The 71172-nt window shown below is 41.1% G+C and overlaps 3 protein-coding genes and 1 long non-coding RNA gene across 9 annotated transcripts in view; all 4 read left to right on the forward strand.

The window, feature by feature from the left end:
• The first annotated feature begins 392 nt into the window (after positions 1–392).
• Positions 393–13882, forward strand: maco1b (macoilin 1b). Of its 2 annotated transcripts, none has more exons than XM_038728767.1 (11): positions 393–778; positions 1969–2110; positions 3232–3358; positions 4742–4865; positions 5700–5878; positions 6790–7348; positions 9226–9384; positions 9783–9965; positions 10105–10225; positions 11299–11473; positions 11591–11793. In XM_038728767.1, exons 1-11 carry the CDS (start codon positions 699–701, stop codon positions 11791–11793), a joined length of 2052 nt encoding a protein of 683 aa, XP_038584695.1. In that variant the 5' UTR covers positions 393–698. The 2 variants fall into 2 exon arrangements, with proteins under 2 accessions (XP_038584695.1, XP_038584694.1); XM_038728766.1 differs by having other exon boundaries at positions 699–778; positions 6787–7348; positions 11591–13882.
• A 3483-nt stretch (positions 13883–17365) lies between these two features.
• Positions 17366–51462, forward strand: ldlrap1b (low density lipoprotein receptor adaptor protein 1b). Of its 3 annotated transcripts, XM_038728366.1 has the most exons (10): positions 17386–17597; positions 20799–20881; positions 32824–32966; positions 33989–34101; positions 37034–37148; positions 38599–38671; positions 43235–43330; positions 45763–45896; positions 46295–46329; positions 49971–51462. In XM_038728366.1, the coding sequence occupies exons 3-10, from the start codon at positions 32871–32873 to the stop codon at positions 50113–50115; spliced, it is 807 nt and encodes a 268-aa protein (XP_038584294.1). In that variant the 5' UTR covers positions 17386–17597; positions 20799–20881; positions 32824–32870; the 3' UTR covers positions 50116–51462. The 3 variants fall into 3 exon arrangements, with proteins under 3 accessions (XP_038584293.1, XP_038584292.1, XP_038584294.1); XM_038728365.1 differs by lacking the exon at positions 20799–20881 and having other exon boundaries at positions 17366–17597; positions 45763–45857; XM_038728364.1 differs by lacking the exon at positions 20799–20881 and having other exon boundaries at positions 17367–17597.
• Positions 51463–59322: 7860 nt separating this feature from the next.
• LOC119910022 lies at positions 59323–60713 on the forward strand. The gene is made up of 2 exons (XR_005445576.1): positions 59323–59461; positions 59550–60713. It is a non-coding gene; the product is annotated as an uncharacterized LOC119910022 (long non-coding RNA).
• Positions 60714–66302: 5589 nt separating this feature from the next.
• LOC119910569 (S100P-binding protein-like) overlaps positions 66303–71172 on the forward strand; it is a 5363-nt gene continuing 493 nt past the window's right edge. The window contains exons 1-7 of one of the 3 annotated variants that reach the window (XM_038729238.1): positions 66402–66490; positions 67560–67633; positions 67796–69038; positions 69155–69279; positions 69538–69638; positions 69827–69926; positions 70045–71172. The exon at positions 70045–71172 is cut by the window's right edge and continues 493 nt beyond it. In XM_038729238.1, coding sequence (XP_038585166.1) covers positions 68934–69038; positions 69155–69279; positions 69538–69638; positions 69827–69926; positions 70045–70174 — 561 coding nt within the window. In that variant the 5' untranslated portion in view covers positions 66402–66490; positions 67560–67633; positions 67796–68933 and the 3' untranslated portion in view covers positions 70175–71172. Of the gene's footprint in view, positions 66322–66395; positions 66491–67559; positions 67634–67795; positions 69039–69154; positions 69280–69537; positions 69639–69826; positions 69927–70044 lie in introns of those variants that run through there. The other 2 variants (XM_038729237.1, XM_038729236.1) reach the window with 2 other exon arrangements.

The following is a 71172-nucleotide window of genomic DNA, read 5'->3' on the forward strand; positions in this document are numbered from 1 at the left end:
GCGGACGCGTGCGCAAACTATGCACACATTTTAACCTGGTAACAAAACATAGATGGCATAAAGGCCGTGGGGCAAGTCTGCCAATGAACCACACACAAAGGCCCTGATATAAATAACCCCCGTATGTTGGAATGGGTGTTTTGTATCTGGCACAAAGGGAATTTTGTCCCAAAGACTGCATAATGTTCTGCTCATAATAAACAAAAGGAAGAAAGCTCCGAGGAAAAAAAGCCCGCCTCCGGGATCAGTTCATTGGTCAATCAGCGATGCCCAATTTGTCCACAAACATCTGATTGGTTTAACCGGGAGAGCTTCCACACACAGCGGCCCTCGCCTCCTCGCTCTCCCCTGTTGTCTTTGGCGGAGGAGAAGTGAGCGACCGGTAACGGCGCAACATAAATGGCTCATCTCTGTATCCGTCAAAGAGAGAGGCCTCTGCGGATCGATTGATTGGATATACCAGCTGTCTGACAACTGGACGTAAGATACAGCGCGATTTGGGCTTATTGAGTCTGCGCTAAAAGAAAAAGAGGAGGTTCCCGAATAGAGTCCTTTATTTATTTCTTTGTTTCCAGCGGGGAAAAATAATAACAGCGAAATATATCACAGGCACTTCATTTATTATCTCTGTCCGCATACACAAGAAAACTGGATAAGATTACAGTGGTCACTCGAAGGCCAAAGCCAAGGGGAGGAGGATGAAGCGGCGCAATGCGGACTGCAGCAAACTCCGGCGGCCGTTAAAACGGAACCGAATCACTGAGGGTATATACGGCAGGTAACTCATATGGAGCCTGGCGGAGGGTTCGTCCTCACGACACTTGTGGGGGGACACTGAATGGAGATGCTTGTGGCTTGAGAGCTGCAGAACGTGAAACTTCATAACGTTACCATTGATGTCAATGAACTGCCACCGCTAGCTAGCTTATTAACCTAGCTAGCTGAGCGTACTGTATGCTAGCGGTATGTTTTCGTAGTATATTAGCAGATAAGCTAGCTGTAGGGCTAGGCCCAGAAACAGCCTGTGTTGAACCATGTCCGAAGGTCTCTTTCACAGTAACATTGCTGTTTAAAATAAGTTATAACGACGTTTGGATACTAATTAAACAACCCTGACTAGCTACCGTTTGCCTACGCCAGTTGTCATCAGCTAGCTGCGTCAAATTAGCCGGTAACTTACGTGAGCTAGCACCACAGCAGCTTTGTCTGCTCATTGCCAACTTCTCTACATGCGCCTTACTTATTAAGTAATAGTGTATATTAACATTAACTTTAAACATGATTTGATAAGACTGCAGTCAGTCTGACTTCTGACGTGCTTGTGTTGCACTATTCAGTTTGGACAAGTTGAAGTTGCTTATTTGTCCTTCCCTACCACTCCTGACAGGTCCTACCTTCATGTGACTTCCTCTGTGTCTGATAAACCAAACGTTAAAGGCCATTACTTACACACGTGGCATCTAGAACTAGGGATGTAGGGCAGTTCTTGAATTATTGAACAGGTGCCCCCATCACAAAACAGTCAGGCTTTGAGATCAGAGAACACCCCTGCTGTGTCATTTTCTGTGTCTCAGTGCTCTGACAACAAAAAAAATGTCAACTGCGATCAAATATATCTAATTCTATCTATCTAATTACATTGACATGAATTGAATGAATGGCACTAGGAAAGAACCAGCAATATTACACATGCAAGCCTTGAGAAATAAATATACTATAGTTTGGCACTGTTGCCACATGTTCAATGCAGCATCACATGAGAACATATCAAAGCATTTAACCTGTCAAACAATGACACTAGACTCCAGACAAACATCTTACACATATATTGACTGTTGAGGGTAGAGATGAGTTACCATTCTTGTTAACACATATTGCATTGCCAATATAAAAACACTTGTGAAAGTTGTAGTGCATTTGTTTTCCAAAACATCTTGTGTCATACAATTCTTCTCTTAATTTCTTTAGTACCTTCCTGTATCTGAAGTTCCTGGTGGTGTGGGCACTGGTGCTACTGGCAGACTTTGTGCTGGAGTTCAGGTTTGAATACCTCTGGCCATTCTGGCTCTTCATCCGGAGTGTATACGACTCCTTTAGATACCAGGGGCTGGTGAGTGGCTATGTCTGGATTTTTATTATGCATTCTTAAAGGTGGAGAAAGAGCAATGTCTCAGACACAGTCATCTTTTGAACCTTTTTGTTTTTCTCTGCTCAGCTCTGCACCTTTTTGAGATGTTGCACTAAAGTAAGCAAGTGCAGATGTGCTATAATTATGAACATTCTGATTTTCCTATTGAGATGTTGAGTTTTGAATGTCTTCAGTACCATAGCACTCCTGTCACAGTCACTGCATTTACATTTGACATTAAGTGACCAGGTTATTGTTGCCCAGAACAAGGAAAGTATTGCTTTGACAACAGTGTGGTTAAAGGAAACACCACGTGCAGCATCTTTTTATCCAAAGTAATTAAATCCAAAATCAGACTAAACCTAAAATCCAAATAAGAGAAAAGGTCATAGCTGAACTGTTATTGGTTATTTGTATAATTCTGACAAATGCACACAGTAAGACAAAAGTGTGTCTTATACTTGCTGTTGTATCACTGCACCTTCATACAAACATCTTGTTGCTCTAGAATAATTTATGAGTAACAATCTTTAGATATGTCAGTGTTGATTAAAAGATGTTATTTCTTGCCTCGTCTGATTTCTCCTAATAATTTGATTTCTTGTGTGCATTGTGTACATTGACTCTGAGAAAGCCAAATCCCAAACAAAAGGAGAAGAAACATATAGTATGAACATAATGGACATACTACAGATCTGATCAGGCTTGCAGGTCGTCATTGACGCTGGACAGCTTGTTCTTATTGAAATGCATTGTGTAGGTGTGTGTTTGTTGGCGTGTCTGTGTCTCACGGAGATGCAGAAAGAGAGAACCAAACATTTAATATTTGTAACTGTTTTTGGTATAATTTTAAAATGAAATACGGAGGTTAATCACCTAGGACCACATCACTCCCATTATAAATGTTTAGATATGGCAACCAACCCTTTTTATGAACTGGCGTCCAATAGCTTACAGCTGGCTCTTAGCCTCATTTTTTTTTTTTTTGTCTTTCGTAAGGGAATGGTTTTGAGCATGACATAGTAACAACTACAAACAACCCACGTCTCTCTTTGCTGCATGTGTTGATGGTTTATCATAACCACCTCTCCTCTCCCCAACAGGCCTTCTCAGTATTCTTTGTGTGTGTTGCGTTTACCTCGGACATCATTTGCCTCCTCTTCATCCCAGTGCAATGGCTATTCTTCGCTGCCAGTACCTATGTGTGGGTGCAGTATGTTTGGCACACAGGTAAAGCCATCCAATGTATAAGATGTCTTGATGTTTGTTAGTATAAACACGGCAAATGAGAAATTTGCACATACCAGCACTTGATGATGTTTTGCGAAAGGCTCATGGTGTAAATCAAGAACAAAAGATACCTCGTGGCTGTGACCTCTGTTTTGTTTGCACTGTTTGTGACTGTGCAAACAAAAGAAGGATGTAAGAAGCCTTATGTGTATTTACATGATGGATTATTAAGATAAATAATTCTGTAAAGTCAGAGATCACACCAATTCTTAGAACTTGCACTGTTTTGTGTTGTTCTTCCACTTAGTACTTCATGGCAAAGTAGGTGTGAAAAACATTGTGCAACACCCATGCACATTGTGTTATCTTATTTACAAATAGATGGCCTGCTTCTTAGAAATTTGCATGGTGTGTGTAAGTGAGCTGCACTCTGCGGATTAGTTGTCAGTCTGATTTTAGCGGTATCCTCCTGTGTTGACCAAAGGCCAGGTGTCAGATTGAAATCCTAGTGCCAGCTGGGGGAGGGAGAAACACACAGTGGTCCTCAGTGGCTTTCGGAGTCCTTCAACTTCGCTCCCCAGTGACATTCTCATCCATAGGCTGTCACAAGAGTATTAATATCTCTTACCACTCCCCAGCCTGGTGGTGAAAGTGTCTGAGTTTATTGCAACCAAGGAGACAATGGGTAGTGTCTGTCCTGACCACCCTGTGTGCTCGGTGTGGTCTGTAAATGCCAATACAGAGTGTTGAGACCTTTTCTGACCATGTGTGAGAGGGACAGGTTTCTATTCATCAAATCTTCACACTCATGACTAAGTTTTGTGAAGGTGTATACTATCTGCTGCTTCATCAGCTGACATGTCACATCACCTGGTGAATTTCAGTGGTATTTTGGATGGTGGGACCATTTTCTCTCAAACTGCAGACAAAAATATAAAGCATTAGGATAGCATCAAGAGCAGAGGATGGACTCTTACAGCAGGGGTATGACAAGAGTCCATAATGACCTTGCCAATGTCTGTATTTAAAAAAAATTAATTTGGGACAGTCAAATTGTTTTCTACTGGTGAGCACTAGGACCAAGCTAGTAGCATTTGGCTGCTAGCAGGGCTGGGTTTAAATTTTTCCTCAATGTTTTTCTGTCACAAAAATAACCTTAAACTCATTGTTGTAAGAAATAGACATATAAGAACTTTGCCTGAATACAGCACAAAATAATCATTGTCTTATGAAATGCAAAGTCAGCAATGACCAAGCATTCTGCGCCAGTTTCGTTGGTTTTTAGTACTTATTGCTATGGACACAATTCAGGTGGGACTCACAGTACTGATGTTCGATGCCCATTAATAACATGCTTTTGTTGTTGTTTTTTTTTTTTTCCAGAGAGAGGTGTCTGTCTGCCCACCGTGTCTCTGTGGATACTCTTTGTTTACATAGAGGCAGCCATCAGATTCAAAGACCTAAAGAACTTCCACGTGGATTTGTGTCGTCCTTTTGCTGCACACTGGTGAGACACTTGTCTTTTTAACTAGAGGTAGTGGAACGCTGTGCTTGACAGATGTGCTTTGTATGCACCATGCAGCATGTGTCAGCATGGTGCCGAGGAATGGTGTGAAGTAAAGACAACATTATATTAACTAATCTAAATTTTCACACAGCCTCATTCATTGCTACAGACTACATAAAGTCAATAATTTCACATGATGGGCCACATGCCTGTTTTTTCTTCCCTTTCATAAATCTTTCCATTTTATGTCAAAGCTTCAAAGAATTTTATTGTGCAAGTACAAACTATTAAAATGGTTACCTCCTTTACCAGGAGGCAGTAGGTGTGGATACATTTGCTGTGCCATGCAGTTTTGTGTGCCACTGAATTTATTTATTATTTATTTAGTTATATTAGTCAGAAAACTGTATATATTGTTACATGTTATGTGTGTTATTATTAGTTCCTGTGTAACAAACTACAGAAAAATATGTTGGGTTTCTCTTGGATTCATCCCAGGGACTCTTATTATGAAGAGGCATTATAAGGTTACAGTCTAAAGATTTATGAAAAAATCCTGAAAGAGTTTAAAGTAGCACCTCTACAGTGTAAAGGTCTACAATTTTAATCTAAGGTGCCTTTTAAAACCGTCGAGCTGGATTTGGATTTGACAGTGTTAACCAATATTATGCTGTGAAGTTGGGCTGTTACCATACATAATGAAGAATGAAAAGTGATTGATAAATTAAGTGTGTTTTTGCAGCAGTGTTTGCTTGATCAAATCAATACTTTGTGATTATGATGTATGACCAAAGAGTAGACTTATGAGTGTACTTCTTGTCTCCATCTCTGTAGCATTGGCTACCCAGTGGTCACGCTGGGCTTCGGCTTTAAGAGCTATGTGAGCTATAAGATGCGCCTCCGGAAACAGAAGGAGGTGCAGAAAGAAAATGAGTTTTACATGCAGCTCTTGCAGCAGGCGTTGCCTCCAGAGCAACAGATGCTTCAGAGGCAAGAGCGAGAAGCAGAAGAAGGTAAGATTCAAGCACACATACATGCATACTGTATGCATATATGACGCACCTGGTTCAGGAAATCTGAGGCTGACATACACTATCTACTATGACTGAACAATAAACTGACATTTGATAAATTGGACAGATTAAAAAAAAAAAATAATAATCTGCTGGTCACTCTTACCTGCTGATGGAGATGGCAGATCAGGAGGTTCTGAAAAAGGCTGCAGTGCTTGTTGGTGATACAGAAGTGATTTGGTCATGAAAGTCTTGTGTGGCACTGCTCCAGTAATGAAGTGTTGCCCTTCTTTTGTTATTTTGTGGTACATGAATGTCTGATAAAGACAGACAAGGTGTTTGATTTATGTCTTAATTTGTGTAAAGATGGTTAAAATCATAATCATCCGTAACTTTTTTTAGATCTTGTTAGACTTTGTGTTTGCGTCACAAATCTATTTAGTCAAACAAGCCATATTACTCCAACATGCTTTCCCCCCTCTATTTAAAGTCTGTGGTTGTAGGCGCACCTGCCTCACAGTTTAAACAAACACACTAAGCACATAATGATCGTAAGAGTCTCTGGTCATTGGGTGTGATTAGGCAAAGCTCTATTTCTCTCACAAAGTGAGAACCAAGGATTTTTCACAAAGACAAACAAGAAAGATCACTTAAAATGCAACACAGCCTTGTGGATGTGTTGTGCAGCTGTAGGTAAAGTCTGGCTGTTTTACACAAGTAACACTTAAGGAACAAGTGGAATCGGCTGTCAGTGCTCGCTCACACTGGTTACACAAAGTCAGGTTTCAGATATAAGATATGGAGAAATAAACATTGGTCATGAGATGATAGAGAACTTCAGGAGACTCTCATGGCAGTTGTCATATATAAAATGTGAATGCCCTACAACTCCCTTTTTATTCATACAGCAGCAGCAGCAGCAGCAGCTAAAGGAATATCTGAACTGGACACACCTCCAGTGTCACAGAATGGCGCCCCAGCCAACAAAAAGACAGCGGCACCACTGCCGGAGTTAGAGTATAGAGAAAAAGGGAAAGAAGGAAGGGGCGGCGGGGACACTAAAAAGCAGCACAACAGCATCTTTCCAACATCAGTGGACTCTAAACTCCAGGAGATGGAGTATATGGAGAACCATATGAACAACAAGAGACTGACCACAGAGCTGGGCAGCACAGAGAATCTGCTGCTTAAAGAGGACAACAATTCCTCCTGCTCCTCCTCATCCTCATCCTCCTCCAAAAACTACAAAAATGCTAGCAGCAATGCCGCCACGCTCAACTCCTCGCCCCGCAGCCATAGCACTACCAACGGCAGCGTGCCCTCCTCTGCACCATCATCATCCTCTTCCACTGGGAAGAATGAGAAGAAGCACAAGTTAGCTGTTGGGAAGGGGACTGGTGGCTCCCACAAGGATCCCACAGACAACTGTATTCCCAACAACCAGCTGAGCAAGCCAGAAGCACTTGTTAGGTAAGAACCACATGCTCATACTTATTCATCTAGACACATTGCACATACACATTAAGTATACTATGCTATAACATACTAACAAATAAACTACTGACAAAAACCTTGTGGTTACATATTACGAAATTAACAATTTTAGGAACTTAAGCCTTACCTTGAGTGTGAGACCAAATATTGTCTGAAACTCGAGCACTTTTTCTACAGACGTGTTGAAGTTAGGGATGTCGTGGTGGTCTTTGATCCTGATACTGAACAAGACAAATTGTGCTTTCCATTTCGCTGTTAAAGCAGACCTGCATTAAATTTAGTAAAGTAGTCTAAATGTTTGAGTAGCTCTGCGTTAGGGTAATATAGCTTCCATCACAGCTGATCTTCTGATGGTTTCCTGTAATATTTTGTAGCATCCTATGGTATTTTGTATAATATCTCTGGTCAACAGGGGAGTGTCAGTGTGTATCTGATGTGGCAGAAAGGTTTGAACAGGATTTGGACAACCTCTCATGTCAAGCATGAACAGAACACTTGAGTTTAACCTACTTTATCCAATAGCAGTACTTTCTAAGCTTGGAATGGTTTCTTTTTCTTGCATTACTTTCTGCTTCATTCTGGCATATCTTTAAGTGACACTCATTGGCCGGCTGCTGTTTATTTTATGGTTTCTTTATTTTATGCTTCATAAATCCTAGTGTTTTTATGGTATGCTCCGGTTACATTTTGACAGCTGTTGCACCTGGAGCAAAGAAAGGACCAAAAGGAATCGTGCTTCACAGGATATAGCCCAAACAGATGCATCAAAAAGTGCCTGAATCAGCCCCTGTTCTGACCGGCTTGTGACGTTCTTGGCTGTGCCCAGTCTAAAATGGACACAGAAAACCCATATTGCAAACAGATTATCAATAAGAGTGTCTCTTGGTCAAATTTCAAATTTGGTCCCGCCTTCAGCTCTCATCAAAACTTCATGACTTGAATGGTAAACACTATTTTCTAGCACGCGTTACACTTTGTATTTTTGGATTTGGATTTCTGTCATTAGGGCCTGAGGATGAAACATGTGAGGACCCTATTAAAACTGAAGGAATTCTTTTTCTCCCAAATGAGTCGCATTTTTGGTGGCCTAAACGTGATCAAAAACTCACGAAATGTTGCACAAAATTCAAACGTGGTGAAAATTCAGGTGTCATATGGTTGTCACGCATGGGCATGACAAAATGGCTCGCTTACACTCCCTAAAAAACGTTAAACGTTTCAACAAAATGTATGTATGGCAGATGTATCATGTCCAGACCTATTAAAAAAAAAAAGCCTCAAGGTGCGATGACCCTAAACCCACCAGGAAGTCCACCATTTTTAGTTTAATGATAATTGTTGGTCTTCTATGGGGTCTGTACTTTAATGAACTCCTCCTCTGATCATCTTCAAACTTTGTCGTGCAAACTAAAGCCACTGATGGTAAAAAGTTGTGCTGTCTGAGTTTCCGCCAAAGGAGAGTCCGTGGCGTCAAAAATTGATGATTCGCCATGAAACAGGAAGTAGTTACAACTTAAGTGAGCATCTGCACCAAATTCGACATTTTGGCTCTTTGCAGCGCTGACTAAAGACATGCATGCTGGACTTAACATAATGCATGCTGCGCTTCAAAACTTTATCATGTCACGTGACATTAAAATCTCACGGGAGCAAGGTTGCTGCAATCGCTGAGTCCGGAGACCGCAGTGACTAATATATAGAGAATAGAAGGGCCTCCCCTGCATGTAATGATACTAAGGTATGACATTACATTGAATGTGCACTTTTATGCTTTTTATTTTTATAAATCATGTTGAATGTCCTGTAAGCAGCATGTCAGTGTCTCTCCTCTGTTCATTCTCCCACTGGGACAGATTGGAGCAGGATGTTAAGAAGTTGAAGGCAGACCTTCAGGCCAGCCGGCAGGTTGAGCAGGACCTGCGCAGTCAGATTGGCTCGCTGGGCAGCGCTGAGCGCTCCATACGCACTGAACTGGGCCAACTGCGCCAGGAGAATGAGCTGCTGCAGAACAAGTGAGTGAAGCTACTATTCACCCACACTAGTGATCCCTTTTGGTTTAGGATCACTGCTAATTGGGGCAGTAATTATCATGCATCAGTATGAAATAACACTGTAGGAAAAAAGCACTTGTCAGCAGAAAAATCATTAGATAAATGTTCATTTCTGATCTGGAAATGAAGGTCCCTCATTGGTGCAGACTTTTCAATCTCTCTGCACTTTCAGTTTCAAAAGGATGACCAGATGAAATCCCAAAATACCAAACAATTTGGAAATGCTGCTTGGATAAATTCTATACATGTGAAACAGTGATGGATACATACAGTACTAGTCAGAAATACTGATCCTGCCACCCTGTATTTACTGTTTGATAATGTGCTGTTCTTCTATCTGTGTGTCCGCTCACTTGTAGGCTCCATAATGCTGTGCAGGCAAAGCAAAAGGATAAACAGGCAGTGGGCCAACTGGAGAAGAGGCTCAAAGCAGAGCAGGAGGCTCGAGCCACCGCTGAGAAACAGCTCGCAGATGAAAAGAAGCGGAAGAAGTTAGAGGAGGCCACAGCAGCCAGAGCAGTAGCACTAGCAGCAGCTTCCAGGTAGCCGCACACAGCTGACATATGAATTTAGTTTTTTTCTAACCGTTTTACTCCTGACTTGTCATTTGTGTCTTTAAAGTTATGCTTTGTTATTAGCATCAAATAAAATTCAATACTTTTTTCCCCTCCATTCTCACAGAGGGGAGTGCACAGACACGCTGCGGCGGCGAATCACTGAATTAGAAACTGAGTGTAAGAAACTAACAATGGATAACAAGTTAAAGGAAGACCAGATCAGAGAGCTGGAATTGAAAGTTCAAGTAAGGATATTTATTCATTCAATTTAATGCATTTGTCTCTTTGGTTATTCATGTGTAATGCTTTTTGCCAGGTGCAGTAGAGGAGGGGTGTGTGTGTGTGTGTGTGTGTGTGTGTGTGTGTGATGTCAAATGTGCAATTTATTAAGAAGTTTTTTCATACTGCTTAGCGATTCATGAAAGTCTGGATTCCTGAAATGTGAACCTATTGCTCATGTACATTGCCAGTTCTGCATATGTCAGTGCATGCAAACAGCTTTTGCAATGTGGTGGACCAGAGCTAGTGCTGTAGATAAATGTGACAAAGCTTCACACAAGACAGAAGTGATGCAGCAAAATGTAACATGCATATGCATATATCACGATGGGGCATTTCTTACAAGTTTTGTTCCACATGTAGTGCCCCAGAATTAGCTAATGCCGGGGTATACAAGTCAAGTGAACACAGTGTAAAAACTGTAAATATTCAACTTGTTCATGGCAGCATAGACAATTTTTCTAATTACTTTTTGTCTCAAAAAACACCTCTTAATTTAAGACATACCACTGATGAAATAATATAACAATCTGGAATTGATAAGCAGAATAAGACTTTCTAAAATGTAACGATATTCAACTCTAGTGTTAAGCTGCACGATATGGTAGGAAAAAAAATCACATTGCATTTATTTTGACAGATATTACAATTTGCGATATGATTCAGGATTAGAGGGAATAATCATTTTTACATCACAATTTTAAGTTTCACTGAAAAAAACTACAAATATAGTTTATTATATCTGGAGAATGGGATTTGTAGGCAGGGGCGTCTCTGCAGCACTACAGTACTTCATTATAATGCTGTTATGTTACACATTTTACAGTTGTAAAAAAAAAAATAGAAATTTTGATTTGGATATCGCACTTGGCCATATTGCGATTTTGATAATATTTCTATTAGTTGTGCAGCTCTACCCTAGTGTTTGTAGAATGTTTTTTACTAAACGCAAATGTCAGTCTTTATTTATGTCAAACAGAATTTACATAGTGCTGAAGCATCCAGCCACAGAATGTAACTCCCTGTGCCCATCTCTCAGGAACTTCATAAATATAAGGAGAATGAAAAAGACACAGAGGTGCTGATGTCAGCGCTGTCAGCCATGCAGGACAAGACCCAGCACCTGGAGAACAGCCTGAGTGCAGAAACCAGGATCAAGCTGGACCTCTTCTCTGCACTGGGAGATGCCAAGAGACAGCTGGAGATTGCACAAGGTCAGCCTGATTTCCATAAACAACATATGTATTCACACACCTACAAATATATTTGGGCTTGTACCACATCCTCAAAGTTTTACCTTGTGTTTGGACTGACATGTTATCTATTTTCAGGTCAGACCCTGCAAAAAGACCAGGAGATAAAAGATCTGAAGCAGAAGATAGCCGAAGTGATGGCTGTAATGCCCAGCATCTCCTACACAGCCGACACCAGCAGCATGACTCCTGTTGCCCCCCACTACTCCTCCAAGTTCATGGACACCAATCCCTCCTGCCTAGACCCCAACGCCTCAGTTTACCAGCCACTCAAAAAGTGAACGCTTCGTCCCGCCCCTTCCCTCCCTACCATTTTTATTTTTGCTGCAGGCCCCACCACCTTCCAATCTGCTGTCTGCGGCTGAGAACGTTGTTTTTCTTGGGTTTTTATTTTTCTCTTCGCCAGGTCAGAAGGATGTTGTATTGTGTGACTGTATTTGTTGTAGTTAAAACAAAAGACAAAAAAATCAACTTAAAACGGACATCACATGTCAACTAGGACGTTTTTTTTTTTTTCTCTCTTAAGTGTCTAGTGAAACCTCACAGAATCGGGTATGTATCTTCATCTCAAGGGTGTTGCTCTCCCTTTCCCGCCACCACCGAAACCACCTGCAAACAGTTGCCTGCTCTTTGGTCCTGGGGAATAGCTGCTTTTTTATTTTAGGTTGATTTTTCCCTCCTAAAATTTGGAAAATGGAGGTCTCCTTTATCATTCAGTCATTCAGCCTGACTTGTATCCAAATTTCTGTGATGATCTGGATTGTTTTCTCCCAAGGTGTGGTGACATCTGTACAACCAGAGGAATGTAGACTCTCGCCCTGGTTATGTTTAATTTATTATTTTTAAGACACCAAATCAACCCTGCCCTTAGCTGCTTTGGGGTTTGGTGGTGAATTTTAAAGTGTATTGTGTGGTTCTGTTTGTTCACTCTTTAAGACCCGAGTGTTGATTTCTACAGGCTGAAAGTGTTGATTGCAACAAATTGGAAAAGATCTTGTGTTGTAAGCAGAAACCTAGACCATAAGCCGAAATGAACCCAAGCAGCTCCTAATGTTCTGCATCAATGAAAACAGTAGTCTGGTTCTCCCAGTTTTTGAGTTGAAGACAGTCCATAAAGAGAAGTCTGTGTATGTAAATGTACCAGCTTCCCAGTGCCTTGAGTTGAGGACATGGATTGAGTTTGATAATGAGATACAGCCCAACCCTTCTGAATTAGTGGTGAAGCATCTGGCTAAGCTGGAAAGGATAAGAATTTGACCTCGCTGAGTGAAGTGGGACTGAGTTGCCTTCAGACACTTATTTGGTTTTTTGGCTCCGTACTGATTTCCAAACCGGTAGAGAAGCAGATCCGTGTCCACTCGAGGTCAGCTTGGTCCCATATGTAAGTTACATTTAACAGATAAATTAGATACCAAATCCAAGACTTTTCAGTGTACTCCTGTTTGCCTATTGTCAGTGTGTTGACATGTTGTTAGCCACCACAGAGTCTACTGCACACAGGTCTCCGGCTCGTCACATGTCCACTCGCAGAAGCTCATCTCCCCCAGATCCCTCGGTTCAGCTGCTGCCCCCTCGTTTCTTTTTGATTTCCTATTTTTACAAGTTGCACTGTAGGAAACACATTCTGTTTGAAAGGGAAAACTGTAAAGATGGACAGTGCAATGAAAACGAAGCTTTGAAAATGCCAACTTTGATGCAGCATTTATTATTTAATTGATCCTACACTTCAGTTCATGTGCCAAGACTGGAATGCTTGTTTCTCTAGTAGCGTGTTGAAGAATGTAATGCAAATACATTGGCTGACGTGTTTGTCAAATATCCAGTTGAATATCACTTAATGGAATTTTCTGTTAAGCAGGTAAAGAAAGTGGTCACCTGTTTGTAGTAGACTGCGTAGTTAAAAGTAAGGGACTAGAAAGTCAAGTTTCTTTATGTGAATGTTACAGTATTTGCAACTGTTGGGCAAGTGGCTGTTTTTAAAGCGGCCGTCCTTCCTGTTTGTGGTATTATTGTTATTTTCTATCAGGGAGAAAATCGCTGGAGTCTGATGTGGTTTCGCCATCATCTGAAATGTGTGTGTGTGTGTTTGTGTGTGTGTGTGTGTGTGTGGTTTTCACCTACTGTAAGAAGAAGAAGAAGCTTTTTCTTTTTTGGCTCAGATAGTCATTGGCTCCTGCAGGGGGGAAATGTGAAAATTACAGTTTTAGTCAGTTGTTTGGTCGACTGATTGTTGAAAGTATAGAGAAATGGTTTTTGTTTTTTGTTTTCTATGCCCAGTCACTGCTCTGTTTCTCCCCAGGTCTGACCTTGGCTGTGCTCTCGCTCTGTGAGGTTTACAAGGAATAAACTTTTTTTTTTCTTGCAAATTGACTTCTCTCTGCTTGTTGCCTTTACTCCAACCATATGTCTAGATATTTCAAAAGAACTCGTCAGCTTTGACCGAGTTTGTTTTGTTGTTTTACACATTAAGTTCAGTTTATTTGCTGTCTAAACTTTGTCATCTGGGTTAGTTCAGCTTTGGCCTGCTTTACAACTGAAGTTGTGGGGGGTTTAAAAGAAGTGGGAATTCAAGAGGCAGGGGGATGCATTGAAAGACACTTTTGGTTTGCATTATGGGAAATGTAGGATCCAGTGTTTTTACACATACAAGACACTACAATTCAGGATATCTCAGCCTCTGTTGCTTCAATATTGGCTGTTCTTTTATTAATCTGTCCCTAGCAATTCCCTAAACATGGAAGTACAATACTACAACGCTGGAGTACCCAAACCACAACTCTTGTATTTCTTTTTTATTGAGTGTCTTGGCTCTAATTAAAGCCTTTGCTACATTAGTGTAGTTGAAACAAGACAATATATTAAATAGGTGTTGTATTCAACTGTGAATATTTGCCAAAAAACAACAAAAAAAACATCTTAAAACAGTTCTTAAAATAGTTTATCTTAATTCTGACATTGGAGATTAAATGCACCATCATATGATTGCCACTAGGAGGCAGTGTATATACAATAGGTTAAAAGAAATAATCTCACACTCTGATTATTAACTGTCAAGAACCACTAATTCCCTCTTTTTTTTATGACCAGAAAATCCCATTTAGCGCTGACAAAAAGAATTTATGAATAATTTGTTCATGCTAATGACTAATCACAGCTAGTCAAAACGTGATGACCACTAGTGCTCCCACAAAGCTATCCAGCAGCATTGGGCTGGGAGGTAAATGAAATTGGGAGTGTGCACCATTTAAATAATGCTAGTCCTTGATGTGAAACCTGAGTATTTAAAAACACCTTTCTTCACTCCCCTCTTTGTCTACTTTTCAAATTTAGAAAGCTTCACCATCAGGAAGTTTCTGTACTCTGCTGACCTCTGGGCTTGAGATTTCAGTCCGTGATGGAACCATAAAAGGGAGCAAATTATGGGCTGCCACACATTTTGATATGAGAGATAATTTTCTATCTAATCGAATGCACTTGGAATTTTTTGGGAAAGGAATAAAGAATCCCTTTGCCAAGGACACTGAATTTCAATGCATGAAAGAAGCCCCTCTGCTCAGCATTCTGTCACATGCCAGGCTTCCCCCAAATACGCCTGATTAACCTGTGCAGCGAGACAATTGTGCGTAAATCTCCTCGCTTATTTTCCCTGCATTAACCGGTGCCTGGGTTGGGGCATAAATTTGTGTTACACTCAATCCTCAATATTTTATTGCGCTCCTTGTTCCTGTTTGGCATCACCCTGTTTGGCAGAGTCAAGCATGTGGAATTAACAGATTATAATAGGTCCTTTCTAGCAGACTACATTTGGCACAGCTGTACTCGCAGTGCCATTAGGCCAGCACATCTACGGTAAATCCAGCTGTTTGAAGAGAAGAATCCATAAATGAGAAATTCCAGGTATAGCTCTCCTGTTTCCCTTGACCTACTCAATTAACATAAAGTCAATGGGCAATTTTCTTGGTAGCAATACACTTTCCACCCCCCCCCCCACACACACCTTTATACCTGTCCCTCCAGAATCCAAGGACGTGGTGAAACAGATAAAAAGTTTATTGGTTTCATTAAAGCGTGTGTTTTTACAGTGTGGGTGAATAGATGTGTTTATATACTATACAGCCACGGGTATACTCCCATGTCTGATGCTGTGAGCCTGCGAACTTTTGTTTGTCTTGTGTATAAATAAATCATGTGTATTTCGTCTTTCGTACTCCCCTTCACATTGAAGAATCATCCCTGTTGAATGTTGGGCGACCTGCTCACGTGACCCCCAGCCTTCTCCTTTATGTGCAGTTTGATCCCTCTTTTCTTTCCCAGCAGAAACTCATTGATTTTTCATCCCCAAACACACTTACTGTAAATATTACCCATGTTGCTGCTTTAAAAGAATGTCTTGCATGCTTCAATAACTGCCAGATTTACTAGTAGAGAGCGCACTCATTTGTCTCAAGCCTTTCAGTGCAGCGTGGTCATAGCTGACAACAAAGAAACGTGATTTAAAAGGAATGCACCTGCCTCCATTCAGAGGAATCGTTTGGTTAACAGTGCTTCACTGATGAGGTGATAATTCTCCCTTTTTTTTTTGCACAGAGGCTTCAGATTAAATATAGTGGTGATTTTGCCTAATATGTCCTCGGGATATATTAGCCTGTTGCACTTTTGTATCTAAGTTTGACATCTCCTATGAAATCTCGTACTGTGACATTTTTGGAAAGCCATTCTCCTGAGTTATTTGATGGGTGATGATTTAAGCTCAGCGAAACTCAATTCAGAAATTGGGTGTGGCATGATTTAAAATGTTTTAATAATAGATCAAAATACAATGTAAAAGTTTCGGCACAGACATATTTCCTACTTTGAGGATGATTTTCACTTTTCACACAAAATGCTTATTGTCACAAGAAGAACAGTCTGCAATTAGCAACACTACAATATAAATCAAATAATCTAAATAAGAATAAGTTACTATGTGCTATGGACATATTTTGGTTGATACTCTAAAGGTATTACAGTTGCATGATGGTGTTTGCTAAATTGTATGGCATATCTCACTAAACATAATCTAACTGTCTCCTTGCATCACCGAAAACGTTTTAATGCTATATGGGACTATACTGGGACTATAAAAATTGGATCTCAGAAAAATTACAACAATCTGAATTTCGAGGAGAGGACCCATAGGGCCTTCCTCCCTGCAGCTGTTCACTTGAATTATGAGCCATCAGAGCACTTGGGCAGAATATGGGGGATTGGGTTACATACAGTAAAGCAAAAGTAATATTATATTAAGTGACAGGCACTGAAAATTCATTTTTGAGACAATAAATGGGACTGTGGAAACAGAGGAATAGCTTATGTCTTTTAACCAGCTGCCATAAGAAAAGCATCCACAACAAAATAATATAATAATAGATAATGGTCAGAAGTTAGCTCTACCAATGATGCATAATATGGATTTCGCTGCTATATCGACCTAAAAAGGTGAGTCAGGCTGAATTGAAGTATTTCCCTCCAAACTATATCTGGTTTTCACAGTACTGACATTTCCACCTTAACAGACGATGGATTTTAGGAGCGCAATAAAAAGAAGGCATGCGTGGCTACATTAAACGTGAGAGGTCTAACCACAGCCCGTGACGTGACTACCAAATAATTTGTCACAAAAGGCAGCGGGAGTAAATCTGTACCGTTTAGTAACAGGAACAACAGAAACAGCAGCACCGCCCGCCCAGGCTGCCTGCCTTGTTGTTGCAACAACCTCACTGGCGTGATTCCACAACTGAGCGTCACGCGCACATTATCCGGTTAATTTACATACATAACGCCGCCCAGGAGGACGAACATGATAATTCGCCATCGATTGAAAGCTAACAGTGCGGAGGGGAGAAAACACTAGCCGAAAAAAAGTTTGGACGGGAGAAGGCTGTTTTAAACCAAGCGAAGTGTTTCGACACAAACGAACAGGCGCTTGTCGGGCTCTTTGCCCCACTTTTGGATTACGATATGGACGCTTTGAAATCCGCTGGAAGGGCAATTATACGGAGCCCCAGTATCGCCAAACAGTCGTGGGGTTCGAGCAGACATAAAAGTGAGTATTCAGCTGTTTAATACATTAATACGAAGGCGTTAGTTGGTGCTAATTTTGCCAAAACCAAAGCTAACTTGGCTAAACCAAGCTAGCCTCGACAAGGAGCTAACATTACAACCGGCGTGTACTTAACGTCACTTTACAACTCGTCTGCGGAGGTCAGCAGCAGTTGTTGGGGACAAGATAGCTGTCAGTACGGGGGGTGTTTGATAACGTGAGACTTAGTAACTTAATAAACGAACAGTTTCAGATTAGATCGAGCATTTTAAGTCGGAAATGTTTTGTTTATGCTTTCGAACTTGACGCTCAAAGTGACAGCAGCGCCCCGCATCTCGAAAACTGACTCCTGTTGAGGCTCTCTTTCTGCGTACAGAGTAGCAGCAAGTTCAGCCCCTAAAAACTGGTTCTCTCCGCACATCTTAACAAGCCGAATGAGCTGCTCGCTTTTTTTGTCCATCCGGACCACAAAAGCATTTCACGACAAAAGTTTGAGAGTCCTGTGAAATCCTGTGGTTTTCTGCCACGTCACTCTGCCGACGGACACGGCTTTGACCTTTACACCACGGGCTCGGCGGGGGCCTGAAACACTGCGGGGTGGACTGTTCGTGGGGAGAGAAGCAGGGGAGTCACGAGAGTGAAAAGATGAGTGGTCTTCCTCCTGGCACGGCTGCAGGCTACAAGCCTAGCAACGCACTGTTGCTAGGCGAAACACTGAGGGACAAAAAAACCGAGAGGCTGTATTTAAGGATATAAGGAGTGGCTGCGGTCTGAATCCTATAGAGGCTGCAAGTCCATGCCAAGCTCGAATTAGGGTTTAATTATCACGATAGCCACCTTTTAGATTTTACTTATATATATATATGATTCAGCTGCTGCTTGTTTTGCACCCTCAATGTGTACGATCATCACCCAGGCGGCTGAGCACTGACTAGCGGTGCTCTCACATGTAGGCTGAGCCACACAGACCCTTTTATGTTTCCTTACACAAAGGGGGAATGTCCCCTACTCCCATGCCCCCCCCCCCCTTTTTAAATTATTATTTCATAGACAATAGAGCAGTTGGTAGCAAGATGTCACACGTGCCAGACTGTGCAATCCATGCTTTGTTTTGGTTTCTCTGCTCAGTACGGTCCCTCCACATCTGTCCTGGTAGTCCTTGCAGAAGGATAGCAACCAATCAGTCCCAAAAATGCTTGGAGCTCAGGCTGATGGTGATTCTACATTCAACCTGAGGCAAAAGTCATCCTTCCCCAATCCCGCCTTGCTGCTGCCCCCACAAACTGACAGTCAAGCGAAGAGACTCTCACCCCATTTTATATTTATCTGAGGTTCCTATTTGGATTATGGTCTGTGAACTGTTCATTTTTCCTTTTTTTTCAATCTGATGATATAATTATAGGCTTATTGTTGTCACCAGTGAATTGCAAAGTCATGAGTAAAAAGCAACTTGTTTCATCTTGTAGTGTCAGTAAGCTCCTGCTCCAAGGTGGACCCTGTTTTGTTTTTTTAGCATGAGGTGAATCCAGATACTGTTGTAATTTAGACCACAGAACACAAATTGTAGTAATTCCTATAATAGTGTGCCTTCTGACTTGGGATGTGGAGCTCAAAAATACAATATGCCTAGATTTGACAGGTCCATAATTTGAGGCAAAACTTTGCCACATGTCTCCCATAAGACTGCCTCTCCCCTCCTGTGTGTAGGCTTGGCCTTGTCAAAGCAGCTGATTCACGTCTTTGGCATGTATTGGCACTGCATTCCTTTGTTGGCTCTTAACAGGTATCGTTTTTGTAAAACTGCCCTGTGTCTTCTCTTCAATGATCACTGCATGTCAACATTTAAAGTAGGCTGACATTAGAGCCTGCTTTGCTCTATTTACCTTGCTTTTGCGGTTCTGTGCCTCTGCACAGGCAAGAGTGTGTCAGTTATGTCATTTCCTGTATTTTTTGAACCGCTCGGTTGCTTTTGGCAGTCTGCCTTAAATGTTTATCCACGCTGCCCTTCCGTTACTTCCCGAATAGTTCCCATTTTGAGGAGAGGGATGGGAAGGTGGTGGTGGTGGGTCACGAAGGTACTGTTTATTTTCTTTGCCAATGTGAAAAGTGTGGGAGGCAGAAAATCCCTGTCTGCATTGAAGACAGTTGGTTCCCTCCCACGTTTCTGGTCAAGGAGCTGTCTTCTGCAGGGTTGTCAATATTGAGGCAGCTACTTATCAGGATGTCAGTCGATCCATGCGGAGGGCTAATGGGTTTATGGCATAGGATCTTAAACCATTCGTACTGCATCATATTTAACACCTAGATGTGTGTGCCAGTGTTGATGATACTGTTGTAGTTGGCGTAGCTGGTGACTCATTTGCATTTTGTACAGAAATCAGATAGCGTCACTACAGTGACAGAAGTTGGGGTTAGTGTTAGATATGCCATAACGCTACAGATGGATTAATGGTTAATGACAGTAGCTCTTAATGACCTTTTTAAAAAACAAAAAAACAAAAAAAACAATCCTAAGTACAGACATTGTGTGGTCTGCACTGGCCAGTCCCCCTGCACCTCTGGCCCTGCCTTGGTCAGTCAGCACTGTGTCCCCTTCACAAAGTCATCCAAACGGGACTGCCAGGCTGTAATGGAGATTGCTTCCTGCAGGATTCCTTTATGGATTTATGGTCCTGTTAGATCTTCTGTATCTGTACGCTGCTTCTGTGTGTGGGGAGTCACATGTGAGCGTGTGTTTGTGGACAGAACTGCACAATCATGCCTTGTCAGTGTTTCTCCCTGAGGACAATTTTCAATCTTGTGGGGAAATGAAATGTTTTACTTCCTATTGTTTGAGCTGACGCAGCGGGGGAAAAAGTAGGAGACAGGATCAGAATTGTTATCATTACACCAGAAACTGCCTCGGCTAAGTTAAGCTGTAAATTGCAGTATGATGAATTTGTGAAGCAAAAGCTGATCTATTTGCACCTGTTATTCACTTTGCTATAATGCATTCAGTTACCTGTGATTTAGAAAAAGGTGCATCTGTTATAATTTCAGAGTAAACACAATTTCCCTTTCTGTGTAACAAAGTTAGCTCCAAAAGACATCTTACAGTTAAAAGAAAAACACATTCCTGGCAGAAGATAATTAAGGAAACAAGCCCCTACTTGTTTTTCAAGGAAATATACAGAACATGTTTTTATTTGCCTCACTTTATCGCAGTACTTTGAAAGACTGTGCCACCCAGTGAAACCAGAAGCGAAGCCTGGGCCGGAAGCACAGTGGCTAGCCAGTTCACCTTCCTGGTAAGAAATAATTGATGTAATCTCCTTCAGCAATATGTGTGGACATATGATCAGTGTGTTAGATCACAGTTCTTAAACTTCATTGTCAGTAGGGAATCTTGGTGACTAAATAAATGCCATATGAGACTTTTACAGCAAGGGGAAGGCCTATAAATCCTAAGTATATTTAGACATCTATCCCAGCCTGGTTGGCCTTTAAGTGTCCCCAGCAATTACAAGTCCCTCCCTTTTAATCTTTTAATAATATTAGATGGTACTGCAGTCATGTTGGACAGCATTGCTCTACAGCTCCTAAAGCATGAGCAAGACATTACCGGGCACCTTCAGTAGTAATAGCTATCTTTTCTCTAATTTACCAGTCAAACTGTGGAGGTTTATGAATGTCTTTTGGGTGTTTGGTCAATAGACAGGAATGACCCCCCCCCCCTTACACACACACACACACACACACACACACACACACTCTCTGGTGAGCATGTAATTCAGGTAAGACTTGTTCTGTTTTAGCACTCGCTCTCAAACTGATTCATGTTCAAAAACTGGTCTTTTCTTGCCCCACTATATCCAAGAGCTATGACTCGGAGACTATGACTGTTGTGGCAGTGGTGGTGAAATCATATGAAATCTCACACGACACACCCTTTAATCTAAACTACAGGGGAATTACTTTTATTAATGGAATATTCCTTTAACCTCCTCATTGACCTGCCTTTCTTGCTTCCACCTGTACGTCTGCCCCTGCTGCCAAAATGAAAAGTTGAAACATGTCTCTGCAAAGAAGCACATAATCATTTTGGAGTAAAGGCTGCAGAGAAGAGATCTGCAAGAGGGGTTGTGGTCTGTGGTCCTGTGTGTCAAACACGGGTCTGGTTGAACAAGAAGGATATTCTTCAGCCCTTGGGGCGATATGTGACTAAACAAAATTAGTTTTAATTTTATGCTTTTATTATTTTACTGGTCTGATGTTGAGGTCCTTGTAGATACTCTCCACCTGAGTCAGGCTGGGTCCAAATTATATTCAGTTGAATTAGTTCCAGGTAGGGTCCCATTTTATTGCTTTAGGTCTCAGTCTGAAACCTAAAATATTCAGTTTACTAACATATTTGGCAAAGAAAATCAACAAATCTTTCACATTAGAGAAAGTTGAATAAGACGGTGTTTTGCATTTTTGCTTAAAATAATGAATCATTTTGGCTGTACTTTTTTCGCCTGTTGGTGTTCAGTCTCTATTTTCACCTTTTCCGGTCAATCACATTTACGATGGCGACCTTTTCTGACTCTGTCTTTAGTTGTCGTTTAGATCGGGATAGGTTCTCCACAAGTCGGCTCTCACTTTAAAAAAATAGCCTCATTTGAGTTACAATAGAAACGAGCTCCTCCTGTTTAGTGCTTTAAGGATGTGTTTTATAACCCTTGTTGAGAGTACATTCTGGCCTCAGCTGGCCCAACAGCCGTTAATCCCTGACTGGCACGACCACTCATTTCTTCTCCCTCTCCTCACTTTCTGTCTCTGAGTGGATTTAGCCAATACTGAAAGACACGTGTGTCTCAATGTTATGACTTAATCCATAACTATAAGACTCTTATCTGCTGCAAATCCTTTCCTTTACCCAACTGGAATTGTTTTGGATGGTCATCAAATTAAATACTGATAGTTACGCAGTCATGCAACACTTCCTGTGTATTATTGGGAATGCTAATATTTAAGAATATCCTTGACCTGCTGGTGTGAAAGATGAAATTAAAGGCTCACCCTGGGGCTCATTGATGTAGGGGGGAAAAAAAGAGGTCACAGGCTGCTGGGCATAAAGGATCCACGCTCACTGTTTGTCTTACTTACTTTTGTATCGATTGCTCCTTTGAGTGAACTGGCCTGTAGTTTGTCTCTGCGGCCATTTGTATCTAATGCTGTTTGTGCTCTTGTGTATGTCACAGACTTTGACCTGGGTTTTTACGATGATATGTAAAACATGTCCTTTCCACAGAAGCAGCAGTTGAGAGGGGGAACAATAGTACTGGATCAGTCTTTGTACCAGGCAGGGACAGACAGTGACAATCGCCTCGTGTGGAGTAACACACTATTTCCCTTTGACTAACACTCAGCCTTTCTTTTCCTAACAGTGCTCTTTTTCAGCCTTTTCCTGCAAAGGCCGTGCATCTTTTTTAGGAAGTGGTGGCGATGGTGCTCGTCTCTTACCTGCACTGCAATCGACAGCTTGAACAGAACACATGAGGTTACATACTAATACAGTACATGGTTACAGGAGACTCAACCACAGAAGATAGGCCGCAATAGAAATGTAGGACTTAACTTTTTTGTGGCATAGTTAGAGGTTGTCCAAGGCGCTCTCTCAACAAACTTTGTGCTGTGTCTCTGTGTATCCCTCCAGGCGTCTTTCCTCATCTGAGTCAGCAGTTTCTAAATTAGCCCAGAGTGTCGTGATTGGAATCTAATAATGCTGGAATAAGTCTTTTTCGCACGTGTCTTGTCGTTGTGAGATAAGAGAAGGTCAGCTCAGCACAGGCCTAGGTCAGCTGAGGCCTTAAATAGCTAAAGATACATGAGTAAATTTTGCTTCAGTGTTAGGTTGCAATTCAGCTATTACATTATATTAACTGGGAACTATTGATCTTTTAGACAATCCCTTTGTTTTCAAAGTTCGTCTTATTCCTCTGTGCTATAGACTTCCATTGTTGTCCAAAAGCTATTAAAAACACATCATTGAGCCACATTGTTGCACTGGGTGACATGTTCCTTCATCATGATGAACATGGGTACTGTAGTTTATTTGGAGTTGATTCCAAACACACCGACCTGCTTCTGGAAGTCCTTGCACATGAATCTGTCTGCTGTTGAAAAGAGTCCCTGACAAATGTGGTCAAACTGCATGTTTTCTTTAAAACTACAGTGCCCAGTTGCTTTAGGAAATTCTTTCAGGGATATTGTCTGTTTGCTGTTTGCACCCAAACATGACGGGCTTGTCTTTGACATCAGGTGGTTCCCTTTCACTGCAATTTATTTGGGTTGTGAATTACCCATGACTTGCGTCCCTAGGGAGCGGATTGTGTTACCTCTGTCCATAGTTTAACACTGATCCTCTGAGAGGATCACATGAAAGGCAGCCAGAGTACACACCTTTTCCCAAGATCCCAGAGTGACGCACATTTTCCAACCAAAGCAAGAATTTAGACCCTGTTACTTGCCAGGTTTTGGTGCTTGTTTCTTTGTTTCACAGCTAATGGGGTTTAAAACAACACAGGCGCTAGTAGAAATTTATTCATTTACCAGTGTTTAACAGAAGGTATACAGGTGGTCAGGAGTGTGTCCAGCCAGACTGAAAACAATGAGTCATTCACAGTTAGGGATCCAGAGGGCTCAGATGAATGCACTGGGATTCTCTCCTCTTGCTCATTCACTGCGACACCACACCCGCTCGAGATGTGGAGTGTTGGTGGGGCTTTGACTGTTGACCTGAACGTCTTTATTTGTGTTTGTGTGTTGAACCAAGCTGGGCCACAGTACTTCTATTCCCCCACCCCTTCCCTAAAATACCCAAATATTCATTCACGACAGACCCGGTTGAATAAATATAAATGCTGTGACGTAGTGTGTTAACACTGCAGTGGCTTACTCATATACTCACAGCTTTACTGTATCACTTGTATTATGTTAGTAACAAGGATGTAAAAGGATTTTCCCGGATTCTACTAGAACATTAACTCCTACTATTTGATGTGATTCAAAGTGTGTAAAGTCACAGTAGGTCTGACTCAGTCACACCGAAGTCAGGTGACATGCTCAGCTTTGTCACCTTCAGATTGTTTTTTGTTTGAGGAACGTGTCACTGACTGGGTGGAAGTGTGGGCCTTTTCATCTTTAATTCATCTTTGTCTGTCCTCAACTGTTGGACGATCAAATCTTGTTAGAGAAGCATTTTCATCCATTTTCAAGCAGTGAAGCACTATTAATGTTGGCTGGAAGCAAGCTAGACCGCAGTGATAAAACGACTACGTTGTCAGGATGGCACTGTGATGATTTGTGTTTTTATGCCTGAATCTCTGCGTGCACTCTCCCTCACTGCCAGCCCCAGAGTATTAACTCCATTATTTAGCCTGCACTCACAGCATAGCAGAGCGCTCCTGCTGTTTCCACGGTGATTCAACTGTTGCATCCCCTCTAATTGTCCATTACATTTGTTTTGTGTACATATGTGAATCTACAGGAGGAATTTGGCTAGCTGCCTTCATTTGCATAAATGTTTCCTGGTATTTGGTTTATTTCATGATTACCTCACTTCCTTTTTCTCTTTTATCAGCTTGTTCTTCATTTATGAGTGTCCCGCTGCCTCTACATGTTTTGTCTACATCTGAATCCCTGTCTGTCTGTCTCATGGGGCAAAGCCACGAAGAGCAGATCTTCATATCACTGTCACTGGCTGTTTACGGGGAGAGCGATAGTGATCCTCTCTGACCATTCCTTGTCCAAATCGCGTGCTTCATTTCTTCTATTCTGGCTTTGACCAGAATACCCACCAGTACCCCTGCTCTGATGCCGCACAGGCTCAGCCCTCAAATCCCTTTGCTTATAATTCCTGAGACCTCTGTGCTGTCTTGCGTTTCCAGATCTCTTGTTGCATCAAAAGGGCCCAACTGCCTCTGTAGTTTCATCTTCATTAAAACTTCATGAGAAGTCCCAGCTTATCCATAGACTCAAATGCTCAGATGTTAAAGTAGAGGCTAAGACCTTTCTAGCGCATTTTCTTCCACAACAGTCTTGTGTAACCATCAGAAAGGTTCATACCATTCGCTATCGATAATTATCACGATAAATGTTAAACCATTGTTTCTTCAAGGCAGATATTTGCTCCTGAGTGAATTATGGAGAAATCGGAAGGTTAATTGTGTGGTTAAACTTTTCTTTATTGTCAAAACATGACAAACACTTGATCATTTCACAAATCTAAGGTAGAACATTCAAAACGAAAACTTTTAAACAAAGATGATTAGTAAATCTCTTTTTCAGTCCCTTTTTCCTCAACAAAATAAATATCCTAATAGAAATTAAGTGCTAATTCGTTCATGATTCAAATGAATTGAATAAAACATTTAATATGTTTAACATTTGTAATATTGCTATTGAGGAAAATTATATTGCGATAATTAGCATTATTGTTTTATTACCCAGCACTAGGAGAGCCTGCAGATAACTGTTAATAGTGGTGTCATTTTCCATATCAGAGAAGTCTGGCAAAACAGATGTAATGGGAAAAGATGGTATGATGTGGTGTAGGCTCAGTCTTGAATAATTCTCTTAGATTTTGAGAAGGTTTTTATATTACTTTCCTTGAAGTGGTAATTCAGTTGATCTGTCATCACAGATTTTAGGAACTTGAAATGTTGGTTTAACACATTCTGACATTGTCATGCAGTCAGTCTTCGTGAAGAAACCTTATTGCTTTAATGACCTCTTATCTCACTCTTGTACAGGAACATTTAATCCAGAAGTCTGATTACTGATTATTTATTTTTTTTACGCTCTTCTCAGTTGACAATGTGATATTGAGGTTTTAAAGGTTTGTAGACTGGTACTACAGTTCAGAGGAGGTGAACTGCAAAACGAGGAAGAAGGTGCATTTACTTTCTTTATTCCTCTCCTCCTCACCTGGCTGAGCCTTGCCAGTGGAGTGTTGAGACTTGTCTGAAGCAGGAGAGGACAGAGGGGATGGGAGCTGGTTGCCATCTGACTGGCAGAGAGGACTTTACACTGGCTGTGTGATTACAGGTTGAATCTTGTGCTTCAGTGAGTGGCTGCCAGTGGGTTTTTATCAAGGGCTGTGAGTACGGCACCTCTACAGCTGTGCTAACTGTTATCACATCACAAACTACACATGAAATATTCCACTAGAAAGCTAATCGTCTGCTTTTTAACAGCCAAAGCAGGAAACATATTTCAGCCAATCGTGTGGTTCCCCTGACATAAAGGTCTGTTGCACTATTACTGTGGTAGAAGTGACTCATGCGTAAAGTATAACCGATCGGGAAAAAATGCTTTTTAATATTAATAATACTTAATTTGGGGCAAAGTTGTCAGACTTTTTCAGCGATTTTTTTTTTTTTTTTTTTTTTTTTTAAATTAGTTTTTAGTGGTTTCTATGGATTCTATTCATGTAGTTTTTTATGTCCCGGTGACCAGTAAAACTGCAGTTCTGGCAATCTCCCCATTCATTCAGATAGGAGCCTGGTCTTGTTACTCTGAAATAACGGCCCAGAGGCATTGCCAAGATGGCTGCCGAGTGGCATGACTTGCTTATAAGGACTTTGCACATACGATGAGCCAAAGAAATATGACATAGTTAGTACTAGTAGTTAGCACTATTGTGCAACATTAAAGTGGTTATATTATGCTCATTTTCAGGTTCATCATTTTATTTAGGGGTTGTTTATCATTTCATTTTCAAAAAAACACCATGTTTTTTGTCATACTGTACATTGCTGCAGCACTTCTTATTATGATATATACAACACTACCAATACATTGGGTCCACCAGTAAAATGCCAAGTTATTTGCCAAGATAAGGCCCATCTCCTGCGGATGATGATGGATGTTGGCAAAATGCATGGGCACCGTGAAACGACTGCAGTGGCTGCAATGTTTTCCTTTGGGGCAATTACGCCCGTCAAAATTACATCAACAATTCTCGCTCTGAAATCTTGTGAGAGGTGAGTTGTTGGAGGAAGACGCCAGTGGAACCGTGAGTCAGAATTGAGTGGAGTGTTTGAGTAACCTGCTACTTCCACAGGACGCGGCTGCACCACGTTTTGCTTGCGCTGCAGCTTCTGGAGCTAGTTGCGGCCATTCTGGACAGTGCTTTGTCTAGAATATTTTTGATGGAAGCCACGTCAAGCAGCACAAAGTAGATCAAACCGGGCAGGAAGTCAGACACAGAAACAGCATACAGAATTTGGTCAATTTTCAAAATTAAACACCCTGTGCAGACTCGCGATTGTAAATCAACAATGACCAGAATTAAAACAGACAAAAAAATAAACCATTTGACTTCGTGAGCTACTTTACCCATGGTAGAAGCACCAAAACCAAGCCCTAATTACCAAATCAACAAAATCTAAACATGTCAGCAAAATTCTTTGATTCTGAAATGCTCCCTATGGGATACGCACTCATGCAGAGAACAGAAGAAAACCAGGTCGCAGAGAGCTGTTGCAGGTAGGCTCAGTAGAAGCACAAAAAGGACAAATTAGTAACAAGCCAGCAACTTGATCCGCATTTGAAACACCTCCCATTGAAAGATGTGTTACCAGGTGTCCCTCATAGGGATTCTCTCCATGATGTTGTCAGACAGCTGGTATAATAGTCTCAGCCTGTCGTGACAAAATTAAGCACTTTTTGTTGATGTAATTTTGACGGAAGCAATTGCCCCAAAGGAATACATTGCAGCCGCTGCAGCCAGTTTGTAAACAGCACAGATTACAAAAGCTTGTTGTACCTACGAGACATGTAAACCCGAAAATATGTGAAAATAGGGCCCAGGTTTAAAAGCACCAAAATTACCCTTTTAAGTCTTCCAGCTTGCTGGACGAATATTAAATATGTTCATGAATATGTATGACTAGGTCCAGGACGTTTCAAGTGTGTTTCCACGCAGATGCCCGAGCAAAGAAGATTGTTGATATTCTGTTTGAGGGATTTAATACTTTATTTAGAGGACCAACCTTTTGTGCAGAGTCTCATCTGAGAGTTAATCCAATGTTGACAGATGCTGGGAGTGGTAAATTCATCATTTGGCGGTCAACCAGCAGATGTTTATTTTGTTCCCTTTTACTGAATCTTTTTCCATAACACAGATTCTTTCTCGTGTGTGTGTGTGTGTGTGTGTGTGTGTGTGTGTGTGTGTGTATATGTGGAGGTGAGCTGGGCAGCTGTAAAAAGTTTTCCTGAAGATCTGGGTGCAGATGTGAAGACTTGCAGAGCAGAAGCCAGAGCGAGACCAAAAAACCCCACTTACTCATTATCCACATTATTCTTTGAAGATGATTGGCTAAACAAACCCTCACACATCTTACACCCACTGATGTTGGTAGGAACTGCAAGCATCTACCTGCCTCCCCAGTCCTATCCCCTTCCACCCAGCAAACATCCTCTGCCTGCTCTCTCTGGCTCATTTACTGACAGTGTCACCCGGGCGAGCAGCGTTCATTGACCAGCCAGAGCTCCAGCGTAGCCAAGAAGCCTTTGAAGTTGGCTCTAATCAGCACCGTAGCTGCAGCTGAGAGCCGCCATAGAGGGGGCTGAGGCTGATGTTGGGTGGGGGTTGGTTATGTGAATGCAAATGTGACCAATATGAAAATGGATTATTATTCCATACAAAGCTGCACTCTGGGTATATGCACCCTTCTAAAAATAGCCCTGGTTCATGAGTTGCTCATTTGAACTGCCATTTTCTTTTGAAGAAAGCTCTTTTTATTGCTCACTAAATCTGCTACAGTGAGTTATTTTCCCCCCAACAATATTCATCTATTTCAAGCAGGCTGGAGTAAAGATTTCCCATCATCTGCGTGTTCTGGTCTTACAGTAGCTTCCTCCTCTCTTGGGATGGGGGATTCCTAACACTTTGCAGTCAGTATGAACTGCTGGTCATCTCCAGAGACTTGCCTCCCATAAGCTTTAATATGGGCAGTTGAAGTACAGCGGCTTGCTTTGTGATATCTCTGCCGGGCCACAAGCCCACTGCTGCAGCTGTGTGCAGTATGTGATTGACATCTCCCCAAAGCCCTGAATCACTGAGAGCATTTTCAAAGCACATCGGACAGATCGTTGAAATCTAGTGAAGCAGACCTGTCATCAAAGTTTCCCTTTTGTAAACACAGGAAATCTCTGGACTAGGTGTTCACGGTTGCTTTTACAAACACGAGCACGCACTAAAGGTTAGAAATGTCATGGTAGCTGAGGTCAAGCCTGCATTATCTCCAACATGTTTCTGTAACTGTCTGCAAATGTCCTAAGTGGCTGCTCCTTGTAATGGACATTTATAGTCCACTTGGACCACTTGGTAACTTGATTTAGGTCACGAATAGTAGCTAATGATTCCTCACCGCAGATTATATTACAGTAACAGTGCTACTTATCTAGGCACTAATGTAACTACAGGATCAGCAGAGGAGGACAGCCTGATCTCTTCCCAACACTTAGGAGCTCCAAGACCTTGACCTTAGAGCGGGCGTTCACTCTCAGACCCACCCTTTACTTAAGTATGGGTTTGGTTAGAGCTGCATTTAGACCATTATAACCACTCACGGATGGCTTGGTTTGGCTGGAGAAGAAAGAAATATTATAGGTCTGCCTGTGCTTTTTTGTAAGTGGTTTATGTTCCCTAAAGCATATGGGTTCTTAAGCCAAGAGATAGTGTTCACAAAGTAGAAATGCATTCAGAAAGCTTTAAAAACACTTGACTTACTGGGCTGACTACTGGCCGTAGCAGTTATTAAAACACTTTGAAGTCTTTTATTGTACATTTAGTTTATTCGGTACATTATTTAAAAATGTAAGATGATGTCAACTTTTTATCAAAGCTAATAAAAAAAATAAAAAAATGAATGTATTGTTCAACAAAAGCTTAGTTTAAATAAGCAAGCTACACCTTACAGTGGGTAGAATGAGCTTGTTAATTTAAAAACCGTGCATCTTTTCCTAAAAACTAAAGCGTTCGAGCTATGAAGGGGTAAACAACTTAAATCTTTATTTTAGTGCTATCACATTAATCAATTTCAATGTGGATTAATCCTGTCGGTTGTTTTATTGGTCTGTGAATTGATAGAAATGTCCATCACAATTTCTCCATGCCCAGGTTGACACATTTGAAGGTCTTGTTCTGTCTGTCCTAAAAGCCACCACCCAAAAATAGACTAAAAGAAGAAGAAAACCAGCAAATATTCACATTTGAGAAGCTAGAACCAGTGATTTTATTTGGGATGTGTGCCTGGGGAAAAAAACAAACAAAAAAAAAGCGATTATCAAAATTGTGGTTTTCTGTCTATTGATTAAGCAACTTTAGTATAAGATGGATGACAGAAGACTTAACTATTATATAACCCAGCATTTCAGACGCATGAAAGAATTGTAAAGCACATGAGCAGAACCTTTTTAAAGCTGGCTGCGGATCTCCTTGGACAAAAACACGGTGGCGGTGACCACAGGATTCTGTTTAGATCACCCTGGAGATAATGGGTACCAGGAAGACCACCCAGGAGGAGGGGCGTGCTGTTTATTGTGTTTTCTGATGGACCTTTTTAGAGGCTAACAAATGGATATCCCTGCCCCCACTCTCTATCACACCTCACAGTCCATAAAACCTTTATTGGCTTCAAGGAGAAGTTAGCATGTTTATTGTTGGTAGATTTTTGATGTATTGTGTGAACTTCTGAAATTGTGTTTCCTCTTTGGCTGTATCAGAAAACTGTTTATGCAGCTGGTTCCTCATTTACCCATGTTTGGTCTGTTTGAAAGCTGCTGAATGTTGAAGATCTAGTGTGCACTGTCAGCATAATTCTAACATGGGTCTTAATGATTTGCCATTATTTGAAAGGCAGGTTTTTGTATTTTTTTTTAATTTTCTCTGACTGCTCCTCTGTAGTGTAGTGTTGTGACCAGGCAGCTGGCTTCATACTGATATAATCTTAAGAGAAGGACCTCGCCTTGAGCAGCTCACTCTGTGTTCTTTTGATAAAAAGAAATCAAAACCACAGCCTCAGTGTTTTATTCTCCCCCAAAGAATTACAATATTGAGTCCTGGATACATGTCATTCTCTAGTACGCTGGAGGAGACGATCTTTTATGAATGACTTTTCCGGCGGTAGTTGGCAGGATTGTAAATGAGTTCTGGCAAACAGTCGAGAGAGAGCAGTTTTATCCTTCGAACATGTATTTGCGCCTAGTTTAAAATAGTAAAAGCATAGTTATTCAAAATACTACCACTGATTTTTGAAAGTCTACAATGGTTTTAGCTGCCAAAAAAGCTGCATAAAACTTTCAACCTCACAGCAGTGACTACAGCTCCTTCTTCACAGTTAACGTCTTTAAGAGAAGAGACTGTTACTGTAAAGTTGGAGCTGTAGTCACTGCTGTAAAGTTTTGCTTTAGAAAGTGTTGTATTTGCTGCCTGGGGAAAAAAACAAAAAAAAACAAGCTGCGACTCTGTTTCCAAATCCAAACAAAGATGGCATCCAAAAATATATTTATTTTCACTTATATTTGTCTATATTGATGTTATTTCATATTTTCATACATGATAATGAGTTTTATATTTATTTTTTAAGTACATGGTTAGAGTCTTTGAGGGTGGAGCTACCTTCAGAACGGCAGTAAGTGTTGGTAAACTGCCCTCTAAGTTTTTAGGTATCCTATTTCTCAGATGCTTAGCTCTGTGATGCGAATGTAAAAGTTATACATGACTGTCTCAAACTGAAGCTAATATGTGCTAACATTGTAAACCCCGCTACTTTCCCCTCACTTTACAATGCAGTCCAGATTAGCAGAACTCCAATTCAGAATGCCAAAGAGATGAGCGGCCTTTTTATTCAGATTTGATAGAGAAACGTTGGCGCTGTATTCTTTATTTTAACAGTAGCACATTTCTGATTTATTTTAGCCAGTGAAACATGCACTCCATAAGAGTACTTGTTTTTGCCTTCCTGCAAGGAGAAATGGCAAAAGCATGTGTTCATAATAACACACACCCAAAATGAGGTTATGTCTTGGCTGCTGTTGTAGCTGATGCTGCTGAGTCGACCGTCCTGCAAGTGCTGAGAGAATGCTGTGCTGTACTGACACATGTCTGGCACGAGGGCCTCTTTAGCCTGCCTTACAGTACAGCATGCAGGGTTGGTGGTGAGCGGAAGTGTCACTGGTGCGTGTCTCTCATCTGCAGAGCTTCCAGAGAACTGGACGGACACGAGGGAGACCCTTCTGGAGGGCATGGTGTTCCAGCTGAAGTACCTGGGGGTCACGATGGTAGAGCAGCCTAAAGGAGAGGAGCTGTCTGCGGCTGCTGTCAAGAGGATAGTGGCCACGGTGAGAGGCAGTGCACTCACTCACTCACTCACTCACTCACTCACTCACTCACTCACTCACTCAACTAGAATACCTTAAACACAGGGCACCCAGAAATTCTTGTCACTGCACTGCAAAAAAGTATTCCCAGAAAATGAGTTCCTCTCAAGCACCTAGAATGCCACTTGGAAATCGTGGTCGTCTAGAAGTTTTCTCCTGTGTATGAGCTGACTGACACCTCGGTGAAAAGCGACTGGTTTGACGCCTACTCCCCCCCCCCCGGCCCAGGCTGACATTTAGAGGAGGATGCAATTAGTTTGGACACTGTTGCTGAGTGTATGGCTCAGCCAGCTTTATCATGGTAGAAAAGGCTTAATGTTATTGGATCTGGCAGCTCAGTGGATAATGAAGTTAGCGGCGGCAGAATGGTGGGACTCGGGACACGGTGATGTATGGAGAAGAATGCAGAGGCTCTGATTGGGCCTAATCTGTTGGCTGCCCTTGGTGTCCCTTTGAAAAGGATGTTAGACTGCTGAATGGGATTTTTTTAAACATGTCATATTGTGTAATAGGTGGACTTGGTGTAAGGTAATATTTTGTCCAGCAATAGTTGGAATAGATGTAATTTTAATTTGTGTGTTTGGTTTGACAATGCCAATGTTTATTGGCATGTGCATATTTCCTCCTGTTAATCAAGCCAACAGCTTTACAGTGTTTGGTCCTAAGGTCTGTCACATCTTCAAGGATGTAACTTATCTTTTGATTGGCATCTTTTGACCTACAGTCTAAATTCTGTGAAAGCTTGATATCAGGAAATTTGCATTGTAACTTGATTCTTCTAGTATATCAGTATCCCTGGCATCACTGGAATTTTATTGACTGGACTGATTTAAAAAAAAAAAACCTGTAGTCTGAGTTGCAATTTACATAAATGCAACGTTGGCCCTTAGCTAGATTCATTTTTCTTTTTTAAATCTCTCTGTCTTTCCCCCTTTTCTCTTGTGGCCTCCACCCTTTCATTCTCTGTCTTCACTTCCTTCTAGGCCAAAGCCAGTGGAAAAAAACTCCAGAAAGTCACATTAAAGGTCTCCCCACGAGGAATCATCCTTTACGACAGTGCCTCCAACCAGCTGATAGAAAACATCTCCATATACAGGTCAGTCCTTCTCTTTCCTCTGTTCCTAACGCATTCTGTGTCCCTGACTCAGTCGGGCGGCCCCAGTTATGACATACTTTAACCCTGAGCTTGTCCCTATCACCAACACTAAAACAAAAGTTGTTATTTCCCCTTTGCTCTCATCCATCACTGGATGGGTGTGAGTGTAAGGAGGTGTGGTACTTCAAACTAGCGTAAACAGTTTGTGTGTGTGTGTGTGTGTGTGAGAGAGAGACTGTCTATCAGCAGTATGTGTCATCAATCTTAACTCTCTTGGGAGCATTACAACAGCTGTATGTCTGAGCTTCTCACACACACACACACACACACACACACACACTCTCTTCTCTCCTACAGATCTGACTTGCCTGCCACAGCCTGCACACTTAAAGCTGCCTAACCTCCTTTGGCCTTGAGCTTATGAGCCAAGCTTGAAGCACTTTTCTAAAATTCCACATTTATGGGTACATATCAAGGAGAGATGGGACGTTCCGTCATTTTTCCAAGCATGAATCGGCTTATGTTGAATATTTTCTTCTAAAAGCTGGCAGATTGAGGACAAAATCTCAACTGTTGACAGTTTACTGAAGTTAACCTAGAGCAGTTTGACTGACAAGCTGTCTACCACTGACCATGTTTCTGGCTTTCCAGTGTCACCGTTGTGTAATATTCTGTCTGAGTGGTTTCATACCACCCACCGGCTCAATTTTGCATCACAATTTCTCAGGCAGACAGCATATGCATATCTATATTAAAAATCTGGTTTCTCCAGTACAGGGCTGTTTTTTCATTTTTTTCAGATTTAACCTGATGAACATTGCACACAAGAGTCCATCAAAAGGAGGGGACAGGCAAAATGAAAAACAACAAATGTCTTACCCTTTGATCAAATTTTAATTGATAAGTTGTGTATGTTGCTATAAACTTTTAAATGCATCCAGACACACTGAGATCAAACATCAGTCGTAGGATTTTCTGTGCACTGATTCAATGTTCAACAATTGGGGCTGCAGATAACAGTTAATCCGATGATTGTTTCGATTCATCATATGGTCCGTAAAATATCAGAAAATATGGAAAAATAGCTGACCATCAGTCGAATAGTTAATCCAGTGGCTGTTGTTAATCTTCACGTTTTAGAAGCAGGAACCAGAGAATCTTTGAAGTTTTGCTTGAAAAAAATGACTCTTTTTGTTTGATCAAAGTTGCTCATTCATTTTCTGTTTATTGAAAACGTGACTAGTCCAGGGGCTGACGTGACTAGTCCCCCCCCCCACCAGTTAGTAAGCTGGTACCATAATTGGCGCCATTAAAAATATGCAGAATTGTCCATTATCAGTTCCTGTTTGTAACCATCTCTAAATTACTTTTGATTCTGAAGAAAACAGTGTCTTTTTTTATGATTCTTCAGCAGTTGTATGGATGTTTATTTATCTAGCACATCAGAGATAATAATATCCTCAGGAAGTGTAAATCACATGGCTTTGACTGAGTTAGGACTCTATGAAGAAGTAGCTTAAGTACCTTAATTGTCTCCATCAGCTATGTGTCACAGCCGATGCAGCTGCTTACCTTGTTGGTAAAGGGGCTAAATGAGCAGGCCAAACTTCCTGTTTTTCTTTTTTTTAGAACACTGTCATCATCGCCTCATGTCTCCCTCTGTGCCCTCCCTTCACTTCTATTGCACCTCCCACGGGGGGCCAAGCTGCGCAGTTTGAAAACCTACAGATTGCATACATCCCCCCTTTTTTGCAATGCATCTGCAGTAAAATGCTGCAGTGATGATGGAATCTCTCATTTAACAAATACAAGCTAACTACTACAGCAATTAAAAGGCAGACTGTGTGAGGTGAGTCCAGCTGCGACCTCAGGATGGTGTGAAGACATAAAGCACCTGGTTGTATCTTGCACCTCATTGGAGCTCTCCTCCCCAGACATCTGCTAAGATGGACGACCAATAAAAGAAATGGATTTGCCTAGACATCCAATTTCCCTGACGCCCTCCCTCCCAAACATTTGCCCGTAAATCTCGGTTGTGTTGTGCAGACGGCAGCTGTGATTCTTAAACCTCTCCAAACTTTTCCTCTCTCGCTATTATTTCTTTATCATTTCCGCACCTTATATTTCTTAGTCATTAGTTAACAGAGTGTGACTATCCCACAGTAATGTTGGAGCACATTGCTGATGCTCAAATGAGAAATGAAGGACAGATGGCAGACATTCATTATAGTCTTCCTCCATCGTTTTGCATGTCACACCCCCACTGGCCAGTGTACCCATCACTTTGGTGTTAGGGTAATGACATGGTGATCAAATAGTGGAGAAAAGCTATTTGTGGAGCATTACAGCTTAATCTAAAGCCCTACACTGCACCTGAGACTGAAAAGCAAGACTGATACCTCTCTCACATGCGTCACAGAAGAAATCTCAGTGTAATAGATGACCTTCTACACAGCAGCAACATAGGAACACTCACCTCTGTCTGTGAGAGCCTTTTCATGTACCTTACAGGGGCCAGGCCCCATCTAAAAGCTATAATTTAAAACTGTGTCTAGGTTGTTAAACGGGCGGGACACAGTGGGAGTGTGATGTAGTAACTTGTTTCGAAAGGAACGCCATCCCTTTGGCGAGACAGCACAGATGTCCACTGCGCACGTGTTCAGTTCAAATTCATGACATTGTTCAGCTCAGTACCTGCACACAGCTGGGGTGTGTATTTGATCATGTGTGGAGTGGTGAGCTTGTGAATGCCAGGGATTTTATTTCCCTATAAGAGTTAAGGGAAATGCTAGATTGAACAGTTTGAGTCAGATTGCTGGACTGGCTTAAGGGCTTAGTGCAGATGGAGTAGCACGATGGCCCCACTAGATCTGTAATGACTCTATAAAGTGTGTATTTAAGTGTGTTCACATCTGTCTCCCCCCCCCCCCAGAATATCATATTGCACGGCGGACAAGATGCACGACAAAGTGTTTGCCTACATCGTCCAGAGCCAACACAATGAGACCCTAGAGTGTCATGCCTTCCTCTGTCCTAAGAGAAAAATGGTAAGTAAATGAATGCTTGCAGTATGTGTCTCTGAGACATCTACTGTGTGAACAAGTAGGCTGCTTAAACAAGGGTCCAATAACTTATTCATGTGAAGTGACCCACCTTCTGTCAGTGGTCACAAAGAGTTTGAAGCCATCTGGATCTTAATATTAGATGTAGTATTTACAGCTCTTTCCATTTCTCATTTCTAATTAGGGAATAATTGAACATTTTAGGCAATGCGTTAATTTTATTCTCGTGTCTGTCTGTTTAAATATGAAGTTTCAGCCAGCGGCAGGTTAGCTTATCTTGGCACAAAGATTAAAAACTAGGGGAAAGGGGTCGCCTGACTCTGTCCAAAGATAACAAAATCCACCTACCAGCAGCTCTAAAGTTTACTAATTAACACGTTGTATCTCGCTTGTTTTAATTCATATGACAATCGTAATGTAAACAAGTTGTGCTGTTGTGGGGGGGGGTTATGTGCTGGACTATGGCAGAGAGCAGTGACTTCCTGGAGTGTCCACTGGATGTCTGGAAACCTCAGTTACTTGAGACTTGAGCGTCTTCATGCACCTGGCCAAGAAATAAACCCCGCCAATAACCCCTAATAAAACCACCACTTGTTTTTGCATTTTGGTTTTTGTATGGAATAATCAACTTAGATAAAACATGTCAGTTAGTGAGCTTTAGAGGTGCTGGTAGGTGGATTTTTTTTCACCTTTGCTTCCAATCGAAGCTCTATAGACGTGAAAGTGGTTCTGATATTTTACTAACTCTCAGCAAGAAAACAAATTTCTCAGAATCTTAAATTACTCCTTTTAATGTCATTAGTTACCTATAAATAAATGCATAGTGACATGAGGCTACAGGCTGTAGCTACAAATATAGACTACAGATTCTTTATGGTGCAGAATTCTGCATTCAAATATTGGATTCATCCTTTGCTCCTGGCAATCTGTGGAAAAGCACTTTATGCAGATACAGTGTGTTGCAAAGAAACCTGAGAACAACTCCACTATCACTTTGAGCCACACTTGTATGTATGCAAATGTCCAAATATTAAGTCAGGAAAAAGACGAGGAGTGAGAACAAGAAGAGTGGGGATGCTCTCATCCCTCTCTGGCATTCTCTCCATCCCAGGAGGTTTGCAGAACGAGTGAGCCACTCCCTCCTTTTCCTTCCCCTCACTAATTTAGCTCTGGCCAAAAGGCCATATATCCTACCAGTTACATAAACAACTTGTCATAGAGCTCACCCGTTTCGCTTCCTCCTCTTCAAATGTCTGTAAAGGAACCCCCATGTGTTGGTGGTCAGTTCCTGTCTTTATCAGGGTCCTAGCTCCTCGAGTTTCGTGAATTGTCCTCCCGTATATCAGATGCGTTATTCAGAGTATTATTCATCATCCTTTTATTCTTTCACTTTATCACTGTCTCACTCTTATGTCTCTCTGCCTCCTTCCAACAGGCCCAGGCGGTAACCCTAACAGTGGCTCAGGCTTTCAGAGTGGCGTTTGAATTCTGGCAGGCTGCCAAGGAAGGTACGCATGGTCACCCCCGACGACCAGAGGAGTGTGACGGATGAGTGAAAACGTTCCTCTCTTTGCTGTTGCTATTCTCTCCGCTTGCATACATCCTTTACCTTCCTTCTTAGTGGCTAAACAATGATCCTGTCTTTCCCTCTCAGCATGGAAATTTACATTTTCTTGTGTCTTCCTGGTGACGGCCTTGACGCCCTCTAGAGGGGCACTATTCGACTGTTCCTGTCATTCACTGTTGTCCTTCACAGACCCACGCACATTTACACACACACACATACAGTAGATGAATGTCTCCATTGATTGAACCAGCCCACCACCCCTCGTGGTGGTTAAATCATTGCCCAGACAGCAGAGAGATTGTTTTAGTTTAGTGACACCTCTTTATTACAGGCAACTTAGTCATGGTTAAAGACTCATGTAGGTATCGATATAGGGAGGAATTAAGGTTAGCCTGGGGCAGAGGTGGAGTGACTTGAGTAAATCTTCTCTGTTTCGCTTACAGTGAGAATAGGAATGTGGGAGCTGGGTTCTTCCCTGGTTATATCTTATCTTTACTGTGAAAACTCTCTTTTTCTCCTCATTAGTTTTATGTTTTTCAGTTTTTATGTAAAACTTGTAAAAAGCGTTCAACCTCCTTAAATGCATTAGCACCTTTTTAATAGTAGACTTCAGCGAGGGAGATCAGCAGACAGTGCGTGTTCAGGCTCCACCGTGGACACAGCAGGTAATCAAAGCGCAGTGTGAGGCTGGTGTCACACACATTCTTTTGTACAGCTCAGCAGAACATGCATGTAATTTACTGCATGTATGACTCCAGAGTAAATGAGCAGTTCTTGCCACATAATATTGGTCTCTGCACCCCCCACCCCCCCGCTATCTTCTTCATCTTTACATGTGTGTGTTGCCTTGTACGTGCTCTTTGAATTTTGTGATTATCCATTGTTGCTGTCTGTGTTGTTTAGCACCTGGCGTCTTCACCTCACCTTCCCTGTCGAGTTATTTTCTTTTCCCATCGCAGCGCTCGCTTCTGTTTTTATTATAAGGAGCGAGATGGGTGAAGAAGAGGAGAGAGAGAGAGGGGGATGGTGGATGAGGAGAGAGGGCAAGAGAGCATGAAAGGCGGGGCACAGAGGGGTGATGGGGTGGGGAGTGTGTAAGAGAGAAAGGAAAATGATTGTGCACGTGTGTCAGTGGGAGCTCAGCCCCCCTGACAGATTCAGTGCCATTGATCCTGTTTCACGTGAAGGCGAGCTTATTTATTCAATTCATAGCAGCCTTTTTTTTTTTATTTACTCCACATTTCTACCCCTTCTTCTACTTCTACTTCTTCTGTGGTGTTTAGGAATGTTTTAATGTGGCCACATTTTCATTTTGGGGAGGGATTATTTTTTTTATTTTTTTACGAAGGCCACAGGCTCCTTGTCTCACGCCTCTTCTTTTAGTTGATTGTATTTATGAGTTGAATATTAAAATCTGCAGCCTTGCGTGCACTTTCCTACTCTCACTGTTCTTCACCCCTCCTCGTCGTAATTTTCTATGAGGGCCCAGTAACCCGTTTAATTAGCGAAGCTGTTTTCTTTTAGTTCACTACGGTGTCACTGATGAAGGAAAACTGATGCCTAGCTGGTAGGGGTTATGCAGGGGAAAGGAAGAGGTAGTTCTCATGTGGTAGAGAAGAAGAGAGAGAGATACGGAGGGGGAAAAAATCCTTTCGTGTCTGTTTCATTGAAGTTACAAGCCCCCGGAGGATCAGGGCAGGAAGAGGGGTCTATCTACTGTATGTCTGTCTAGTTTGCTGCTTCTGCTTCTGCTTCTTACAAACTCTCCTCCACCACCCACAGTGGTTCTCCACAGCCCACCACACATTCCTGACCCACATTCCTCTGTATATTTCAGCTCCCATCTCTGTTCATAGAATATTCACTGTAAACACCACAGCTAGCTTTGAAGTGGTGTATCTTTAAGTTGCTTCCATGTTTAGCAGGAGTGAGTTGCTCAAGTCAGACTGAGAACTACTCACTGGAAAAGCCATGGGGGGGGGGGGACAGTTGCCCAGGGAAATGTTTGTAACACCGCCATCACTAAAATACCTGGGCTCATGGGAGATGGCATGATGAAATAGAAAAACACCTCCTTGCTGTAGGCAATTCTCTTCAGGATAGACAGAAATGGATATTTAATCTGTAGCCACAGTGTTGAAAGCCTGAGTTACAGTAGGTGTCTTCTTCTTATCACGCTTGCTCAGAAGGCTCATGTTTTCTTGTGACTTTCTTGTGATATTTTATTTAAGGCAGAGATGGGTGTTTATGTATACATTTGTGAGGTAGACTCAGTTGTTGTTGTACATTAAAGAAATATGGGCCCATAGAAAATTGCTACTAACTGGCCAAATGTTTTTAGAGTGATGCATTTTGGTCCTACTTTGAGGACTAGGGGTTAAAGCATTTTATTAACTTTCTTAACTTGGGAAACCACTCCTGTCTCTGCTGATATCTAGGAGAGCTCCAGAGGAGACCAAACCTGCCTAAGTAGGCAGGAGATGGCATTCAGGCTGACACATTCTGTGAGGAGAGACGTTTTGAAACAATATTCTTACTGACAGATTGTTTTGACAAAAACTGAGTAATATTTCCTTGTGCACAGGGGAAAGAAACAGGCTGTCCCTACAGAAAGTGATCCCAACAACATTAGACTTGTAACAAGGAAAATACAGCTACATATCAACTGTTTCTGATTCGGATTCTGTCAGAGCCAACAACTCCAGCAGTAATAAATCAAACTTTGATTGCGCTTCTGTGCCTCATAATGCACATGAGGGTCCTCAGTGAGAGCAGACTAAAACTTATTTAAAACTTATTTAAACACAATCATGTCCCCCTGGCTAGATGTCAGCTGCATAATGAAGGATATCTCAGCTTAATTAAAACGGGTGAAATATTTTATGTGCCGTATATATTATATTATTTTTCTATTTCAGATAGTAGTGGCCTATAATTTTTGAATGAAGACAATACACAATATGACAACAGAAATATATTGTTGTCATATTGATGCAGTGAATTTCCCAAGACTGTGTGACACTGCGTAAATAACAACTTCCCCCCTCATGTTGGACACATTAGTTAACAAGGGGTGTATCTGAAAGATGAATTGGACAGTGGAAGAGAAGATCCCATGTTTGTCATGGAGCGGCACACCACAGTGCACAGAGGGTTTGAAACGTGTCTGTGAAATATGTGCAAGATACAGCATTACCATTATAGGAAGTGTAAAATGATATGGTTGGGTTGGTCTATTTCCCACAGCTGAGTGAAATTACTTCCTATTTTAGGTTGCATTTATTGTTTACAGCTTACTAATTTGCATATTTGTAATTATCTTATAATTCATGTTATCATCATATTTTTGTATATATAACCGTAGTAGGTAGGGCTGAACAATTAACTAAAATATTATTGACATTGCAATATGGCCGAGTGCAATATCCAAGCCGGGTGAGCTGCAATTATATGATAAAGGTGAAATGTGTTGCAACATACCATTATAAATCAAGCATTGTTGCAGAGATGCCCTGGCCTGCAAATCATATTCTCCAGATGTAAGGGAACTTGCTTTTTTGGTACAGACCAAAAATCACATTGTCGTCATTTTTATTCTATTTAATTGTTTTCTTGTGAAAGTTGAATTAAAAAATTCCCATAAAATCGTGACTCGTATCGCAATATTTTTTTGCATCTCGTTCAACCCTATTAGTAGGTTACCTTAATTATTTACCTACACGCACACAAAACATACACATCATAAAGTGATATTTTTGGCATCCGAATTGCAATTGCTTTACAATATGTCATCGTGATTTCTACTTTGCTGCTCTGAGTGTAAAACAGCAACGTCTCACCCGCTCCTAAGAGTAGTCCTGTTCCTTGCTGAAAGTCAGTGTAGGAGGCTTTATAGATTAGTCTCAAGTCCCACTCGGCTGTAGGAGTGTTTTTAAGTCCTAGTTTAACTTTCTGCGCAATTCCTAGGAATGATTCTGAAATGCTTGATAGATCTGGGCCCTGAAACTACTCTACTCTACTCTTGAGTTTAAGAGAGCAGAAAATACAGTGAAAGCTGTTGTCAGTTGCACTTGGTGACCTGCACTGTGTGGAAAACCTTCTTCCTAGCAGGTGAGCATGTTTGGAGCGAGCAGAGCTTATTATCCATCTGACCCAGATGCTATGCCCACTCTATTTAAATGCTGCTGTTCCTGTACTAACTGCTGTATTGAACGATGATGCGTGTTACAGTGTTCGCAGGCCCTCTAGGTTTCTGCTGGCAGATGGCATGAGTAATGGCCTAAACCTTATCTGCCAATTTACTGCCGCTAATTTGTTTACACACATTATATGCTTGGTTAGTGAAACATTTAATACCCACATTTTCAGCCGACAAGTAAACCGTTCCTTTAGCGATGCACGTCAAGGGCACTCACCCTGTGGTTACAGGTTCCTGAATCATAGATTCACAGACTGCTCTTTTTTCTTTCTGTCTTCCTCAACCCCCCTGCCGTTCCCCACACAGAAAAAGAGAAGCGAGTGAAGTCAGGTTCAGACGGAGAGGGAGCCAGCAACTCCCAGTCGGACAGCTCGGCCAGCCTGGGCAGCCTGAAGGGAGGAGGTGAGTCATGTCACCCATCATTATGTCTTTCTCTCTCTCTCACTCTCTCTGACCCTCTATGTCACAGCAGTCGTAGCCTAAGGGGAAGTAGGAGTGTTCAGCCACTTGTCAAAGGTTTGCTTATATTGAGGCTTTATGTCATCTGACAACAATCAGTGTTTTCTAGGTTATTTTTTCTTACCAACATTATTACAGTGAATAGCAAATTATATTTTTAGGTGATTATGTAGGATGATGATGATGGCAATGATGTTGCTGTCTTTAATTTGAAAACATTAAGCCCCATTGGCGTGTTGTAGAGCCATTAAAAAGATATTTTGTTTCATCGATCCCCGTGACATTTTATCATAATGAGAGTTGCTCATTGACAAACTGTAAATGTGTTTTAAAACTGTGAGAGAATACGATTGTTTGTGTAAAAAGCAGGAAGGAGGCCTACATTTTCTGTGACCACATTGTTCATCAGATTTACTAAGATTCCAGGACTTGAGACTCACGACATGCTTTCTAAACATGCGGCTGACCTCCAGTGAGCCAGACAACTTAACCCTAAAGGCGTTATTAGCTCCATGTATTGTCCACAGCCTGAAATACAATGAGATGAGGAGTATCCTGTTGCCAGTGGCACAATGGCTGTGTACACTTATTCCTCATAATGCTTTCTGTTTTGCGCATACCTTTTCCCCGTCCCACTTCATATGCCAGTGGCCTCTGTATGTACCATCATCCCTCCACTGCTTTTAGCAGGCAACATCTGAAAACATCAGCTTTGTACTGAGTCCCCCCCCCCCCCCCCAACCTCACCCCCGCCCCCACCTCTGCCTGGCCAGGTGGCCTCCAGCCAGAGAGGGATCTCTCTAAATCTGTTCTGACACTTTATTTGGGGCTGTGGCCCTGAATGTGTAGTGTTTTATGGCCGACACAGGTTTCAAGGATGATCCGCAGTGAGAAGACCCAACAAAGTAGGACTTGGAAACAGATTCTGGTGGCAGAGAGGCTTGGTGTGCGTTTTTGGACCAACATTATCCCACTGACCATTTGGCGGGGTCATTCGGCTGCCAGCGGATTGTATTTCTGTGAAGCAAATTGACGTAATTGTACTGCGGAGTAGTACATGGCAGAAGCTTCTGAGTGCCTTTTGAAATGGACAAGCATTTCTCTCTGGCCAGAGCTTTTCACCGCTAGCCCTAAGGCAGTGATTGGGGACAGCAGAGCTTAAGAGCTATCGGAAGGTTACATTTGTGTACCCTTCACTTTGGCTGATCAAATGACATGCCACTGAGTCAGGGGGAGTCTCAGGATCAGTGGTGTTGTCAGGGGTGAGTCAGCTTTATTCACGAGACATGATCCTTTCAGTTCTCCCTCCCGGTGCCAGGCCTCTCACAGTGGATACCAAATATAAATGCCACTTCTTCCTGTGTGACCCTGATTGTTAGTGGACTTTGCCTGCATGAAACTGATCATCCTTTTAATCTACTCATCTTCACAGGGTTAACTGTTAGAACAATTATTTTCATAAGTGATTCATCTGACGATTATTATTTTCTGAATTAATCAGTAGATAAAATGTCAACAGAAAAGTGAAAATGCTCATCACAATTTCCCAGAGCCCAAAGTGACATCTTTCTCTGGCCAAATGTCCAACACAATCATAACTGACAAAGAAAAACACAATATATTTGACATTTTTGCTCAAAATAAAACTGAAACCGGTTATAAAAATATTTGCAGACGAATTGTCTTTCGATCAGTTTAGCGACTAATTGTTGCAGCTGTTGTTAAATATGCCAGCTGGGTGTTTCCTCCCAGAGCCCCACTTCCACCTTAATTTAGGGGGCTTTACAACAGTCCCCTGAACAATAGTCCCAGTCACACAATACTGCCTTCTTCATAACAGCAGAATAAAGGCCTCTCTGTTGAGGAGAGCGTGCATGACAGTGAAGTTGTGGTAGCATTAGAAGTGTCATGGAGTTTTCACTGTTCTACTAAGACTAAAGACTAGACAGAAATTAGTGTTGACACGCATTATTGATACACATTAATCATGAGGCAAGGCCATTAGGAGCCAATCCCATTACAGATCAGCGGTGTCGCCGTGGTTAAGCGTGCAAGTCAGGGGGTTACCGTGTGCTCACTTATCATAAAGTGACAATACACAGATGGCTGCATCGTGATGTTCCACTGAGATACGTTAGCGGCTTAAGAAAGAAAAGTGGACCTCTACAAATGGTATGGACATAGACGTGCATGCTGCTGTTTCTGTTGCATGGGAGTATGATGATTACAGGATCCAATCAGATGGGTACTTGGAGCATATTATTACACTGTTGTCTCTGGGCTAGGGATGTAATCTAAAACGTTGAGTGTGGAAGGTTGCATTTATATGGACATTTTCTAAATGTGTGTGTGTGTGTGTGTGTTTCGTATTACAGAGGTAGCCACGGGAAAACTTCTGGATTTGGCAGAGGGAGCCAACGTGGCGCTGGTCCACTCAGGAACAAAGCAGACCGACTCGGATCCCTTTATGGTGCATAATCACGAAACAGAGAACAACAATACTGTATGGGTAAGACAAGGGTTGGGCTGGTCAGTGAGTTTCAGCTGTTTTAGCTTGATAAGATGGGAAGGGAAGAATGCCATGCAGGAAACACTGATTAATTAGCCCAGTGATGTACTGTACCTACTATATTCAGAGAAGTGAACTCTACAGTTATACCGCTTCTATGTGGACTTAGACAATAGCCTATTGAACAGAACTGGACTCATCAAATGGCCACATAGTTAGAGAGGGTGTGGGCTGCAAGTAGCCTAGATTAACCTCATTTTAGGCTTGAGAACAGTGGCAACAGGGTGGCTGTGTGCATGTGTGAGTGAGTGTATTAACATCTTACAAATAAGCATTGTTTACTTATCATCTGTCGACACTTTTGTCTTTAACCAGTATGTTTATGTTGTATCTGGCAGGAGTTGGAGGACGGTCTGGACGAGGCTTTCTCAAGGTGAGAATCGGTGTGGATTTGGGTTTTCCCTAAAGCTGGGGCTCTGCTAAAAAGCCACACAAGCTGCTGTTCTGGAAATAGCCGCCTGTGGTTTGGGCCGCCCTTGTAATAAACACTCCCTCTCCCTCTGCTCGGCTCGGCCCGGTGCACTCGCACAGGCAGGAGACAGGCTCAGCTTACAGGCCCGGGCACATCCGACATCCGCCCTGAGTCATGCTGCTGTTGTAGGCTCCGTTTACCATCATGTCAGGCTCACACACTGATTTCCTGAACTCAGAAAGCTTCTGATCACAAGTGGAAGTGGCTGAGGGACACATAGTTTATGATTTATATCCCAAACCCAAACTAACTTATTTTGCGGTGTAAAATTCCCATTGTAATAGAATAAAAGCACAATGACAAGAATCTGCGGTCAGGTCTCAGCATTAGCAGGTTCAAAGTCTATGCCCTCAAACTAATCAGAACTGAGTCCACTGTGATTAATGTTTGAATTTAGTCTGTATCGGCGTGTGTAATGGCACACTCCGATAAGTTGTGGTGGTCTGCAGCAGGTTGCAAAGTGCAACTGTTAACAGAGGTTTGTTTCGGACCACGACAGGGACTTGTTCAGCACTTTGTTGGTGCGTTTATTTCCATTGGCTCTGCTTTTCATTCCCTCTGTTAATTTGATGGTCATTCTCTCGCTTTCTTTTAGTGAAAGGGAGGATAGGCTTCACGGTCTCTGTAATCAAGCGCTAAGAGGCCATTTTAGCCCGGTTATCAGGTGATTATTTTTCTGCACACACTGTAATTACACCCTGACGCCCTTAACCTCCAGCTCTGTGATTAATGAGGATGCTCGCAGCATAAGCAGAGATGCATCCACATGTAGATTTCTGTAATGGAAGGAAATTCAGGGACCCGCGAGCAAGGTTGACGTCTTTGTCCACCAGGATCAGCTTATTGTACTGGTTGATGTTGGTGTCACAGTGGAAGAGAAAATTAGACACTTCCTCATTCTGTGAATGAAAATGTTACAGAAAGATGGTGTTTGTTTTATCTTCACTCTATCTCTAGTTGGTGTGTGGCACACATAGTTTTGCGTGAGACTGAATTAAGCTCCGGATTAAGGGATGGTTTATAGTTGAGTAACATAAATGTGCCTTGTCATCACTGTTCTTTCTGAGTAAGCTCTATCTTTCAGGAAAAAAAAGACTATAAACAGCAGAGATCCATGGGTCAGAGGGTGTAACTTCTAGAGACACATGCACCATACAGTATTTTATTTATTCTTTATACTTTCCTTGTGACACTCCTCAATTTGATCAAAGTACCCTGTATGTAAATATCATAGACACGGGCTCCTCCCTCCCAACATAGAGATCATGTAACAGGCCAGGGAGTTGTGGGCATCATAAAAACATCCCTCCCTTACTGGAGCACCAACATTTTATTATGAAGGTTGAAGTGACTGTTACTAAGTTTAATTCATTTTCATTTTTTGATGAGTGACTATTAAATTCACTTAGATGAGCCGGTTTGTCACTGTCCTTTTCAGTATGAACTGCAGATAAATTCAGGTGAAGATCGTTTGTGTTGCTATTAGAGAGACTGCACTGCCACCTGCTGGCGGAGTGTTGATAACTGATGTCGATGCCTATGAAGTGCCTGTTGATCACAGTGGGGAAACAGTCCAGTATGGGTTCATCCCAAGTCTCATATCATATTTCATTGCACCTCAATCCTCGCTTGAACTGGACGTCTTCTTGTTTCGCCGTTTTTCTTCCCAAAGCTCTTATTTCTGCTACAAGAGCAGCCTTCACAGAAGTCTTTTACACACCACCTTTTTGGATATCAGTTATTGATTGGAGGCTGCAGCTGATTGGATGGATCTGATGCATCACAACATCACTGGAGTTTCATATCAGATTAAACGCCATGATCATATTCTGGGTTATTCAATAATCAATTCACAGAATATCCATAAATACAGATGCAAACAGTGAATAAATAATAGAAACACATTGTACCAGTAGAAATGATCCTATGCTTCTGAGTAGGACACAGTATAAATACACAAGTTGGTCTTCATGTGCAGGTGTTTGTTAAAGTTGGTAAAGGTTGTAGTAGTGACAAAGAGACTGCACTGCCACCTGCTGGCGGAGATGATCCATGTTGTAGATGCTTTAGAAGTGCCTGTCGATCACAGTGGGAAACAGTCCAGTATGGTTACATCCCAAGTGTCTTATTTCATATTTCCTCGCTCCTCAATCTTTGCTTTAACAGGAAGTTGTTTTGGCCCGCCATCTTGAAGGCCATCCCAAAGCTCTAATTCCTGCTAGAAAACATGCTGCTCTGTCAGTGACTGTGCCTTACTTAGTATTAGGACAGATCACAGACTCCATCAATCTGTGATCAGAAACAGACGTCGCTCCATGTGACACTTCAGAGCAAAGGGCGTCTGATAGTTCTAAAAACACAATTCCTCGTTTCTTCTCCCCTTACGCGGTTTCCTTGCGTCTCTTCATGCGTCCCCGTGGGAGGGACTAAAGCTGATGATACACGGGTACGATTGCTCTGAATGTTGCTCTGTGTATCATCAGCTTAAGAGCAAGGAAAACACACAAGTGAGGGAAACATGGATGCAATAAAGAGACTTGGGATGTACCCCAGTATGATGTATGTATGTTTTCTTTCCAGCAAAGACTGAAGAAAAATAGGCATGTTTACTAATAATAATTACGGTCAACCCTAATGTCTTATTTTGGTCAACTCTAATCATAGTGATTTGGACTAAAAGTCACACTGGCCATATAAACCCATTCACATTATCACAAAGCTGTTCAGAATAGTTCCGACTTTAATTTTTGCCTGACTTGTGATGTTTCCTTTGCACCCCTAGCCGCAGTCTGGATAGCTTTGAATCCTACTCAGGTAACGATGTCATTCACTGGATCTAATGACTTCCACCTCATTCTCCTGTAGTCTACCCACTATTCACGCCTCTGCCTCATCTGTCTGGATATCAGTGTTCAACCAGGCTGATTAAGACTCATGTAGTTTCACCTTTTCTTTCAAGGCCACATACCATTAACAAGACACCAAGGGGAGAAACTCCTCCATGTCATTCCACAGTTTGATCCACTCCTGAGCTTCATGTGGCAGGTTCTCTGCCGCAGAACCTGATGTAGTCTGCCACTGTGTACACGTCTTCATCACAAATGTTTTGTGTGTCCCCGCCTCACATCCATCAGATTTGCTCCCTGTTAGTGGCATGCCAGTGGATGAGAGATGGTGTGTGTGTTGACATGTAGGTCTGACATGTTAACATGGTGTTTAAAAAAAGGTTTTGGACGTGTGTTAGGGCGGCTTCATGTTGCGTTGCCATGAATAGCTCACATAGGGAATCATTTTATTGCCACATGTTGCTTTGCTTTTTTTAAAATTATGATTCTTTTCATTACAAGTAGAGATGCCACTGTGTTCTTTTGTGTAGCCTATGTTCATGTCCATAAATTCTGTACGCACTATACCCAACGTTGTTCACGAGCTTTTTGTGTAATGAATTGTAATTAGTAACATCTTGTCATTAGTTATCTTGATCACTACCCAGGTTTCCTCGTAGCAGCTAATAAAATGTCTCTTTTCCTCTGTTCCTCTAGACTCGCTGAGTCTCGCACTAACCCCCAGGTCCTGGACATTGGGGTAAACCCTCAGGACTTCAACACTGAAGAGTGCCTGTCCCCAGGCAAATGGGACCAAGAGGACTCAGAGTTCCCTGCACAAAAAGACACTTTTGGGTTCTAATGTGAAGCCTCTGCCAAGAAGGGAAAACGGAGAAAGACGAGGGGAAATGGTGGAAACTGGAGAAGTGACAAAACGAACATTTATGGCATCAGTAAGGTTTCCCGTCTTCTCCTTGCTGCCAAGTCCTCTCAGTGCTGCTGTCTAGTGGCTCTCTGATGCTCCTGGATCCACACAACCACAGAAGGACAACATGAGCAGGGTTCTCACGAAAAGGCCAAAGCAATACAAACCAATTTATCCCTTTTCTATGAAAAAACATGCAGTCATTTAATGTTTGTTACAGTCAGTGTATTACTTCCTTTTTTGTGTATGTTTACCTGTTCACTGTTTGTAATGTGTTTGTGGTATGTGCTTGTGTACATTGTGTTAAAGAAAGTGTATGTTTGTGTATGTGTGCGGATGTATAGTATATAAATGTACAAGGTGAGATATGAGAACTATGACGTGAGTTACGTTTGGAACAGCTCATCAAGGGAAAGGTCATCAAGGGTACTGTCACATATTTGATTTACTTAGAGATGGAGAAACTGGATTAGAGGGAAAAGTCAGCAATGAACCAGTTCCCATAAAGTTACTACCTATGTGCTTCAAGAATTCAGCCTTTTTCTGGGCTAAGCTTTAAAAAAAAATTGTGTGTATGTTTTGATCAAAGAGTGTTTGTGTGAAAGTGAAAAAGAACAAAATGACAATCTTTTTTTTTTTTTTCTATTGCAAAATCTATTTTTGCACTCAACATTCATCCATTTTTAAAAAGCACATATTTCATATAAGGGAATTTTAATGTCCATACGCATCAAACTTATTTTCCAGGCTTATATACAGTGCCTCTATTCAAACTCCCACTTGGACTGGTTCATGCTTTATTGTTTTACAACTTAGAATCACAGGAGCATTCCTGATGTTGTATTCACTGTGATGTTGACTACAGTCTTGTACATCTCAAGATTTCCCAACGTTGTAGAGAACTGTGAAGCCCCCTATATCACCACATTTCAAAGAAAGCCAGTCATGTTTCCCACTCTGGCTCATTGACAAGACTTTGATGGGAAGGGAAGTCCAGAGTTGTTTTGTCTTCACTTCAACAATACAGTCTCTTTTTTTTTGACCATGTCAGTAAGTTTCATTAATCAACTGTGATTCAGTGTTGGAGCAATAAAACATGAAGTCCAAGGGTGTGAATGTGTTATAGCGGCACTGTACCGCTGTATGTTAAATTATATTGTTGCGTTGACTTTGCTAGTTTATTATTTTTTTCCCGGGGAGTGTTCCCAGTGTTATTTTTGCAGTTTGTTTGTGTATGAATTTAATTTAATTCATTAAATAACATAAATTTCAATCAAAGTGAAACAGAGTATGTGTGATGTTTATTCCAGAATCAGATTTGCCAGATATACCGCTTACTCCAAAAGCATCATGGTATCACTGTTACCTCTTTGTGAGTTTCTTGCATCTTTAGTCTCAGTGCAACCAGTGTACAAGCTTGGAAGAAGCACTTTTAACAGTGAACATTTGTTTGAAACTGTATTGAACCAATGAAATTAGACCTAAAAAGGTAATTAAATGGCGATGAAGATTAAATTAATCAGCAACTACTCTGATAGTTCATGTTTAATTTTTCAAGTAAAATGTCAGATATTCTCACACAGTATTCACATAGGGATTAAGGCAATGCAGATCTTAAATTATGTTCTTAAACTTGAACTGCCTTTTGTGCTTCTTTATTTGCTGTATATGTACATGTTTAACACCAGTTCAGCAAACATAAATGAAAGATATGCACAAACAGGCACATGAGATCCTGTTGTTGTTTTACAATTTGGAAGATTAATAGCTGTTCTGTCAGTTTATTAGTGTTATTATTGACAAACAATCAATTCATCCTCGGGATTCTCTTCAGTCGACTCTTCTTCACTTTAGCAGGTGCATGCCAGGTGCTTCATCAGGTGACCCATCAGCGGCTGATATCTCCTCAGCTGGACCGTTACGGGCTGCATCTTAGCTGACAGCATGGTTCCTCTTCAGCTGAGCCAGTAGTGTCTTCAACACCAGCAGAGCTGCTGCTCCGTCAGGCATGTTTGAAATGCCGTCAGAGGAGCGGCTGAGCCTGCGGCATCAGAACAATATTTAGACTCCTCCTCAGCCTCGTTGTCAGGAGTTAGTTACTCCTCATCCATCTGGCAGACCTTCATTTTATCGATGTATTCGTCCACACTGAGTAGAACATGACAGTCGATACTAAATTAATCTATCCAATCACGAGTCTGACCTCTCCCATAGTTCAGACTCAGGGCCAGTTGCCATCTGGTATTCCTTTGAACTCTGCAGGAAAAAAAACATTCTGCTACTTCCTAAATGTTTTAACCATTTAAACAGTTCAGCCACCATTCTGAGCAGAAGTGTTGTTTCACCTTGAAGAACGTGTCGGTGTAGCTGCCAGCAGGGAGGAGGTGGTCAGCTGGCTGGCCCGGTATGTCTGCATTACTACTCATATAGAGGGTGACGTCCTACATCAGGTCTGTGGTATGTCAGAAGCTGTGCAGTCAGATCCAGATATAATGGGTTACTTACCAGCCAGTACTCGCAGGGTGACCCAAACAGGTGGTTGGTCGGTGAGAAGGCGAGAACACAGCCAAGACACCGCGTGTCTATTGCCTCAGAGACTGGGGAGGCAGTCAGCAACCGCAGGGACAGAAGAGGAAATGCAGAAGACTAATGGTGCGTTCCAGTTGTACTGTTTATTAATCATTAAAATACCATTAACATTAGGAGAAAAAAAAGACAAAAGATGGTTTGTATGAAGTCATAACTTTATTTATTTAATCAAAACCATTAATCAGTGTTAAGTTTCTCAGGTGAATAAAGCTTAAGCTACTTAAGAATTTGAAAAACGTTTTTCAGATTTCTAATATAAGCCAACTGCAAGTGTGTGTTTCTAACACACATCCCAGCTCAACAAAACAATACATTTACACATCAGGAGCATAGCGTATTCAAGATCCATACTAGACATAGTGAGCTACCCTACCCTAGTCTTCAGTTAGTGTAACATTGTGCCATAACAAAACACAACAATCTTACTACCTCAAACGCAATCAAACACTAAATTAGGGAATAAGGACCTTGATCTGCTCTCTGATATTAATTCACATTTAACATTATCCTGTACCCTGCGTCTTGGCCACAGAGCTCTCTAAACTCAAAATCTCCTTAAAACAAATTCCTTTGTGGTATGCAAAGTGTGTATGGTTGCTTCCATGGTGTTGCCGCGTTTCTTTGCAGCAGTTTTGCCAGCCAAGATAATACGACATAAAGAATAGGAAAGTTGTATCCCGTTTCATCACTCAGTAGCCTAGTCTAGATTAAATGCAGGGGGAAAATGTCCATTCTTTCCAACAAGAGCCAGAAATCTGTTGACTGCTGTACAAAGAAATGAATTGATCTTAAATAGTGAGACGAAGAGCAAATAGCTGTCAACTAAGCACTCCCCCACGCTAAAATTGTGGTGATCACACAAAAACATGCCCATTATTGTGCACTTTTATCAGATCAGCGGTCTTCATTAAACAATACAATCACTACTGTGACATTAAACACAGCACGTGAGGTTTCATCAACATCCTTTTACTTGCAGTTACTCACACCACCTTGCATCAGCAAGTGACGTCAACCAGACAGCAAAACTATGTCAAGTTTGCATATGTAGTTTCTTGTTTATATTTTCAATATATTTCATATATTTCATAGTGCACTATAAAACATTAACAGTCAAGGCACTGAATGCGAGACAATGAGACATTAACAGGAGAAATTCTGCGCGTGTTCTTTGTATGGGAGAAACACGTGCCTATGTTTACTCGGAAGTGTGCTGGATTTAAGAGAGCGTAGCCTGCCCACAAGAAACTTGACAGAAGCAGCTGAAGAAAAACATAGACACGGTCAGTTGGATAGCAAGGACGCGAGGAGGATGCGTGTCGCGGCGTGGTGCTTATGTTTGTGTAAGTAGCCTAATGTTTCATTTAGATGATTAACTGAAACCAACGCATGTCCCGTGCACAGCAAAGACAGTTGTTCAAAGTGAATCCGCTAACTCAGAGTTTCTGACTCAAAATTGCACCACTCGGTGGGTCATATCTAACTCAGCCGTGAGGAAACTGCTGAGCCTCGTTGTCAGGAGTTAGTTACTCCTCATCCATCTGGCAGACCTTCATTTTATCGATGTATTCGTCCACACTGAGTAGAACATGACAGTCGATACTAAATTAATCTATCCAATCACGAGTCTGACCTCTCCCATAGTTCAGACTCAGGGCCAGTTGCCATCTGGTATTCCTTTGAACTCTGCAGGAAAAAAAACATTCTGCTACTTCCTAAATGTTTTAACCATTTAAACAGTTCAGCCACCATTCTGAGCAGAAGTGTTGTTTCACCTTGAAGAACGTGTCGGTGTAGCTGCCAGCAGGGAGGAGGTGGTCAGCTGGCTGGCCCGGTATGTCTGCATTACTACTCATATAGAGGGTGACGTCCTACATCAGGTCTGTGGTATGTCAGAAGCTGTGCAGTCAGATCCAGATATAATGGGTTACTTACCAGCCAGTACTCGCAGGGTGACCCAAACAGGTGGTTGGTCGGTGAGAAGGCGAAAACACAGCCAAGACACCGCATGTCTATTGCCTCAGAGACTGGGGAGGCAGTCAGCAACCGCAGGGACAGAAGAGGAAATGCAGAAGACTAATGGTGCGTTCCAGTGTACTGTTTATTAATCATTAAAATACCATTAACATTAGGAGAAAAAAAAGACAAAAGATGGTTTGTATGAAGTCATAACTTTATTTATTTAATCAAAACCATTAATCAGTGTTAAGTTTCTCAGGTGAATAAAGCTTAAGCTACTTAAGAATTTGAAAAACGTTTTTCAGATTTCTAATATAAGCCAACTGCAAGTGTGTGTTTCTAACACACATCCCAGCTCAACAAAACAATACATTTACACATCAGGAGCATAGCGTATTCAAGATCCATACTAGACATAGTGAGCTACCCTACCCTAGTCTTCAGTTAGTGTAACATTGTGCCATAACAAAACACAACAATCTTACTACCTCAAACGCAATCAAACACTAAATTAGGGAATAAGGACCTTGATCTGCTCTCTGATATTAATTCACATTTAACATTATCCTGTACCCTGCGTCTTGGCCACAGAGCTCTCTAAACTCAAAATCTCCTTAAAACAAATTCCTTTGTGGTATGCAAAGTGTGTATGGTTGCTTCCATGGTGTTGCAGCGTGTTCTTTGCAGCAGTTTTGCCAGCTAAGATAATACGACATAAAGAATAGGAAAGTTGTATCCCGTTTCATCACTCAGTAGCCTAGTCTAGATTAAATGCAGGGGGAAAATGTCCATTCTTTCCAACAAGAGCCAGAAATCTGTTGACTGCTGTACAAAGAAATGAATTGATCTTAAATAGTGAGACGAAGAGCAAATACCTGTCAACTAAGCACTCCCCCACGCTAAAATTGTGGTGATCACACAAAAACATGCTCCCATTATTGTGCACTTTTATCAGATCAGCGGTCTTCATTAAACAATACAATTCACTACTGTGACATTAAACACAGCACGTGAGGTTTCATCAACATCCTTTTACTTGCAGTTACTCACACCACCTTGCATCAGCAAGTGACGTCAACCAGACAGCAAAACTATGTCAAGTTTGCATATGTAGTTTCTTGTTTATATTTTCAATATATATTTCAATATATTTCATAGTGCACTATAAAACATTAAAACAGTCAAGGCACTGAATGCGAGACAATGAGACATTAACAGGAGAAATTCTGCGCGTGTTCTTTGTATGGGAGAAACACGTGCCTATGTTTACTCGGAAGTGTGCTGGATTTAAGAGAGCGTAGCCTGCCCACAAGAAACTTGACAGAAGCAGCTGAAGAAAAACATAGACACGGTCAGTTGGATAGCAAGGACGCGAGGAGGATGCGTGTCGCGGCGTGGTGCTTATGTTTGTGTAAGTAGCCTAATGTTTCATTTAGATGATTAACTGAAACCAACGCATGTCCCGTGCACAGCAAAGACAGTTGTTCAAAGTGAATCCGCTAACTCAGAGTTTCTGACTCAAAATTGCACCACTCGGTGGGTCATATCTAACTCAGCCGTGAGGAAACTGCTGAGTTGTTTCGTGAGATCGTAGCCTACACAATGCCTGCTATATAAACTGTTATTTTAAAAGGAAGGTTTTAGCGACATTTTAGCGTTTCAGTTAACCGCTTTATTTTAAACTTTCCTAGGGTCCAATGTCACCTGTAGTGATTTGGTAAGCAGAAGTTTGTGGAGGTCTGAGTGTATGTAGCGTTAGATTTAGTATTTTCTATGTATGTAACTTAGGCATATTTACTGTATGTCAGTATTTCCTTTGTAACTTTTCCCGAGCCTAAAATATCCGGATAAAGTTCTTTATTATTTGTCAGAAGCGATCACAAATTATTGGTAAGAAATGTTTTTGTTGCTGGTGTTACGTGTTCGAGGTTTAAACCGCGTTCCTCCGCGTTTGTTTTGCTTAACACTCACGCGTCGGCTGCCTCAGCTTTGCTTCCCATTTATATGGGCGGGCATTGCGTCATTAGCGCCCGGAAACACTACACTCTCGCTCGTGTCTCCGTCTTTTTTTCAAATCACACGAAGAGCTGATCTTTATAATAACCTCATGGATTTGTAACGTAGAGGTTTTCAGGTGTTCCTGGAGGTTGTCTCTGTCTGCTAGTCTCTCTCGCTCTCTGTATAAAGATAACTCTTTCCACCAGGTAAAAAGGACCGGCTGTGCTATAATCTTTAAATACAACCCTCAATCGTGAATCACTCTGAGGCATAAAGAACCTTTAAGTTACAAGGCGGAAGCTGCAGTCACCTTTTTGCAAGTGCAAAACTGCATTGTTTGGGTTGCTTTTTAGTGTAATTGGTTCATCTGGGCGGCCCTTATTCAGCAGTTCAGTTGTAATAGTGAAATGATAGGAAGGCTTAGAGGCGAGGCAAGCAGTCCAAACAGAAATATCCAAGAATCCTTTGGTTAACAGGACCACTTCAGGAAAAGGTGCTGGCAGCTTCAGATTCAGGTGGAAGAGGCTGAATGCAAAAGCACAAAGCAACACAATCTGGCTACTGACAGGGGAAAGGGGCTGCTACGGACAGTATAATGACATGGAGAATTGAGAAACTGGAGAGAAGATAATTTCACAAACAAATCTTGCTTCTGGTGACATATTTGTCTTATTGTCCCCAGGCTTCCTGCAACTTTGCAGTGCACTGAACATTAACTGTACAGTCACTGATGATGACCAAACAAAGTACAGCATCTCAGATGTGTCTTGGGTCTCAGATGCCAAGGCGATGAAGTGCGAGTACTCATGGACAGGTGTAAGTAAGACAAGACACAACAGCCCACCGTTTCTGACATGATACATTTTCAGTTGTCCATATTTCAGAAAAACCCTATTTTAACTAATAACTATTATTATTATTATATATTATTATTAGTAGTAGTAGTATAAGTATGTTTAGTATAACATTGTTCTATTCTATTTAAATGTGCTAGTAAGCAGTGCCACTTGGCCAGCTTGCACAGTAGCAGGGCACAAGCACAGGCTCATCTGAATGACTCATAAAGACATTATCTTAACTTGCCGTGTGATGGCCGAACTTGTTACACTGTATCCTCGCTGCGACAGACATGTGCCTGAGAGTTTTTGTTAATGATTTGTGTTCTCTACTAATGAATTTTTCCTATGTTCTATGTTAAGACGCAAGTGATTGCGAACCAGAATGGAGAAATGCCTGAGCTGGTGTTGACAAACAACATTAATACTCTTGTTATCTTGAAGTGCCTCGACAACATTGTCTTCACACGAAGCTGCGTCTCAGAGGTATACACTTTTAATCTGAAACAATATTTTGACCGACTTAAGGCATGAGCTCTTTTTATGCAAAAATACAAGATGTTAAAACAATGCAGTAAATAACTAGATTCTCTGAATTTTAATAATAATATTGTGTTAGGAGGTTGAACAGTTAGATGAAAGTTTCTTTTGGCACTATGGATAAGATATGATAACTTCATCATCAGACATCAGAGGTCCGAAAAATGTAAAGCCAAAGACATAGATTTAAAAATGTCGTTTTTCTGCCAAACTCCAGACAATAACAATCTCACTGTATTGTCCCTTTGTTTCTTCTCAATAGGGGACAGAATACACAGCCAACTGTACTGGTGAGTATTATTTCCTGTCAGAGGTAACGCTGTATGCAAGGGGTATTTTAAATTATAAGTAGATTGTCATTGTAAACATTTTGTTCTACCATTTGCCTTGTGTAAGATTGTCCCGCTGTATCGTTCATAGTCATAGAAGATAGTTTTCCTTCATCTAATTTGAAGTGAAATTTGTATTTCCATTTTATCTGATATATATAATGATATTCTGATATAAAAATGTCTTCTTTTTACAGTCAACTGCACTCTAAAGGCTCTCAGACTGTCTCAGACAAAGGTAGGTACGAAAAGTCATAAATGATATAACATAATAATAATCCTTTGTATCACATATGGTTTACATCCTAGAACAGATGTCAGTTACAAAACAATTCTTACAGCAACAGCTATTTATAAAGAGATAAGAAGCATTAGCCATTGTTAATGTAAGATTATATCATGTGTCTGTACTTCCTGTTTGACTTGAAGCGACAGTAGGGCTGGACGATATGGCCAAAAATGTTATCACGATAAAAAGTTTCATATCTTAATATCAGTTAATTAATTAGTTGTCATTTCAAAAGTTACACTGGCTTTTCCAAACGCAAAGAATGCCTTTTTCAGGCCTGGGGCACCACTATTTGTCTCACTTTGTAGACAAGTTAACCGTCACTCTTATCACCATTTAGGTTAGAGCAGTAAAGTACAGGATAAATGCTTGGATTTATTCATTTCTGCTCAATGACTGCATGTTTAAGCCCATTTGCATCCCACAGATTGGTTATTGCTTGTGTTCTATATACATGAGTGTAAGAGGGCCACACGACTCCCATTACAGTCGAATTGTGCATGCACTGTAGTAAGCTAAAAGAAAATGGTTATTTAATGTAATAACTGTGTTATTTGAATGAACAGTTGGACTTTTGAAATATAAAATATTGTCTGTTGGTAGATTAACTGTGAAACTCTCTTTTTTTACCTGACAGAGACCCGTTACTGGATACCTAGTATTGTGGTTCTCATTATCTTTCTGCTAGCGGTGGTGGTGCTGATGTTCCTTGGTTTTCTGTACTCCAAACACAAAACTTGCAGGTATTTTTTATTACGTCAGTATATAAAGTGACATGCATTGCCACCATCTCATATGTTTTAAATAATGCTTTGTTGTCATTATATGCAGCCAACTGGGATGCATCTACACTGTTGTGACGAAACAGAGCGTTGACCCAGATGCATCTGATGTGGAGGCGGGGAAAGAGTAGAAAGACCGTCTTATTTTCACCTTTCTAAGATATTGTGATTTAATCAAATTCATCTTGCCATTTAATCGGTTACATGATTTGATACTGTGCCTGAGAATGCGCCTTCCAGTTTCATTGTAACTCTGTTTATTATCATGAAGTATGTAAAAGTATACCGTCATCTGGAGTAGTTTCTTAGCATATAATGTGTAGCACCTTTTTAAATCTACTGAAAACTATATTCATGCTTTTTAAATTGTCTTCCGTACATTGTTTTAGTAGCTGTGTGCCTTTCTGTAGGGAACCATGTTTCTCCTGTCCCTCTTTAATCCATATTTTAGCAATCTTATTTATCTTATGCATTCATGTCACAGTTTACATTGTGTTACCGTCACTGTTTAATCACTCAAGGACAATCATGTGTACATTCATGTGAGTCAGGGAAACTATAGATGTTTTATCACTTTCGACTTAAGTCAGGACCAGTCAGGACCCTGTACTGGTGTTAACTTGAACCAAAGCTGTGGAAGCTACGAGACTTGTAATGCAGTACCAGAGAGTGCCCTTTCAGTGTCCTGTAGCATTACAGTAAGCCCCTTTTCAGTCATTACTCGCACAGAGACGTACAGATAGTTTCAAATGTAACAGTCTGAAAAATATAATATCTGAGATAATATGGTTTTGAAATATATTAATTTAAACAAATTGTATATATATTCATATAGATCTTTATTGTTGGAAATACACTAAATATAAGTGAAATATTAAATGATACCTGATAGATATTTATTTATATATATAAATAAATAAATAAATTTAAAAAAAAAAATATATATATATGTATATGTATATATATGTGTGTGTGTGTGTATGTGTATGTATATATAATTTTATACACTAATTATAAATATACTACAGGGTTTGGATACAATAATGTGTGAAATATAATTCTATCCAATACACGTTTGTTGTGGAGCGAGAGATAGTGAAGATAAAGTTCTTGGATTGCATTATTATGTGAGGTGGTCCAGACATTATGGTCTTAAATTGTACATCATGAGTCCTTGTCTTAACCGTGCCTGCTTAATGAAATTTGTAATTTATATCATTCGTCAAATCATGTTTTGTATCAGCACTCTATTCCAGCTGTGTCACTGTGATGTGCTTTCTTTGTCAAAAAAAAAAGCATTAAAAAGCTGCTATAAAACAAAACAAAAAGGAGTTTTTATTGTTGTCAAATACAGTAGCTGTAGGCTGTTTATAGTAAGAAGGTGTGTCCTAATATGGGGCAATTTTCCTCAACCAATGAAAGGTGGGTGAGGTTTGGTCAAGTCTTGTGGTGTGACACAAACTTAAGTTTTTTTGCAGCAGCTATCTCACAGGGAAAGGTGCACAGGTGTTAAAACTATTACCTTACGTGTTATGAATCTTACATTAACATGGTGTGATCATGGGGGTGTGACCTGTTCAGCCAAAGAGAAACAGGCTTACTGTTGTGTGTTATGTAATAGAATGTGGTCACAGATAAGCAAATGTAGTTAAGTGGCACACAACAAAACTTTTTTCTTTGTATTGACAAAGAAAAGTTTTTACTAAACTTTATCACCTGCAGTGACTTTGTCATAATCAATCAATTCCCAAGACTTACAGCCATAATGGCGGTTCGGTGAGGCTGTATTTAGACACAGAAGGGCTATCATCATGCTAACACGTTCATCAGGAAAATGCTAACGTGCTGATGTTAACAGGTATTTTGTTTACCATGTCAATCATCTTGGTGTAATGGTTAAGAGTACTTAGTATAATATTAGCAACATACACAAGTGGGAATGTCATTAGCTTTGCAGGAATTTGGTCACAAAGTAACATTGTGAAGTTAAGGGCTCACCAAAGGTATTATAATTCACCCTGTACACAATGTCATTGTAGTCCATTTTATAGATATTTAGATATTTCAGTCTGGACCAAAGTTTTGGACCAACCTAATCAAACCGCCCCACCATGGGCTGTTTTCAAATACGACTCTGTGTGCATTTATATTGACCCTCGTCTTTTACTCATTTTGAATAGTTGCTTAAAAGTGTGTAAGAAGCTGAATTGAAGGTCATTCAACCTGCTTATTGTTGAGACAGGATGTGGTCGAGGCTTCCTCACAACAGAACCTCATTTGTTGTTTTGGACAGTGATATATTACCAAAACTAAAGTGTCCAGACTTGTGGGAACTCTAAACTTCATGAACTAATCGTAACTCAGAAGTCATTGTTTGGATTGAGAATCTGTGTGTGTGTGTGTGTGTGTGTGTGTGTGTGTGTGTGTGTGTGTGTGTGTGTGTGTGTGAGAGAGAGAGAGAGAGAGAGATATTTCACTTACGGGAAACAATGCTTGTGCAATGTGGGAATTTCCCCTTGTAAAGAAAAACAAAGCGTTTGACATGACATGACATGACAGGACATGATGTACTTGCATGTATCTAAACCCTCATCTTACCTTCATGCCTATATGCACAAGTTTTCAAATGAGCTTCATCTGAAACTGTTTACCACCAAAGACATCTTATAATTCATTCATTCATTCATTAGTCATCCCCGTTTCTCTGTTAGTGTTACTCTAGGTCAAGTGAGTCTTTGAGGTAAGCATAGCTGTGACGTGATATGTAGCTTGACATGTGATCTCTCACCCAAATCCAGCAAAAGTGGAAGATGTGTATTTGCTGTCCTGAACAACATACTGACACACCCAATTCCTATTGCAAACAAATGACCTGAATCACTCACTCAGTGAGGGAGTGTACTGGACATGCATTACTAATGGAAATGGTACTGGCTTTTTAATTAAAATTACATCAGAGCACTGTATAACGATTTCGTTAGGGACAAGGTACAAGGTAGTTTTATTTATCATTTTACAACACAGGGTTGTACTACGAGATTAAGTAGTTGTAGTAGTAGTTGTATACACACTAGATTTAGACAGAGTAAGTTAATTCAGATTTTTACCTTATTACTTTCTAAAGGTTTATGTCTAAATGTCATCTGATTCTCTCAATATTTAGACATTTTTATCATTTGTCATCAATTAACATTACTCATTTTTACATGTTACAAATGTTGTTCCTCCAGACTCGATGGGACTCGCTCTAACCCCCACGTCCTGAACGGAAGAGTGCCTGTCCCTGGGCAAACAGGAGTAAAAGGACACACTGGACACACAAGAACTTCACTGCACAAAAAGACACCTTTGAGTGCTAATGTGAAGCCTCTGCCAAGTAACCAGTAAGGTTTCCCACCTTCTCCCTGCTGCCAAGTCCTCTTACTGCTGCTGCCTAGTGGTTATGTGGTGCTCCGGCAACAACATGACCACAGAAGGACAACATGAACAGGAGCAACATGACGCTGAAGAAAGTGTGTGTATATGTACAGTATGTGAGATGTAATTAAATGGATATGTTGAGAACAGTTCATTTTGCGAGGTAAACATTGACAAGGCTGCTGTTACACATACATACATACATACATTTTATTTAAAGAGACTGAGAATGTGCACATTTAATATAATGGATTTTTAAATTATGCTTCTCTAATGTTGACAGCGTCTTGTGCCTCGACCCATGTTGCAATTAAGGCTTTCATCAAAACTGGACTTGTCAAATTACTTTTTGTGAAGCAATGGTTCAAGTTCAAATTTATTGTCATGCATTAGAAGCAGTGCAATGAAAGCTTGTGCTCTAGCTACCTCCCTGCAGTGCACAGAAGAGATACGAATGGATACACAAGTACACACACTCTCATCTAGAAAACAAACTCACCATACAGATGACAGTATGAGACTCCTGCAAAAAGCCATTTAAACCAAGTGTTTTGTCCCCAGACGTTGGCTGGTCAGAATATTCCTCTCAGAATATTCCAGGATGTTTACAGTGATAAGCTGGTTGAAAAGGGATACGTTCATAAACCACAATGCATGCCTGTCCTTTATTTCTTAAAAAGAAACTGCCCCTTTTTTCATTTAGGGGCACTAGTATAAAGTTGCACAAAATATTCTCAGAAGTTTCTTCAGTGTGCAGGTCCTCAGACGCAGACTTATGTCCCCAAATACAGGAGAACTGGAAACAAATATTTGGTCTTGTTTCAAAGGTACATAAAAGTCAGATAATTCCAGATCCTATTTTGATCATTCTTGGACCTTCTGAGAATTCAAGTAAACTCTTGATTCCCCAGCAACAGCTCTTATCCTATGGCATTCCTGAAGAAACTCTTTGAAACTGTTGAGTGAGGTGAAGATTAGAAAACCTAAACAGCACTCATGGGTAGAAGGGAAGGGAAGTAGGCAGTGGGCCAAGGCCACATATCTGCTTAGAAAATAATGATCCCCATTGAGGGAGCACCCAGATTTTGTGAAGATTATTTTATTCTTAGAATAAGATTCTGTTTGCTGCCACTCAAACTTCTTGCACATTTTTTCAGAATCTAAAGTTTGTTAAGTTTGCCGGCAAACGCTGCTTGAGGGTTTTGTTTTTTAGTGTGACTAAACTGATAGTGCTTCACAATGAAAACATCTGAAACAGATTCACCTTGAATGACTAAACTATGAGTGATTTTTTCCAATTACTAAAGATATTGAATGTAGAGTGAGATATGGACTTGTGCTTAAGGTCCACTGTGAAGGGGGGAATCATTTCACGACATTCAAGTGTTATCATGCCAAAATACAATTTGCAGACATGCATTTCACAATTTGTGATTATATTTTACCACCTTGAGTGATAATTATTTCCAACAAGAGTGGACATTGACACAAGCCGCGGAGAGCTATTTTGAATTTTCACATTTGATGTGTTGTATCCCTGCGATCCAAACTTTGATATGAGGATTATGCTCTAGAATTAAAATTACAAATTACATGTTATCATGTAGAAAATGAATCTGTATTTATGATAGCTTTTTCCTGGTGGTTTCTTTCTAGTCTCTGTTTTTCTGATTAATATATATCTTAATATGTTTGTGGATTCTGGATATATTTGCGGATTGTACGATATGTCTCTCTGCTGAATGATGGAGCACATGTCCATATTTGGACCTAGTCTGGTTCAAATATGGGGATGCTGTCTGAGGAGAGCTTTGCTCAGATCTCAGCCATGTGGTTGGTGTGGTGTTTGGGGGACATGGTGATTATGTATTTTCAGACCCTTGCTGGGCCTCACTAGGAGATTGCTGTGTAGAGTTCTTGTCGCACTTTCAATAAGGAGATGTAGCAGGTGGATATATTACACTGTATTTGGTCAATTCCTGGCTAAAGTTTGCTGCTATTGATATACTCCAAGTTGCTCAGAAGTTAGAATCTGTGTATTTTAGGTGTTGTGGTTTCCCATTCAATTCTGTCATAGAGGTCTTTAAAATTTGGTAGTGGTGATGTAGGTGATGATGACCCTGGAGAGTCAGGGAATGGCATTTGTTTCATGTCTCTACTGTGCCTGGTCCTCCTGCCTGCTCCTGGTCAGCATTCTCCTCATGGCTGAGTTGCGTAGCATCCCATTTGTCTCTTCCAAAGAGGCCTATGCAGCTGCCTGTGTTTGTCCTTAGCCGGACAATGCATCCAACCCGGTAAGCGGGGTCACATTTAACACACATCATCCCTGTGAAGTGTGAAGAGATCACTAGGAGCCCAACAGAGGAGGTGGATACAACGACACATGCCAACCTTTCATATCCTCAAATGGCCCTTTGTCTGCTGTTTTTTTAAACCTAAATCCCAGAACGTCCCACAGATAAATCTTTCCGGTACTATCCCCAGTCAGCCAGTCACCAGTCAACATGGTGGTAATGACTGCATCTTCATCATTCACTGCCCTGAACTTTCCTAACAGACCCCCCTTACTAATAAAAGACCAGGCATGGATGTTGCCATCAGCAGAAGTCAGCAATGTGGCTATTCAATGCCTCTGGATCTTTTGAGTTTTTGTTATTTATAATCTTCAAAATCTGAACACTGACCATTGGTTCAATAAGAGGTTTGAAGGGATCCAGATCCAAAGAATTAGTAGACTTATGAGAGAGCATTCAAATACATGTAGAGCTGTGCCTACACAAGCTGTCCTTCTGTACATATTGTTTCAAGTGTATCTGCACGCACATTGTAAACTGGATATATAATAAAAGTCACAAATATAAGCATATTTTCACTGAGCCTCAGCCCAAGTACTCAAGACAACTTGCTTCTAATAGGGACATTCTGCTGAAACCGTGCCATTTCCGTACCCAGGACATAGAGAGTGCATGAAAATGAACTTCAAAATACATTTTATTATTAAACCAAGTGTCCTGTACATTGATCTAATTGCAAATGCAATATATAAAACTTAAACATTAATAAAAACTACCTAAAACACTGAAAAATAGCATTTGTAACCTGTCCCCACTCCCTAAAAGTAACGTTATCCTTTACCATGAAATGGCCTATAATCATTAAAATCCTTCAGAAATCATGCTGTTTTTGTTTGCATTGTTGTGTGACTCCATGCTGTTCAGCATGCGCAAACAAGTGCACTCTCAAACTCATACAGAGCAAAATACTTTAGACAGCTTTCACTGTTCCTCTTGTTTCCTGGTCATTTGTAAAATTTCATATTTTGTAGGCGATGGCTGATCTTCTAAATCCAGCGAAAATGGCGAGTTTGGTAAATTCAGAGGCCGCTAATAGCCGAACAAATAAAAGTAAGTTTTTAATGTTTGAATTTTAACAGCGCCCCCCATATTTGACTTCCGTATACACGTTCTTGTATTAATTACCTGCGTGCCGCGCGTGGCCTGGAGACTGAAGCGCGTGTGATTGAGCGGAAGGTAGATTTTTCGGTTGGTTGATTTTCAAAAGGAGCTCCTTTTGGTAAGTTTATTTTAGTGATCTTACACACTGGTAAGACATTTATACTGAATTTATTTGTCTCGCATAAAGTGATCTCTTTCGTAAAGTATGAGTCACGTTAAGTTCCTGACGCTAGCTAGCTAACATTACCTAAAGTCTGAAGAAAGTATTGCTGCTAGCATTAATGCCCGCCGAGTCTTTCTACCGCTGAGACCGTCTTTTGCACGACCTTGAGTAAAAAATAGGTTTGCTTAGCTGAATGTTGGGAACTCTTACTGTTATCAAGGTAACGTAACATTATAATGACGTTTGCAATTTAAGTGCGACTTCTAATTTTTCACATCACCAAGCGTAGTGCTAAAAAGTACTGGGCTTCAGTTAGCTACAAACTTAAAGCTGACGTTAACCTTACATTGAGGGAAACAATTTAGTTAACCAGAAGTTAAAACTCATGACAGGTTAACCCTGAAACTTTTAGCTGTTACGCGAAAATAATGTAACGTTAGTACATAACATACAAGTTACAAGGATGCACAACTTACCAGATGCACTGTAGCGAGAGTTTGGCCCACAGAAGGTGTGATAAGTGCCTTAAATGTGGAAGAATCAACATTGTGTATCTGGTATTTTTAGAAACGATTTGTTTTTATCTTTTTTTTTCTTCTTTGATTTGATTATAAACCCCTGTGGGTTTGACCCAAGCTTGGCTGCACATCATGAGTTTGTGAATATAATGTATAGCAAATGTGCATTTCTGCCCTAATTGAGTCCAGATTTAGTGTTTGGGGTATTCATGCACTTCTTATTAATGAGGCCTCCAAGGAACAAGTCTGTTTAAACATGAACCCTGAACCAGCATTGTATTTTGCTCAGTCAGTCTGAACATGCATTAAAATCGAATAATAACAAGGTGATGTTACAACGCAAAGTAGCCATGTTTACTTTTGAGAGAGAACACTGTTAGAAAACACTATTTCCATCTGACTGTTATCAAAAAGCCTTTTTGATGAAGTAGTAAAGACTCATTGTCTTTTGTTGGTAGCTCAGAGGATGACTGTTTGTGTGAGACAGTTTGTTTTCTTTCTTTCAGACGCTGGGCTTTGATGAAAATGAAGAGTGGCTTCGAAAGGGAAGAGGTGGTGGACATGGCACATAGAGTCAAAGGTGAGTAAGAGCTAAAGCCATGTTGGACTGATGAGCTGTCTTATTAGGGGGATCATCTTGTTCTTCTTAAGTGAACAGACATATATTTGCTTTCCTTGAAATACATAATTTAACTGACTATCTGATGTATGTTTTTTTTTTTTTTTTTTTTTTTTAAAACAGACACCATTTTCAATAGGCTCACTCCACCCAAATTCCAGCACTTGAAACCTCTTTCTGTATATTCAAGGATGATCACTTGTGACCCAAAGGCCAGTGTGCATTGCCCGAAAATGTTTTGTAATCCATTTATTAATTTTAAAATTGAGGTAGTGAATAATTGCGCTGCAAAAAGGAAATTAGATGATTCCAGTCCCGATGATGGTTATGAGACTCCAGCAAAAAAGGCCTCTAGTCCAAAGGCTTTGTCCCCAGACGACGGGTGTTTCATGGAATATTGCAGCTCTCCTGCAACACAGGATTCTGTGTCACCTTTTGCCGTCTCTAAGCCTGCATTGTTGGATAAGAAACAAGCTATTTGGGGTGAAATAAAAGAAACTGAGAGCTCTCAGCTACACTCTGAGCATGTGGAACGTGGGTCTTCAACAGAGACAGGTGATAGTAAGGGGACTGGACCACAAAGTTTGAAGTTTGAGAAGTTCCTCTTAAATTCGGCACCTGCCTTTGACTGTGATGTTGACGACATCTTGTGCCTCAATCCCTTTGGTATTTGTACTGCTGGAGGATTGTCTGATAATGTCGAGAGCTGCAAAAGTCCAAGTAGCAACCCATTTCAAAAAAAGCCAGTCTTAATTTCCACTGTGGCACACAGACAAGAGTTAGAGAGAGGAGATGGGCGAGTGGGGAAAGGACAAGAGGAGCTGAAGAAAGTCGTGTGTGAGAATGTAAGAGATGTAGAAGAGGACATAGGTTATATCTCCATGTCCTACAAAAAGGAATTAGGAAAGGACCCCTCTGATTCAGTATGCACTCAGTGCCATCCAGCTACCTCGAGCCCCATGTTCAAGATAGGTGATGTTAAAGCACCAGATGATGAGCGCCATGCTGAAAGTTCTTCTAAGACAGATTGTCATAAACAAGCTGCTTTGTCCGGACAGCACGTTTCCTTTACAGTCAGTGATTCGTGTCTTGTTGTAAGTGATCCGCTGTTGGAGTCTGTGAACTCGCCTGTGGAGCTTTTAGATGGAGATGTTGAAGAGGAGTGGAATATTGGCCCCCCACGTTTGAATCCTCAGTGTGTCACAGTGTCACAGTGAAGTTGAATGCCGGTAGTGAACCGAGTAGACATGCGTCAGAGGAGATGCAGGGAGGTTTGAGTGAGTCTGTTAATGAGTGTCAGGCCACACTTGGAGAAGACGACACACTAGACACCAGTTATGAAACTACGTTACCTCTACAAGTACAGGTAAGCTGTTTCACCCCCCCCCCCCCCCGATATGGTCCTGCAGTCGTGTTTATCATGTGTACAGTACAGTGTGTATTCTGTAAGTTCTCACACACAACCTTTTGTTCTTTCTCAAGGTGAAATCAGTTGTGGTTGATCCCAGTCAGCACACCTCCAGCAGTAAACCAGTTACGCCTCCTCTGTCAGAGCACAACGCCAAGCCAAGCCCAAAGGAGAACAGAGGCCTTGTGAGGAGACAAAGGTATAGTTGCCTCTGTCACCTCTAGGGGGAGCAGTATGACCATATAAAACACAATGTGGAGGTTTTGGTTGTAAGGGCAACTGTGTATCCTTGATGATAGTCCCATATTTTTACCTGCCTGCCTTTCTGTGTCATCAGTGTCTGTAGGCCCATGTATATTGAGAGTGGCTTTGCTTTCACCCTACTCAGATTTCTGCCTGGAGCGTGGGGTGTCTTTTGTGGCTGAATGTGCTTGTATAGAGATTTTGACTTTTTCAGGCCGGTGATCTTCGACAGGGAGGTGGACTGGGAGCGTGAGAAACGGTTGTATGTCCATTCGGTCACCAGACACATAAATGAGAAATCAGGATCAGGCCAAGGTATGACCCTGAGCTCTACCACAAACACCAGAGAACCACACTGAGATGGCCTTTAATGGGATTTTTCATAGCTGTCGATTGCACCATTAATGCGAGAGTAGGGCTCATTGATATCATCTAAAGTCTCTATCTATCCATCCATCTCATCGATTATTATTATTTTTTTTTTTTAAATACGTTTCCTGAAGATGTCATGGCTGAGCTGATGAACCTGATGACCCATGTGGCTGACCAGACACCGGACACAAATGGCAGACAGTGGCAGCATCCCTCTGACCTCACACGCAGGTACATCATCCTCATTGGGTTTTATAATTTTGAAGAGGTGTGGAATTAAAATACTCCTAAGGCAGATTTGCTTCAGCCAACATAAAATATGTGGCTTGGGATCTGTGCTTAATTTCAGAAACTACCAAAGACGGTTTGGAAACATGACGCCAACAATGGCCCTCTGTGAATGGCAGGCCAAGAATTTTACAGCACACAAGCGCTTTGCCAAGGTCCCAAAAATCTTTGAAAGAAGTCCATTTCCCTAAATTAGGCGTTGTGGAATCTTCTTGTGAACAGATGGCACTTAACTTCTTAAGAGATCTTAAGTTGTACCAGGTATGAAGTGGGCCTCAGATCAATGTTTGCACTAGTTTTGCTTAGTTGAATTTGTGGTGTTTATTTTTGGTTTGTCAGTTTGAGTGTTCCTCTGTATTTTTCTTTTGAACTATGCATGTATGTGTATATAAAAATTAATGCATGTTTTGGTGTTATAATACTGACCTTTAGTGCGTTGTCTTTTTACTGTAAGAACTATGCCTGTTTTAATGTGAATATAAGTATGTCTTGTACTTCCAAGTTTAACATTTGTACTTTTTGTTGTGAGTGCCAGCGTATTCCCTGCTCATGGTTTACTTCCTCTGGATATGATGCAAACAGTCCAGACCTATACTGACATGTTTCTCAACTGTTCCTGTTAATTTCTTTCCTCTTATACATACAATAGCCTCCCATCAGTTTTTGTGGATGATCCTTCAAATGACAGCAGCTAGCAGAATAGAAAATGATAAATGTATAAGTTTAGGAGGCATGTTGGATTACATTGTATCAAGTGTTCCTGTTACGTTGTCCACCCTTGTACATCAAGCCTCATGTGTGGATCAGATGGGAGATGTTGGTTTAAGGTGTAGTGCAGGGCAAAGCTGAGTAGATGATTATGAAAGTCTGGAAATGTTTACCAAGAGGTTTTAGTCCAGTCATTCATACAAACCTCTAGAGATTTATGTAAGCAGGCATTTCTGCATGTTTAACTCAAGACTGAGGAAACAAACAAATATTGGATTACTTCTTTTTACAACATGACATTCAGCATATCTTTGAATTTATAATGTGATATAATGTTTTAGGCAGGCAGAATTTGTTTAAGTTTTGTGCTCCATACATTGGCATGGTGTTAGATGGAAGTGTTTATTAAGGTCAGTGCACCCATATCATATGAGCATTTTTCAACCATACCCTAAGTTGTAATGGGGGAATGTGTCCGTTA

The sequence above is a fragment of the Micropterus salmoides genome, unplaced genomic scaffold, assembly GCF_014851395.1.
Source record: "Micropterus salmoides isolate LMB-PRFRI ecotype aquatic unplaced genomic scaffold, ASM1485139v1 Ms_hic_scaffold_19, whole genome shotgun sequence".
NCBI classification, from domain to species: Eukaryota; Metazoa; Chordata; class Actinopteri; order Centrarchiformes; family Centrarchidae; genus Micropterus; species Micropterus salmoides.

Excerpts from the sequence above, each read along its gene's own strand:
- ldlrap1b (XM_038728364.1), top strand. The coding sequence starts at position 17,513 with ATGGACGCTTTGAAATCCGCTGGAAGGGCAATTATACGGAGCCCCAGT. Across the intron at positions 37,149-38,598 it reads TCTGTCCTAAGAGAAAAATG|GCCCAGGCGGTAACCCTAAC; the intron begins GTAAGTAAATGA and ends TCCTTCCAACAG. Across the intron at positions 43,331-45,762 it reads GGGCAGCCTGAAGGGAGGAG|AGGTAGCCACGGGAAAACTT; the intron begins GTGAGTCATGTC and ends TTCGTATTACAG.
- maco1b (XM_038728766.1), top strand. The coding sequence starts at position 699 with ATGAAGCGGCGCAATGCGGACTGCAGCAAACTCCGGCGGCCGTTAAAA. Across the intron at positions 9,966-10,104 it reads GCACTAGCAGCAGCTTCCAG|AGGGGAGTGCACAGACACGC; the intron begins GTAGCCGCACAC and ends CCATTCTCACAG. Across the intron at positions 10,226-11,298 it reads AGCTGGAATTGAAAGTTCAA|GAACTTCATAAATATAAGGA; the intron begins GTAAGGATATTT and ends CCCATCTCTCAG.